At 36.4% G+C, this 72089-nt stretch overlaps 2 protein-coding genes and 1 long non-coding RNA gene across 14 annotated transcripts in view; 2 read left to right on the plus strand and 1 right to left on the minus strand.

Moving 5' to 3' along the window:
• The first annotated feature begins 312 nt into the window (after positions 1-312).
• On the plus strand, positions 313-4563 carry LOC132643880 (uncharacterized). 6 transcript variants are annotated; one of them, XR_009583790.1, is made up of 4 exons: positions 313-466; positions 772-965; positions 1083-3532; positions 4125-4563. It is a non-coding gene; the product is annotated as an uncharacterized LOC132643880 (long non-coding RNA). The 6 variants fall into 6 exon arrangements; XR_009583793.1 differs by having other exon boundaries at positions 315-466; positions 1083-3144; XR_009583792.1 differs by lacking the exon at positions 4125-4563 and having other exon boundaries at positions 315-466; positions 1083-3144; positions 3270-4118.
• A 35400-nt stretch (positions 4564-39963) lies between these two features.
• Positions 39964-42593, minus strand: LOC132643891 (3-ketoacyl-CoA synthase 11-like). Its single transcript, XM_060360423.1, has 2 exons — positions 42395-42593; positions 39964-42157 (listed from the first exon to the last, which is right to left on the minus strand). The coding sequence occupies exon 2, from the start codon at positions 41840-41842 to the stop codon at positions 40304-40306; it is 1539 nt and encodes a 512-aa protein (XP_060216406.1). The 5' UTR covers positions 41843-42157; positions 42395-42593; the 3' UTR covers positions 39964-40303.
• Positions 42594-66288: 23695 nt separating this feature from the next.
• Positions 66289-72089, plus strand: part of LOC132643895 (serine/threonine-protein phosphatase 7 long form homolog) — an 8096-nt gene continuing 2295 nt past the window's right edge. The window contains exons 1-5 of one of the 7 annotated variants that reach the window (XR_009583800.1): positions 66295-66586; positions 67461-68218; positions 68295-69860; positions 70768-70818; positions 72016-72089. The exon at positions 72016-72089 is cut by the window's right edge and continues 253 nt beyond it. Coding sequence is in view for 1 of the 7 variants with exons in the window: in XM_060360435.1 (XP_060216418.1) it covers positions 67781-68218; positions 68295-68447 (591 nt within the window). In the remaining 6 variants the exon portion in view is untranslated. Of the gene's footprint in view, positions 66587-67460; positions 68219-68294 lie in introns of all 7 variants that reach the window. The other 6 variants (XR_009583798.1, XR_009583799.1, XR_009583795.1 and 3 more) reach the window with 6 other exon arrangements.

Genomic DNA, 72089 nt, shown 5'->3' on the forward strand with positions numbered 1-72089 from the left:
AATTTAGTAAAATAGAAATTAGAAGAGCTTTTATGCATGCATTTGTTTATTTTTATTTAAAAATATAATGTATAAACGAAGAAAATGTTCTCCTTTAACTTTCAGATACCTTTTTATACTTTAATATTTTAGAAATATTTAGAAAATATCACAAATAAAAAAGTAAGAGTAAAAAAATTATAAAATATCTACAAATATACGTTGAGTTGGCCCCGGACTTAGCAAGGGCGAGACAACACTGGTTACTCTTATTCGTATGAACATGGGCATCCATGAAAAATATGGTGTTCGTCAGGGGTAAATTAGTAATTTTAACTTCCCTACAAACACATGTATTCAGTAATGCAGCACACGTGTAGCCTATCTGTCTTCATTCATGTAGAAGATTGATGCCTTATTCACTTCACTACTTTTCACATTTTCTTCTCCTCTGCTCTTTACTCTTTCAATAAACCTCTTCGATTTGGTGAGTTTTTCCCGCACTCTCTCTTTGTTTCTTGCATTTTTTGCCAGTAATTAGATTATGGGTCCTTCACTCTTTCAGAATTGGTCCATTTTTGTTTTATTTATCACTTGGTTTGACCTCTCTATTTTGGTGATCTTTCGTTGTTTGGCTGCTGTTTCTTTGTTGGCAATGAGGATTTGGTGGGCATATGACAGTTTCGATTCTCCTTGATGAAATTTCTAGCAAGAAATTAGTCATGCATGTCATTAATTGTTCCTAATTTGGTTTCCTTTATTTTCATTAAGGAATTTAATACTCTAACCTAGGATTTGAAATTGGGATTTTAACCTCAGAAATGGACCAAACAATTGAAATGGCATGATTGGGATTGAACATGCTGGTAAAAGTCTAATTCGTGATGGAGCTGATTTCGTTACTTTTCCTTTGAAGTGTCAAATGTGTTGTATTTCGACCTTTCAAAGGTGAGATTCGAGGAACGACAATTAGCATGGTTAACGAGGTAGGAACATTTGAAAGTTCATCTGTTTTCTCATTCCTCTGTTTCACCTTTCTTAATTTGTCTCAATTAATTTACTATTTTTTTTTTTGTTCTCTTTCTTCTTTCTTATCCATTTAGTTCTGTTGTTCACTTATTGAAGACCCCTACGACGTCTTCTTTGGATCCACATCCAACCAATTTCATAGCTGGAGATGAACAACTTCTATTGATGTTACTCTTGAAATTTTGAGTTCGTCCGACGCTTTGGGGCCACAGAGATTTCCTGAAACACAAGTGCAAGGCGAGCCTTTTCCTGAAATATCAGTGTACACTTTTATGTGAGATGGTGAAATTTCTTTGTAACAAATGCTGTCTACAATGGTCAGGGGATCAACTTATCTAGGTGAAATTAAAGTAGCGATTCAAACGACATTCTTGCCTTCTCTTTGTTGAAGAGTCAAAAGCTGTTTTAATTCCAAGCTATCTTATTGCTTTTAAATTGATGTATAGAATGCTATTCCTTGATCTCCGTATGAGATGTTTTATGTCATACCAAAAAAGTATGATTGCATCAAGATTTTTTTACGTTTGTAAAAAAAAGCATTCGTAGAGCCGTGCAAAGAGCAGCAAATGCGAATTGCTTTAACGGAGGTGTCTGATTAAGTCATTTGAATGATTTGACCCGGCATCACTTTCAGTTTTCGTAGGCACGTATAGAACAAACGTAGAGATAAGGTTGAATTCTGAATACACTCTAAATATAAAGACTTTATATAAGCCAAGTAGCCAACAACTAGACATCTGCCATAATACGTAGCTAGAGTTTGATTACCTTTAAGGCTTACGATTATGGTAACTAAAGAATTTGCACAAAAATAGGTTGAAGAAGCTACGTCTAATGTGTCAAATTTTTTGCATATTATCTAAGTTGCTCTACTTTTAATTTCTACCAACTAAGTTGCAAAAATTAATTCCATTAGTTGTTCGACCTACTTTTGTTCCTAGCAGATCTTCTTGAAGTTGTATTGATAATGTTCGTATAAGAATAAAATAAAGTTCCTTCTTTCTGTTCCATTTATGTATCTAACTAATCGCTAAATATTGAGTTGCATTTGTATACAATAATCAAATTGTAGCGGGTATAGTTTAGTGGTAAAAGTATGATTCGTTCTATTATTTCTTAAATAGTTCCTTTCTTTCTGTTCCATTTAAATATCTAATTAATCGCTAAATATTGAGCTTAAGCTAATGTTTGATTAGACAATTGTTTACTTTAGTGTATCATGTTATTGAAAAATAATTTGTATTTATTTTCTTTTCTTTTTGAGTGCATGATGCATCTGAGACTTATATTTTTCAGCTGAAACAATACACGGCCTTATGGCTCTGTTTGCTGACAAATAAATCATTTTAGCAACTGTCAATTATGAGCAATGTAAATCATGAATTTAGTTGCAAATTTATGTGCTTAAGCTGGTAAAGAAAGTAAAAAATGACTACCTAGAATTATTATTAGGGAATTGCATATGTTGTTGTTGTAATTGCATATGTAGTTCAACAGTTGAGTATTCTTACTTTCGACATGGGTGTTGGTCCTTTAGAAGTGGCTCTGTATCCTTTTTGAAATACTCAAGCATGTAGTTTAATTCTAGCTTGCAGCGAGTTAGGGTGAACTTTCTTTATTGAGGTCGCAAGTCTTCTTTTTTATTAGTAAGTTGTTTTGTCCTAATTCAGATCATCTTATCATCTTATTAGTCTGCTGATAATGATGTGTACTGTTGTAGTGCCCATGATCTGGATATTGCTGACATCGATATGGTTTATTCAACTCTAATTTTATCAAACATTTAGTACTTTCCAAACTGAACAGTTCGCTAGGCGAGGTCTTTTATTAAAGATATGTAAAATGTCTACATTAAGGGATTTGTAGATGAGCTATTTGATAGGTGAGGGATGACCTTTATACTTCCTAGGTAAAAACTATAAGAAGTTTCTGTGGGTACGTAATTTTACTTAATGGATGGACAGGAAATTTCGTTGATTCGGATATTAAAGTTATAATGTATGGAAAGAGGTTAATGAATAATTACTGATTTCACAGGAACATTGGTATATTATTCTTGAGGAATGACAACGGGAAAGCAGGATCATAGCTTAAGGAAACAATTTTATCAGATAAATGAATTTAGTTGATGTTGAGGTATTATACTATTCTATTCTATTCTATTTTTGAGCTCACAATTTAGTGATTTCTACTATGGGAGTAATGTGTTACCTATGATGTTCATAAGTTTTATGCTTTGAAATGCATATTGTGGTAAGTAGACTAAAAAGGAGGCTGATTTAACTTAATGGATTGCTGATAGAAGGATTTAGGAGTACCATTCGTGCAGTTGCAAGTCAGTTGTGAATAGTTAAACATACTTTTAGATTGAGTTAGATGAATGTGCAACTCTCAAAAGACCTGCTTTACAACGAGGAGGAATGCAAGTCTATGAAGAATTAAACCGAAAAGCATTTAGAAGAATACCAGTCAACATTGCAAGGGGTTTGTGGAATGGGATATTTTTTAAGGGAACTCTACTACGGTACAATTTTTGAATTTCTCGTATCTTGGTTTATTAGGCATCTGGTGTAAACAACGTTTTATAGTGATGACTGATGAGCATATATAGCAGAATTTTTGTTACTGAGTGTATGGTAGGATTTATTCATCTTATGGAAAGATATTATTGTAAGAACAACCAGCACTTAAGTCTTTGGTATTTGGCTTTATTATTGCAACTTTTGCTTACTTACTAATATTTTGCTTGCTGACTTATAAACCTTTTCCTATCATCAAGCTGTATGAGCTTTTGCTAACAAACCTTGAACAATATACATATCTTCTTGAGTCGACCTGTCGATGTATATATTCATATCACAAATGGTGTTTAAAGTTCAAGCAAGCTTATCTTCTTAACTACTTTTTATTGGGCTTCGCACATATACTGTTAAGATCTGATAGAACAGATCGCCATTGAAATAGCTCAAAGAGAACCTTAGTTTCTAGAGAGAGAATATATGTGAAGAAGAAGAGATATTATTGAATTTCTGCAAAAATATATGTCCTCATCTGAGTATTACATGTGTTTATATATTACAATGAATAAAGGAAACTAAAATGATATGATCCTAAAGGGCATAAATGACACAATTGGCTCAAGGATGCTAAGAAGGATGTTGGAGCCTCTTGTGGATCCACATAAGATAGCATATGGCGCTTGGAAGATAGCTTGGGAAGAGATGGAGAAGGCTACTACACAAAGTGGCTAGAAGTGCAAGAGGGCTAGAAGTGCAAATTATGGCTAAAGATTGCAATTCATGGCTAAGGATGCAATTCAAGGCTAAGAATGCAATTTGAGGCTATAATTGCAAGTCAATTGGACATGTGGAATGAAGGCCTCATGTGGGGGTTATTTGCGCAAAGTGCCACTTTTGGGCCTTTGTTGTAATAAGCTTTAGTATAAATAGACCCCTTAGTCTTCATTTACACTTAGCTTGAATATTGATGAAAAACTCATTTTGAGAGATTGTTTAGTTATCTTAATATAGATTGTTTGGTTGCTTTTAAGTGTGATTTCTTAGTTGCTAATTGAATTGCATTTCCATTGGATTCATAGTGTGTTGCTCATTTGTGGATTTCATTTGGGTAATTCATTGAATTCAAATAGTTTAGGTTCTTTGGTTGAATTCCAATTAGGAGGGTTTAGGTTTAGAATACCTAAATTTGCCTATAGAATCCATTACTAAGTGGGTCTAACTCCTATCGTCTCATCTTCTCACCCCAATTCTTCATCTATCCCTTTATTTTCCTTTTTGTTGTTTTTGAATTTCTTAGAGTTTCAATTAGGTTTCTATCATTTGGTACCAGAGCAAGGTAGAGGGATCATTCTATTGATTCTTCAATCCTTGATCTAGAAAAGTAAAAAAAAAAAAAAACGAAAATCATGGTTATGTTGTTTTGTAGTTGGATTTGAGTTTAGAATTGAGTTTGTTACTATCAACAACCTCTAAATCTGGAGTTGCAAGTGATTTGGTTAAGTTTGGAGTGAATCACCATTGTTGAGCTTGGAAGCTTTGAAGAACTCAAGAAATTGAAAAGTGGGTCTTGTGATTCGGTTGAAATTGAAGGCTTACCTAGTGGGCTTTGTTCTCCATATCAAAGGGAGCTTAGATTCGAAATTTGAGCGAATTTTGAGTTGAATTGAGGGCAGTTAAATTTTTGAATTGTTCTTGTGTTCTTGAGGTTGTTCATATCTTCAAAGGAAGAAGGTGACCTAAGAAGGGTGTTTGATCTTCAAAATTTTAGTCAGAGGGTCAGAAGGTGTTAAACAGGTCCAAAAAGGGAAAATACTAAGTTTGGAGGGATCACACAGCATAAAAATCAGAATAATCAGCACAAAGTTTGAGAAAATAAAGTACAGGTGCGCGTGCTTTGGCCACGCGTCGCACGGACAACGCACAAGGCGATCACTCGTTGCACGTGCGTCGCACGACCATCGTATGTGGGCAAATTTTTTCGACTTTTTCTAATTCTCTGCAGGGCGCGTGTTGCACGTATTCAGAGAGGGGTATTTTGTGCGCTGGTTCCGTGACGCACGACTCAGAAAATTCCAATTTTTTTTCTAAGTGTTAGATTCAGAGAGGGGTGTTTTGTGCGCTGCTTACGCGACGCACAGCCAGCACACGACCATCAGAAAAAAAATTCTAAGTGTCAAAAACAGTTTGATTCTTTCTTAACTTCTTTTCTTTGATTCTTACAACTATTTAACAACTAGTAATCGATCTTATTAGTTGCTAATTAGTTCTTGCGTCCGAATTTCATTTCGTGCCAATTTCCTTCTATCTTTTCTCTTTTTAACTTCGTTGACAATTTCTTGATTCAAGTACATTTGTTTTTGAGTCTTTCTTCTTTCATCGACATAAGAATCCATTCTTCCACAAAGTATAAGCAACCGTGTGAATTTGATTGGTTACGTGATTCATCAACAACTTCGAGAGATGTGGTGGGATGAACCAAGGCAAGAAGGAAGGCGTGGAGAGATGAACAACCGGGGTAGAGGAAGGCAAGGAGGTTTCGCAAGGTTCCAAGGCCATGAAGCGAGGTTCCAAGGTCATGAAGACCGTGGGAGATGGCAAGGAAATGAAGCACGTGGAGACAATGATCGAAACTTGAATACCATCAAGGTAACACTTCCTAGATTCAAAGGAAGTAGTGACTCGGAAGAGTTCCTTGAGTGGAAGTTGCAAAGTGAGTGGATATTCCTCACCAACAATGTGTCGGAAGCTTTAAAGACAAGGCATGTCCTCACCCAATTTGAGGGATATGCATCTACTTGGTGGGAATCCAAGAAGCGAGATAGAGCTCAACGTCAAATTTTCGACATTCCTATTTGGGATGAGTTGATTGAGCTCATGGAAGCGAGGTATCTACCTCCAACTTACTATCAAGATGTACTCAAGAAGGTATACATGTTGAAGCAAGGCTCCAAGAGTGTTGAGGAGTACTTTGATGAGTTCGAAAACTTGAAGATGAAGTCCAAGATTGAGAAGCGCTTGAATTACACTCTCATAAGATTTGTGGCCAACTTAAGTCGGGAGAGTTCCAAACCCATGAAGCTACAAACTTATAATAGCTTAGAGGAAGCTTTTCATGATCCTTCCAAGGTTGAAGCAGATTTGAAAGATGAAAAGGCTTACAAAGCCAAGAGCACTCCATCTTCAACTTGGAACCAAGGGAAAGAGAAGTGGAAGACGTCTACTTGGGAGAAGCCCAAGATCACTACTCCCACTCCTTAAGCCAAGTTTGACTACCAAGCTAGAAGACATGACCAAGTCAAAGGATGTAACAATGCTAAACCTAACTTCCCTCGTCCATCTACCATTCAATGTTTCAAATGCCAAGGTAGAGAACATATTCGAAGTGAATGTCCCAATAGAAGAGCAATTATGGTCTTACGAGATGGGTACCAAACCGATGAGGAAGATGAGGGCGGGGTTGGTAATGATAATGAGGGCGAAAAGAGTGATAATGAGGGTGAATCCGAGAGTGTTGTAGAAGAGCGAATAGAGGAGAGGCTAAACTTTACTATTGTAGCTAGAAGAGCCATGAGGGCATTAGTTAGGGAGGAGAGTGACCAAAGGGAGAGCTTATTCCATGCTAGATGTAAGATAGTGGACAAGGTGTGTTCATTGATAATTGATGGTCGGAGTTGTACCAATGCGGTGAGCCAATTCTTGGTTGAGAATATGAAATTCCCCACAAGGAAACACCCTAGTCCCTACAAGCTCCAATGGTTCAATGAGTGTGGTGAAATGAAGGTAACCAAGCAAGCCGTTATCAAGTTTAGTATTAGTAGGTATCAAGATGAAATATTATGTGATGTGGTACCAATGCAAGCGTGTCATTTTTTGCTTGGGAGACCTTGGCAATTTGAAAGAGATGCTCAACATAGTGGAAGATCCAACAAGTACCCGTTTGTGTTGGATGGTAAGAAATTCACCCTTGCTCCATTAACTTCTTACGCAGTGAGTGAAGACTATAGAATCATGAAGGAAATCCGTGAGAGGGTTCAAAAGGGGGGGACGGAGGTGAGTGAAAAGGAGACCTTGGTTGCTCAAGGAGGACAAGGTTCAACTCAAGAGAAGGGAAAAAAGTGTATGGTTTCCAAATCAAGCTTTTGTTCGAAGGGCATGTTGGGTGGAGAGGTTATGTGTAGTGATTTAAGAGAGTTGTCACCGACTCATGCTAACCCTTCTAACCTTTATACTTCTTTTAGTTGTCTTGTTTCTTTTGTAGGTACTCATGAGGATGATCATCCAAAGGACACCTCCTCTGAAATTTATCAAGTTCCTTTGGAAGGTGAAGTTTTTCAAACTTCCTCCGAAGAGGAAAGCCAATGCAAGGGACTTGACCAAGGTGACAAAGGTTATGAACATGAGCTACAAGGTAGCAAAGCTAATCCTTACACTCTAATTCATTTGGGAGAACATGTTGTGACTAATGACCAAGTGAGAAGGATAAAGTTTTGTATTTTTTTTAACATGGTGGGTTGTAGCTAATTAATGATGATGTCCTTGTTAAGAGTACTCACACACTAGTTGATCCTTATGATGACCGAATTGAGTCTTCTTGCAAGATCAATTTGCGTCCACCTAGTGTTGATACTTGTGCTTCTATTGTTCCTTTAGAGCGTGGATTTGCTTGCCTTAATTTCCATCTTTTAGTTGCATATTCTCTTTTTAAGGATAATGTTTTGTTTGATAGTGACATGATTGTTAATAGTGATATGCACAATTATATGTCTTGGGTTGGAAAGAATGTAGTCATATGTGGACATCTCAAGTTCTATGGGAAACCGCCATGGCAAGATGACCCTTTTCTTTGTGATGGACACCTCCTCTTAAGGGATTATAACACTATGGTTGAGGAGGTCATTTTATGTGGTTCAATTCTTTACCATCTTCGTTTACGTGAGTCTTGCTTGGTGCCACTACTTGATTTCATGATGGATAGTGAGAGCATGCTAAATGGGTTGGGAAATGTTTTAGTCTTTAATCCCGTTATTACCTCCCCTTGTCATGACTTGGTATTGAAAACATTTGTGATTGAGGATACTTTGTCCTCATTTCATGATCTTTGGAGGGACCAACTTCTTGGTACCCTATGTGTGGAAATTTTAGTAGTGATCCTTATTGATGCTTGGTTGTACCACAAGTTTGTGCGTCTTTGGTATGAAAATGTGATTATTGCTTTGTGTGCTAATCCTTATGCCTTGAGGAATATGTTTTCGTCTATCTTTCCTTTGTTTTTGTAAGGTTTGGATTCGAGGACGAATCCTTTGCAAGAAGGGGTGGATGATATGATCCTAAAGGGCATAAATGGCACAATTGGCTCAAGGATGCTAAGAAGGATGTTGGAGCCTCTTGTGGACCCACATAAGATAGCATATGGCGCTTGGAAGATAGCTTGGGAAGAGATGGAGAAGGCTACTACACAAAGTGGCTAGAAGTGCAAGAGGGCTAGAAGTGCAAATTATGGCTAAAGGTTGCAACTCATGGCTAAGGACGCAATTCAAGGCTAAGAAAACAATTTGGGGCTATAATTTCAAGTCAATTGGACATATGGAATGAAGGCCTCATGTGGGGATTATTTGCGCAAAGTGCCACTTTTGGGCCTTTGTTGTAATAAGCTTTAGTATAAATAGACCCCTTAGTCTTCATTTACACTTAGCTTGAATATTGATAAAAAAACTCATTCTGTGAGATTGTTTAGTTATCTTAATATAGATTGTTTGGTTGCTTCTAAGTGTGATTTCTTAGTTGCTAATTGAATTGCATTTCCATTGGATTCATAATGTGTTGCTCATTTGTGGATTTCATTTGGGTAATTCATTGAATTCAAATAGTTTAGGTTCCCTGGTTGGATTCTAACTAGGAGGGTTTAGGTTTAGAATAACTAAATTTGCCTATAGAATCCATTACTAAGTGGGTCTAACTCCTATCGTCTCGTCTTCTCACCCCAATTCTTCATCTATCCTTTTATTTTCTTTTTTGTTGTTTTTGAATTTCTTAGAGTTTCAATTAGGTTTCTATCATAAAATTAGAAATCATTAAAATGAACTACTTGGGCTGGGTCATCCGGGCTGGGCCTTAACTAACAACATCAGTTGAGATTTGGGCCTTGTCCGCAATTACTCTAAGACCCTCCCTTAAGCTGGAAGGGGAGTACACTGCCAGCTTGGATAACAAAAGATGATGAACAGTTCCAGATAAAGACTTGGTGAATATATCAGCCAACTGAGATTCAGAGGAAACATAATGAAGAGAAATCAGACCATCAAGCAAACAATCTCGAACAAAATGACAATCAACTTCGATGTGCTTTGTACGTTCATGGAAAATTGGATTCTTAGCAATATGGAGAGCTGCTTGGCTGTCACAAAGTATAGGAATTGGGGCAGAAATGACCAAGCCCAGATCAGCAAGCAGTCTTTTTAGCCAAGATACTTCAGCAACCACTTTTCTAAGTGCCCTGTACTCTCTTTCAGCAGAGGATAAATAAATGGTAGGCTGCTTTTTGCTTTTCCAAGATATGGGACTGCCTCCAAGAGTGATATAAAAACCAGTAACTGATTTTCCAGAGTTGGCACAAGCTGCCAAGTCAGAATCAGAATAAGCTGAGAGGGAAAAATCATTTGAATTAGACAGAAGGATGGCTTGAGCTGGATTATTCATTAGATACCTTAACACATGAATTCCAGCCATAAAATGAGGAATCTGAGGCTTTTGTAAAAATTGACTGAGATGTTGGACTGAGAATGCAACATCTGGTCTAGTATGTTGTAAAAAATTGAGTTTGCCAACAAGTCTCCTATAAAGGTTTGCATCAGCCTCAGGAGCACCCATATCAACAAGTAACTTGACAAAAGGATCTAAAGGTGTGACAACAGGACTAAAATGATTACACTTGAATTCAACAAATAAATCAGAGGTATACTAAGCATGGTTCATGACATAGCCCTGATCATGGGTTGAAATTTCAAGTCCCGAAAAATAGTGAATAGTACTGAGGTCCTTGATCTTAAATTGATCATCCAGAAATTTCTTAAGAGAATTCAATTCAGAGATGTCATCCCCAGTAAGTAGGATGTTATCTACATACACAACCAAAAGAGATAAAAGACCAGTAGTAGTTTTTGTAAAAAGTGAGTAATCATTCTTGCTTGAGACATATCCCCTTGAGAGAAATGCCTCAGATAACCTTGAAACCCATTGTCTAGGGGTTTGTTTTAGCCCATACAAAGACTTTTTAAGTTTGCAAACTAAAGGGGTCGAGGAAGAGTGGGAATCTGATACAACTAAACTAGGTGGAAGCTTCATATAAACTTCCTCATCAAGTGTACCATGTAAAAAGGCATTATTCACATCAAGTTGGAAAACAATCCAACCTCTCTTAACAACCAATGAAAGGAGACACTTAATAGTGGTAAGCTTAACAACAGGGGGAGAAGGTCTCATTATAATCAATTCCATCTTTTTTAGTGCCACCTCTAATAACTAGTCCAGCCTTGTATCTCTCAATAGTACCATCAGATCTTTATTTTATATGGTAAACCCATTTACATGGTATAGCCTTTTTATGATAAGGAAAAGGTACAATGTCCCAAGTCTGGTTGGCTTCTAAAGCCTTAAACTCAAGTAACATTGCTTCTTGCCAGGTAGGGTTAGAAACAGCAAGCTGATAATATTGAGGCTCATTCATGTGTATGTCAGCATGAGAAACTTTTGAATTCACAGACAAAGGTACATGAGTGATGGCTGAGTGACAAATGTAATCATCCCGGTAAGAGAGTCTATAATTGTCTTGAAGACTATCTTGTAGGAATGGAAGTAAAGGGAGGATTAAGGGAAGCAACAGAAGGTGTAGGAACAGAAGTGGAGGAAATAGGTGGACGAACAGAAGTGGAGAGAACAGGTGATGGTGCAGAAGTGAAATGTGTGTTTGTTGAAGGGTGATGGGAAATGGGTTGAGAGTTGGGTTCAAAAATGAGAGGAGGAGACATAGGTGTAGAAAATGAAGGTACAGATGGAGAGATAAGGGTAAGTCAACAAAGGGAAAAGGTGGTACTTGTGCAGAAGCAACTAGAGAATTTGTGGATGGAGAATGATAAAGGAAAACATGTTCATAAAACTTGACATCCCTAGAATAAACACAGTAAAAGTAATTGGATTAAGTAATTTGTACCCTTTTTTGAATCAAATTGAACCCTTTTATTATAATCCCTTTCCATGAGAAGAAGTTGTGGCATAAAAGGCAGTGGAATCCCCAGAAAAATTAAGAGTGTGAGAATGTTCTCTCTGATGTTCATCATGTTGCAACATGGAATAAGCCTTGCTTAGGGAAGGGTAAGGATTCATCATGAGTATGTTGGTTTTTCATGATGAATATGATTCATTAAGTCCACTCAAGAATTGAAACAACTGTTTCTCTTCTAATAATTTTGGCAAAGCTCCACAAGTGCAGGTAGGTCCCACATATGCAGTATGCAGTTCATCCCACAAGCTTCTCATTCTAGTAAAATAGGTGGCTATGTCTGATGACCCCTAATTTGTACCACTAATTTCACGTTGAATTTGAATATACTTGGAGCCATTGGACTGACCAAATCTCTCATTCAGGTCTGTCCAGAGGTCTGTGATAGAGGTGTGACCTAGAAGGCTAAGGGCAATGTTTCTAGATAGTGAATTAGTTAACCAGGCAATAAGCATATCATTGCATCTCTCCCACGCAAAATAATAAGGAGAATGCTTATCTGGTTTAGGGTTTTTACCAGTTACCACTCCTAATTTATTTTTAGCAGATAAGGCAACCAACATGTTTGTTTTCCAGGCCACAAACCACTCCCATCGAATGGAGGAGATACAAGAGGAGTATTAGGTTTATCAGAAGGGTGTATGTAAAACGGATGCGAAGGATCCACAGAAAAAGGTGTAAAACCATCAGAACTAGTATCAATCGAGGCCGTAGCAGTAGCATTTGTGTTAGCCGGACTCATTTTCAAGTAACAAAACCCCAAAACTAGCAGACAATTTCAAATCTAGCAATAATAGACGAATCACTACAAAATCTAACGAGATATAGGCGAGGATGAGGGTAATACGAGAGTTGTACCGTGCTTCTTCAATACTTGAAGAAGTAAGAGCCTTGAAACATACCAAATCTCACCGGAAAACATGAATCATCGGAAAATTTGAATGTGAATGTGTGGAAGCAGAAAATTAATAACAAAAAAAAAACATGAAACCCTCAACAATATCGCCGGAAAACTCGTCGAAAAACTTCACCAGAGATATCACTCATGGGTAACACCAGAATGACTAGGAAGACGAGCTCTATATGATACCGTTGCTCTGATACCATGTTAAGATCTGATAGAATATATCGCCATTGAAATATCTCGAAGAGAACCCTAGTTTCTAGAGAGAGAAAATATGTGAAGAACGAGATATTATTGCATTTTTGCAAAAATATATGTCCTCATCTGAGTATTACACGTGTTTATATATTTACAATGAATAAAGGAAACTAAAATTACAAATCATTAAAATGAACTACTTGGGTCGGGTTATCCGGACTGGGCCTTTAAGTAACAACATTAGTTGAGAGTTGGGCCTTGTCCTCAATTACTCTAACAGGTACTTGCTTCTAGCATATATATAACTTTTTTTTTTTGCGCGGAGTGCCCTTCTTTTGGGCTGGTCTTTATATTTTGCCCCTCATTTATGTCTTCTTCAATTTTTGCCCCTGCTACCTGTTTAATGAAAGTTTTTTGATGAAATTACCCTTACCCCATTAAAACCCTTTCTATTTCGTCATTTGCCCTTTTCTTTTCTTTTTTTACTTCTTCGTTCCTCCTCTGTTTTGTGTCTGTCTTATCTGTTCTAAAATTTAGGTACGAATTTGGATCTTTTGCTCATTTCAATATTTGTTTTTATGTTAAATTGTTGTTTGTGGAATTGATATCTTTGTCTTCGTCATTTTTTATATTTAATTTATCCTTTTTGATTTAAAATTATAGTGTTTTGTTAAAGTGTCTGTATGATTTTTTGAACTTTAGTTTCGTTCCCCATGTATATATTTTGGTTTTTTGAATGTCGTATTATGAATGTCGTAATATGTTTTAGTTGATTTTGATATGCGTTTTGGTTTTCTCTTTGTTGAATCTTTGAAGTTTTGCCTGTGAACAACTGTTTTATGTTGTTGATGTTGTTTTTGTTTAATAATCTGGTTTTTGTGAAGAATTTGTTTGTGCGAGGCGGCATATGCTTGTTCCAGCAAAATTTTTGTTTTTCGAAACTGAATTTATGCCTATTCCGTCATAATTTCGTGATTTAAGTTAGTTTGTATGTGTTTTGATTTTTTGGTGTTTTTTTTTTGTTAATAATGTTGGTTTTTATGAAAGTTTACATGTTTTCCTGATTATAAACTTTAGTTTATGATTTTTGGTGTTTGTTTTTGTTTAGTTACCTGTGTTTTCATGAAGACTGTGTTTGTCTGAGGCAACATATGTCGGGTCCGGCAGAGTTCTTGGTTTTTGAAACTGAAGTTATGCCGGTTCCGGCATAAAGTTATGCCTGTTCTGGCATAACTTCGTGAATTAAGTTAATTTATGTGTGTCTTGGTTTTTTGGTGTTGTCTTGTTAATAAGTTTGGTTTTTATGTAATCTTATGTGTTTTTGGTGTTGTTTTGTTAATAATGTTGGCTTTTTATGCAATCTTATGTGTTTTGGTTCTTTCTTCTATTATGCGGGTATTTGTGTACCAGTCTAGGGGCTGATTTTTTATTATGGTATATGTTAATTATTTTCATTTTCATTTTTGGTTTATTCTTATGTAAATTCTTGGTTTCTATTGACATTAATTTTTCTTTTATAGGAGGAACATCCCTGTAACAGCCCAGGCCACCGCTTGTAGAAATTGTCCGCTTTGGAGTCTTCGCCCCTCACAGTTTTAAAACGCATCTACAAGGGAGAGGTATCCAAGCACTTATAAAGCACTCTTCGTTCTCCTCCCCAAACCGATGTGCGATTCGCCTAAACCAATATGGGATTCGCCTAAGGCAAGCCTTACACTCACCCCCCCTTGGGACTCAGCGTCCTCGCTGAGGTTTGCCCCACTACCGGGTTTGCCCCACCACCGGCCCGACACCGGCTCTGATACCAAGTTTGTCACGACCCAAATCTGACACTCAGGCCGTGACCGGGCACTTGACGAGCTTCTACCCATAAGGCGAACCCTCTAAGCAAATCATACGAAAATTAACGAATAAAATGAATAATACGCAAAGTCTCATAATATAAAGAAAAGTGCGGAAGCGAAATACAAATACTGAGTCTTGCCCATAAACCCCATAAAAATGTCTAAGTCATGGAACTGCTAGTCTGAATATAAAAGTACGAGACGTAGCTCGGAATACTACTAAGTCAACTAAAGAAGAAGAGACCGCCATGATCTAATGGTGGCTCACCTCTACTGAACTGGACTGAACAAAGCTGGAATGAATCAAGTATCGGCTACCTGGTCACCGTTAACCACACCTGCGCACATACAACATCAACAAGTGTGAGTCTAAAAGACCCCGCAAGATCATCGACACTCTCAGCTTACCCCTAGGGCAAGTCTTTGAAATCCGTGATAATGCATAAAAGCAATTACACAGTACAAGTATATTAAATATATACAAACACTGAAGCTAAAGCTAAAATCATGATGCACAACCAAGCAGAACATGAAATACTCTAAATCTGAATCTATGCTCACGGGACATAGTACGTATTTATCTATGTCTTACCCATTTTACGGAGAGGGCATTATTTACCCCCATCTTACCCGGACGAGCAATACATAAAATACACTGAATCTGAATGTATGCTCATGGGACATAGTAATTAGGCGAATCTCACATCGGTTTAGGCGAATCCCACATCGGTTGCGGAGGAGAACGAAGAGTGATTTATAAGTGCTTGGATACCTCTTCCTTGTAGACGCGTTTTAAAACCATGAGGGGCGAAGGCTCCAAAGCGGACAATTTCTACAAGCGGTGGCCTGGGCTGTTACAATCCCTTGGTTAAGTTTGAACACTGGGTTGAAAGAGGTGGCATGTGGAGTGGTGATTTTCATTTTCGGAGTTTGATTTTGTCCTTTTTGAGTGTCTCTCAATTGGACTTGTTGAAAAAGGGTGTGTTTGGACAGTTTATGGATTTGGTTGATGTCTACCTGAGTGATAGTATTTTCCATTGCTTGATCTTATCGCAACTTTCATCTAGTAATGATAGTGCGTTAAAGTTTAAGATATTTGATCGCGTGTGTGTATTTGATTCCGAGTCTTTCCGTCTTATTATTGGTTTGGATTCTTGTGTTGGCGATTTTAGTGTTGTGTCAAGCAGACCAAATAGATTGTTGAGACTTTATTTTCCAAATCAGGATAGAATAAGGTTGTGTGATCTCAAGAGTTTCTTACAGATCAAGTCAAGTAATCATACTGGTGGTTTTTGGGAAAGATCTAGTGATCCTGTTAGACTTGCTGAGGTCTATATAATGGAGAGGATTTTGTTGGGTCGTAACAAGAAATGTGTTGTTAAAGGTCATCTAATGAAGATAATTGATGATGACAGTCTTCGAGTGTCTTATCCTTGGGGTTCTCTTAGTTTTAATTGGTTGGTACGGTCGATTCGTGGTTGTGTGAAGACTTTCAAGAGCATACCATCTACACGTTATATGATTAGTGGTTTCCCTTACGCTTTAAATGTGTGGCTGTTGGAGGCTTTCCCTATCTTTCGAGGGTTTTCAAGTTTTCATGGTCTGAAGTCTCCTCGTATGTTGTCTTGGGGTCCTTCAAAGCAAGTTGATTATAAAGTTATTACTGATAATTTCTTCCATGCTGAAAAACTATGTGTTTCCCTTTTGTTGATGCTTCTTTTTCTTGGTTCTTTTTCCCTCTTGTTATTTTTTGTGTTTTTGTCTAATTGATGTGTTTATATTGTGTTATAGAGATTCAAGAAATTTATTGTCCATGCTGTTGTTGTTGGTACGGAACAAGAGATGCTGGATTATCCAGTTGCACTTAAATTTCCTGATGATTCAGGCCCTTGTTCTTCCCGTGCGGTTTTGCCATCTCAAGTTACTTCTCAGATAGTTGATGTAAGTTGTACTTTGCCTTTTGTGTTTTTGGTTGTTTAACTGAATTCTGAGTTAGAGGCCTTGTGGTAGAGTATTTTAGTAGGAGACATTTTTGTAGTCTTTTCTGTTTTGGTTATGAAAATTAAAGTTTATGCCCCCTGAGGCATACTTTTTGGTTTTGCAAACGTAGAATCTGCCCCTTCCGGCATACATTTCTCCTTTCATATTTCAGTTCTGCCCCTACCGGCATACTGTTCTCATTTTGAGACTAATTTTAGTAGGTAACACATTTTGCAGTCTTTCTCTGTTTTTGTTACACCTCGGAAAAAAATTTCCCGTTGATACACAGTGAATGGGCTAACGGAGAGCACGAAGTGTATGGTATTTCAATAAGTAAATAATGACATTTGATGACCCTAAGTAAGATTTCAAAGACATCCGATGTTAGACAAGAAAGTTGCCAAGAGAGGGCAAGTCATACGATAGGTATCAGACGAGAATTATGAGTAACAAGTTGATGACGGCTTAATGATGTTTGGGGAAGAGTTATAACGTCCCTTGGATTGTTAATGAAGTGTTAAACAAGTGGTGAGAAGATCCCATAAGGATTGGAGATCAAACGAAATAGCGAGAACAAGTTCAGTGGACTGATGGGTTATACGACTCATTATACGGACCGTATAATGGACCGCAGAACCATCACAGTGAAGATCGCTCACTGGTGGGATTATATGGTCAGTTATACGGACCGTATAAATTTATACGGCCCGTAAAATGGACCGTATAATGGTCACAGAGACGGGTGAATGAAAGTTCCATTTCACGGTCACTTATACGGACCGTATAAGTGTCCGTATAATATCCCGACAAATCAGATTTTTGGGTTATTAAAAAGGGGACCAAGTTCATTATTTCATTTCCACATTTCACTCCTTCTCTCTAGAACTCTCTAGAACATTTCTCCCACACAAATTCAAGAGATATTAGTGATCATCTACATCAAGCTAAGTGAATCAAGTGTAAGAAACCCATTAAAGTTCATCCAAAGCAAGAAATTCAAGTGAAGTGTTTGCACCCAAGGTTCATTCCTACACCATCTAAGGTAAGTTTTATGACATTTCCTTGTTGTTTAAGGTACTTGAAAGTTGAAACACTTGGTTTATATGAGGAAATAGGAAATGGGTCATGAATGTGGGAATAGTGTCACTTTTGAGTAAATGTTTGGATTGAGTTATGACTCTTGATACATTATGATTATAATCATGTTATAAATAACATTGAGAACGTGGAATAGACTTTGTATATGAATGAACGAAATTGTGTGATATGACCATGAATATGGATGAATTGGGGTGAAATGAGAGAGTAAGGATGATGTAGGTGAATAAAGGCTATTGTGAATATTATTTTTGATGTTTGGGAGTTGATATATGATATGGAGGAAGTCGTATAAATAAACGAGATGCTGTCCAATTTTCCCTAGCTTTAGTCATGAATGCTAAGCTATCAATTCTCTAATGTTAGTATGCACTCTAATGAAGGTAGAATCGTGAGCATTGAAGAAACACGTGCAAGTGATAGAATAGTCGAACGGAAAGGTATGTAAGGCTAACCCTTTATTTCATAAGGCATGGTTCTTTGGCCAATCATCTAAATCTTCTATAAGTCTATGACGTATTCCAAATGATTCTATCTTCGAAAGCTACTAAGCCTATGACTCTCGATATGTATTACGATTGTACTAAGTTCCTCACACGACGAGTAATCCTTTAAGGATAGATGTAATGAACGATGACGATAACGATAAGGATAATGATAGTGATGATAATAGTAAGATGCTTATGAGCTATTATGTATGTGTATCTATGTATGACTATTATGGAACCCCGAGCTTATGAGGCCGGGTAGGATAAGTATCTATTTACGTAACGCGCGCACACCTCTGCAGATGGTACGGATAACCCTGAAGCCTTAGTAGGGCCAGGTAGATGTAACCCTGAAGCCTTGGTAGGGCCAGGTATGTGTAACCTTGAGCCTTGGTTGGCCAAGTATGTATGAAACACCGAACCTTCATGGTCGGGCATGCTATGTAAATGTTATGTGTATGATATGGTTATGTATATGATATAGATATGAGTATGAATACGAACATGATACGGATATGAATACGAATAAGACTATGTATAACAATACGATTATGGACGCAATGTAAATGAATAGGGATATGAGTATGGATACGGATATGGATGTATGTACACGAATACACGCTAGCAATGTAAAGTCCCTATGACAAGCAAGTAAGTGCTTATGACGACGTTGCTACAATCTCCCATCTTATGCTATTTCTTATGTTGCTTATTATGCTCCTATATTGGTATTGATCATGCTTTACATACTCAGTACATTCTTCGTACTGACGTCCTTTTGTTTGTGGACGCTGCGTCATGCCCGCAGGTGCCCAGGGAGACAGACTTGATCCATAGCTACATTTTCAGGGACTACATAGCGGAGCTCCATTTCATTTGGAGCTATAGCTTTTGGGTATTGATTCTTTTGTGTACATAATTATGGGCATAGAGGGGTCCTGTCCTGCCTATATGATATGACGTACTCTCCTTAGAGGCTCGTAGACATGCGTATGTGGTTAGATGTGTTTGGCCTTGTCGGCCTATATTTTGTATATCCTTTTGTTAGCTTTGTCGACTTATATACATGGATATGGCATAAATGCCAATGATGATATAAAGGTATTTGTTGTCCAATGGGACTAGTATGATTGATGGATGGGAATGTATGATCTAATATGTGGCTCACCTAGATGTAAGTGTAAGTGTATGATAAGGGGTGCCCGGGTGGGATGGCACCGGGTGCCCATCGCGGCCCTCCGGTTGGGTTGTGACAGTTTTGGTTTTGGAAATGAAAGTTCATGCCCCTTGAGGCATATTTTTTGGTTTTGCAAACTTAAAATCTGCCCCTTCCGGCATACATTTCTCCTTTCATATTTGAATTCTGCCCCTACCGGCAAACTGTTTTCATTTTCAGACTTCAGTTCTGTCGGGTCCTGCATACTTGTTCAACATTAATTTAATGACATCAAAAGTAATGTGTTGTTTTATTGATCTGTTATACAGGGTGTTTTGTCTAGTGTGAAGAAGCAACTTGATGATGAACGATCTACAATTGTCAATCAAGTAAAGGTATGGCTTTTTATTTTTTTATTTTTGAGTTTGTTAATATGATATGTATACTTTGCATGCTGCATTCGTTGTATTTGTTTATTCTCATTTTCTTTTCTTCTTTGTTTAATTTTTTTTCGTTGTTTTGTAGTCTTTGGATAGCCGTTTCGAAGAATTGGATAAAATTTTTATTGGTGCGATTAATGCTATGGATAGCTTAGTTCGTGTACATGATGAAACAAAGTCATGTGTAGCAGCTTCTGAAAGTGTTAAAAGAACTTTTTTAGAAATTAGACTTGACAGTTTGGAAAGTATATTTGATTATGTGATGCATTGTGTTGAAAGTTTAGTTCGACTGCATAGCGAAAACAAATCTTATAAAGCTTATGCATTTGGTAAAAGACAACCTGATTTGGGTTATTCAGTGAATGATGAGGCGAAGTTAGATGCACATTTTGGAAAAGATTTGCAGGAATGTATGGAGAATATGCTTTGTAAAGCAAGGTCTACAAAAAATGAGACGTCTCCCATGCTCGATATGCTCTGTGATGCTGCTGTTTCTTCATCAAGTCAACTGTCTGATAAAACTCAAACTCTTTCTCAGTTTGAAAAGGAATTTGTGAAAGAAAATGAAGACCGCGCAAAAAAAAGAAGCACTTAAAGAAATTTCTGCAATTAATAATGCTTTTCAATGCGGAGATTATGTGTTTTCTTCTAATGAAGCATCACAAAATGTAAATGAAGTAGCAGCTGCTGTTGAAGATAGTAGAAAACGTCCGAGATGCGAAGATGGAAACAAAGAAGATGATGGTTATCCTAATTGGTATTTGTTTACACCAAGCAATACTCCAGTTGAGAAACGGTTGAGTTCTGCTGTTGAAGATATATACTGTACGGCAGAAGAGTTAGGAAAGTGAATTGATTTTTTTGTTGTTATTTACGGCAAGTGTTATGTTATTGTGTTTTCCCCCTTTTTCGAATGATGTATATGTAAATTGGTCTTTCATTTCTGTACATATAATGAAGTTTTACTTTTTCAAATTGTGCTCTATTATAGTCTGCCTTAATCAGCATACTTTTGTCATTTTTGTGAACAGATGTTCTGCCCCTTCCGGTATACTTCTAAGATGGAAGTAACTGTTTTTTCTAAAAATAAGAAAGATAATTAAAAAGTGACTCTTATTCCAAAACATCTCGAATAAGTGCGACAGTTACTCCAGTTTAAATTTGAATAACTGTTTTTGGTTTAAAAAAAATGCAAAACTTGCTGTATCCTCATCCAATTGAAATCCAAAGAGCTTAATATGCAAAAGTCAAGCCAAATAATCTTGCCGCCTCCGGCATAAGTTTGCCCGTTGGGAACAGAAGTTCTGCCCCTTCCGGCATACTTCTAAATTCGTAGTAACAGTTTTTTTTTCGCTAGAAATAAAAAAAGATAATGAAAAAGCGACTCTTATTGCCAATATCTCTAATAGGTATTGCAACATTTACTTCCAATTGAAAATGTATTAATTTTTAAAAAAAAAAAAAAAAAAAAAAAAAAAAAACTGCAAAACTCTTTGTATTTTTGTCAATAATTGCAACAGTTACTTCAATTCAAATTTCACTAACTGTTTTGGTTTTTTTTTGTTCAATATATATTTGCCCGCTCTTCATGTAATTTACTTTTTATTTTCGTTTGTTCACTTTAAAGCTGAAGAAGGCAGTTGCTTTGTCACGTTTCCTATATCATCTTTATCAGTTTTTTCATTGATTTCTCTTACTGGGGTTTCAATTTCATCTGTAAGTTATTAGTTACTATTTTATTACTTGTTGAAGATGACCTTGATGCGGTGATGCTAGCAGAGGTATACATTCTTGGTCGTGTTTTATTGGGCGGTAGAATTGATAAGAAGGTATTGTGGCAGCATATTGTATACATAGAAGACAATGAATTGTTTGAGCAGTTTAATTGGGGGTCTTTGTGTTTTGCTGAACTCCTGAGGTGTTTCAAATCAATATATAAGCAAGGGATAAATAGACATACCATTGATTATGGTGTTGTTGGTTTTGTTTATGGCTTTAGCGTTTGGGTTTGGTCTAGGTTCAATGACTATCGCAGACACTATGTTGAAATTATTGGCGATTGTCGTGAACCTCTGATGTTGTCGTATGTCAGTAATAAATCTCCACATTTCAATGATGTCAAGAAATTGTTTGTATCCGAAGAGTACACGAGAGGAAAGGTAATGATGTTTATTGCCCTTTACTTTTCGTGTCAACTTTTAATGTGGTTTTCTTTTTCTGTTTAGATGTAATTATTATTTATTGTTGTATGGATTTCATTTCAATAGCGAGTTAAAGGGGTGGTTGATGAATCTCCGGACAATTCAAGTGGTGATGGAAGTGAATCTGAAGATGCCAATATTGCTGGCAAATCCACTGAAAGCTCTTCTCTAGAGCGTCGCATTGAGGTATTTCTCATTGTTCCTATCTGTTGTTCCTCTAAAAGTTTTTTTTTCTCTTGAATTTAACACTTTGTTGTATTTGTTTATTTTCACAGTTCCTGGAAAATGTTTGTGATGTTGAATTGGATAAGATTTTGAATAATCAACAGCAGGAGAAGGTCCGGATGGATCAGCTGATTTCTGCTCTGCAAAAAGCAGGATTACATTTTGAATCCAAAACTGCTCCTGATGCTGAAAATGTTCGTCGACATGTTGATTCTCCTTGTCATGTTTAAAAGGGTAGACGTAAGAGTACAAGATCTGTTCGTAAAAGTGCTGCTGCTAAAAGGAAAACTAAACAAGCCAGGTCTCGTAAAAATGTTGAGCAATCTTCCATTGGCCAACGAAGAAGATCGATGCAGTCTCATGTTGGTGAAGATATTGCTGATATTGAACAGGCATTTTGGGATGCTGAAACTGCTACCGGAGACGAGGGGGGCAACTCGTTTGGTGTTGATTTGTCTAATGTTGAGGCTGAAAGTAATCAAGAAATTCAGATGGAAGATGTGCAAGCCGTTTCTAGTGAAATAACCTTTGATGAGATAGAGTTGGGAGGTAAAATCCGGTTTTATAAGAGAAGAAAATTACACAAGACAGTACAAGATGCAAATGCTTCTCCTAATCCATGGCTTCCGGATGGTCCTCAATCTACAAATGTGGCAGCTGATAGGGACAATGCATTTGAACATGTTTTTGGAGAAGGCCAAGCAAATGTGACATGTCCTATGGAGACAGATGTTGAACAAGTTCAATCTCTAAATGCAACTGAAAACGTTGAGGCTGAATTGCCTTCGATAATTTTACATTTATACTTTGTTGTTTTCTAAACCTAAGTTGCCTGGCACACTTTTCTGGCAGTTAACACTTTGTGTGCTCTTTTTTTGTTTTGCTTATGCAAATGATAGTTTTGCCCCTCCTGGCATAATCCCCCCTTTTATTTCAAACTCATGTTCTGCCTACTCCAGCATACTACCTTTTTTGCAAAGTTACATTTCAGCCTATACAGGCATAATTTTACTTTTTGAAACTTAGCTCTTGCCCCTTCCGGCATACTTTCACATTTTATTTTGCAAACTCATGTTCTGCCTCCTCCGGCATACTCATTTCTTTTAGAAAGTTATTTTCTGCCCACTCCGGCATAACTTCACTTTTTGAAACTTAAATATTGCCCCTTCCGGTATACATTTCCCTTTTTCAAGCATAAGGTTTTCTCCTTCCGGCATATTTTTCAAAACTTGTTGATAAATTTTCCTTTTTGTGAACCTAACTTCTGCCTGTTTTGACATAATTTTCATTCTTTTACCACTTGCAGAATTTGTTAATTTTTTATTTTTATATTTTTGCTTCGATGATGGATGTTGTGTTTCTTAATTTGTTACTTTATGTAGGTTGTTGTGGAGGAACAATTGGGCGGTGAACAGCTTCGTGACGCCAATCATGAAGAATCCAACGTATCTCCACCAAAAGGAGATATGCCTCAAAATTTTGAGCAAACAACAGTTGAAAATCTTGAGCCTATAAGATGTGAAACACTTGAAGCTCAAGTTTCTAAAGAGGGTGATGAACGCGCTGTTGTTCCTCATATTGGTGTTATGCCCGAGCCTATTAAAACGGTTGTGCCATTGAGGACCGAACCTGCCAATGCAGACGCGGTTCAAGTCACCTCTCCAAGGGAGTCTGCTATTGTTGATGGAAAGGGTGATAACTCTCAATGAATGGACGACAATTTTCGATATATGTCCTTTGAAGATATTGCAAATGTCGCTTCTTCCGCTGTCAAAGAGAGAGTACTGTTATTCAAACTCATCCTCTTACTGAAGAAGAACCAATTGTTGAAGTAGTGGAAGTGCTATCTTCCTTGAAGACAAGGCGCCAGAGGAAAAGGAAAGCAGTGGGTGATACCCCGGCGCCCGGATGGATGCTATATTCTGCACGTAGTGATCTTTCTTTTGGGTCACGGAAGGACGAAAGTGACTGGAATGAAGAGTACAGAAGGATGTGCCCATTCCATTACATCAAAAGCAAAGTTGCTGTGAACTTTTGAATTTTTTTTATCAATCCTCGAAATCTTCCACCAAGTAACTTTCGACCTATTGGGTAAGTTGCTAGTTATGTGTGTGCTTTCTTGCATTTTTCTTCCTTATTTTGGGTTTATGTTTTTTTCTTTTTCAGTCTTTTAAGTACTCCGGCATATTGTTCAAAACTTGTTCATAAATTTCCCTTTCTGTGAACCAAACTTCTGCCTGTATTTTTGTAATTTTTGTTCTCTTTTCTTTAATCAGGGCGGAAGACGAGGTAATGTATCCTGCAAAGTTGAACCAACTCAGTGAAGTTTATCAGTTGGGTGATTTTAAGCCAAAATATAGTTTTTTTTTTTGAGCTGTACCATGATGTCTATGCACTTAATGATGAGGTTTGTGATTGTCTTTTACTTTTTCGTTTCTTATTTTTCTATTAGTTATTGCTTCTTGCTTCCTTTTTTTTTTTGTTAATCGCTGAATCGCTATTTTTTTCCCTTAACACAGCATATTGATGTGATGCTATATTATTTGAGGAAGAAAATGATGTATCATCCTCCAGCTGCCAATACTGTTAAGTACGCAACCGTAGATATGATGTTTGATCAGCTTGTATAATTTGACATCAATAGATACTACGAAGACTCGGTTAATTACCACTGGTTTGCTGGCGGCAGTGATGATGCATTTTTGCTGAGTAATATTGTGTATGGGCGAAGAGGAAAATGTGGTATATCATGGGAGAATGTCAACAGGGTATTAATTCCTATTCGTCCAGGATATGATGATCCTAAAGCAATTTCTCACTATGTACTTGCTGTTTTCATGATTGATAAGCGTAAATTGGTAGTTTATAACTCACTCAATCATAATGATGATCATTTGGTTCGCATTATCGAGGCCTACTGTGGTATGATCTCTAAGTTGTTGATGGTCAATGATTTTCAATTATTCAGGTCATCATACAATAACTTCAGTAATCTGACATATACTTGGGCTGCCTGTCCAAAGCAAGGATCGTACGTTTCATTCTTATATTTTTTTTTTAGCTTTTTCCGTTGTTTTTTTGTCGATTTTTATTTTTTATTGTTTTTGCTTTTCTGTTGTTCTAAAATATCTCTCTTTTATCACTTTCAGAGATTATAATTGTGGTCGTTTTTTGATCAAGTTTGTTGATATGCTGATTAGTGGTCAAAATCCTGCTGATTGGGATGGTTCTGGTTTGATGGACTACATGAAAGAGTGGTCAATCAATTTGGTTTGTCATGGGAAGATAAGCTGAAAAAGGGTTATGACACGCCACCAGATACAGCTGCAAGTGATTATCATGAGCATAATGATATGGAGTGTGAGTATGACATGAAAAAGAGAGCAAGATCTGTGGAGAAAGGAAAAAAATAGTTTGTCTTAGTTATTTTTGCACTATGTAATTTTTTTTTCGTGCGCCCTTGTGTTTTTTGTAAATTTATAAGATTAGATTGTACAGTTTGTTTGTGTTATAAATTTCAACTTTAAGCCCCTTTGTAATTTGATGGTGTTCATTTTTAATCTCAACTTCTCTGTTCATAAAAGCTGTTATTTTGTTGAAAATTCAAGTTATACCCTTTCCATCACAACTTCATAGTTGTTATGTAATAGAAGTTTGCCGGGGTCGGCATAGTTTCTCATTATTTAAATAGAAGTTCTGCCCATTCCGGCAGAATTTAAGTTCAAAAAACTTGCCATAACCAGCAACGAAGACAAACCCTTTGAAGTTATTGACCAGCCAAAATGCATTTATTGGGGATTATTTGTGACGGAAAGCTGTTATTTTGTTGAAAACCAAATTTATGGTGGTTATTTAATAGGAGTTTGTCGGGGTCGGCATAGTTGCTCATTTTATGAACAGAAGTTCCACCCTTTCCGGCAAAAATTAAGTTCAAAGAACTTGCTACAACCAGCAACAAAGACAAAGCCTTTTAACTTTTTTGAACAGTCAGAACGCATTTTATTGGGATTAGTTGAGACGCCATAATTGTTGTTTTACTATGAATGAATTTTTATTTTAGTCTATGTTGCTGTTGTTTTTTTTCCTCTCCAATATTTGTATGAATGAAATTTTGCTATGAATGAATGAAATATTTTACTTAGTGTTAATTGTATTGTGCTGAATGTTTTATCCAATTTTACAGTATTTTAAAATATTTTATAAACAACAAAGCACATAAGTATGCTCCTAACGACATACTTATTTATTTTGTAAGCGGAAGACCTGCCGGTTCTGGCATAAATGTAAAACATGAAAACAGCAGAGAGAAACAATATTGTTATGTCCCAAGGCATACATCTATTAAACTTACCAGGATGTAGTCTTTGAGATACCAATTTTTTTTTCCCGGCAAAAACTGTTATACCTGCCACAGGAGGCATAAATTATAAAACTGGATAATTAAAGTTGATGATTTTTTTTTATTTTTCCTCAATGTTTTATGGTAGAGAATTGTAGATTTCATGTAGGGACATTTATCTCTTGCTATTATATAGTTTTTTATTATCAACAACAAGAAGATAACAACTTAGTAAAAGAAAATAATAAAAGAAAGAATGGACCGAAGAATAAATGTGTGATAAGATGCTTGAAGTCTCAGTCTTAGTAATACCAAAGTTTTTCCATTTCTTTCAGGCAGAGTGTGCATTATGCGTCAAGAATCATAAGATAAATTCATATAAACCATGTATAAGAGTGTGATGTTAGGATGACAATTTCCTCTTCCTGTATCTTCTTGAATATGGATTGAGAGTTGGACTGTGGTTATAGGTTGCCCTAGTGTGTCCAAAGAACTTGCATCTACCACATTTGTATGTGTACTTTGTCGATTCTCTTCTTGGGCGATATCTTTTTGTTTGTTTTCTTCCAGGTCTTATTTTAACATCAGGCGGCGTTATTTTAATATCCATAATGTTTTATGGAATAATCCATGAGTCTTGATTTCCAACTGATAGTATTTCACCTTTGTATGTCTCTTGGCAGGCTTGTTTCTTGAACCAGTCTGCACAGTATGTACATTTTGGCAAACTTCTTTTGTCTATAACTGCCATGGCATGTGTGCACGGTAACTCGTCAGTTTGGAACTCCAAGCACTCACAAGTCATATTCTTCAGGTCTACATTGTATTGATATCCTTCATCTTTCACAACAAATTTGACGGGAGTTATGTTTTCTACCTGTGGAAATTGACAATATAAATGAGTGATATTTTTTGTGGCAATTTTCAGATTATGTGAGAGTTATGCCCTTTCCGGCATACTTCCTGCACAGTGAAAATAAGAGTCTGCCCCTTCCGGCAGAACTAAGTATAAAATAGGGTCATAGTTGTTCCTTTGTCCAGCATAACATTTGTGTTTGGTTAATTTTAAACTATACATTGCTCATAAAACTAAGATTGAAGTGTGTGTTGGTAAATGTACTTACTTTCATTGTGAGCATAAAAACGGTGTCATAGTTATGCCCTTACCGACATAATTCCATGCTAGTTAAAATAAGAGTCTGCCCCTTCCGGCAGAACGAAGTATAAAAATAGGGTCATAGTTCTTCCTTTATCCAGCATAACTTTTGTGTTTGGTTAAAATTAAACTATGCATTGCTCACCAAACTAATATTGAAGTGTGTGTTGGTAAAATGTACTTACTTTCATTGTAAAGCCTCTACTTATCTTTTCAAGCAGAATCTTTTCAGCCCAACATGTCAGGTCATGGGACGGTCCTATTGCATCCAATTTTCTTTGGTAAAACCAATTTTGCAGCTCGTTCTGGATGTAATCAATACATGCCATTATTGACAACTCCCTTGCTTTCCTCAATACAGAATTCATTGTCTCGACATTGTTTGTTGTGAGAATGTTGTAACGCTTGTTGGTGTGGAATGATCGTGCCCATATTTCCGGTGGTTCTTCTTCTATGTATTCTGCAGCTTTTGGGTCGATTTGTTGTATCTGTGACATATAGGTACGAAACTCTGCCTATTTGTAGGTAGTTGCTGCATTATAGAACAGTGATAGGATCGCTTAGGATCGCTTCGGATGGGAAATATTTCTGCAAGTTCTTCTCCATGTGGTAGATGCATATTCCATGCTGGGTATCTGGATACAGTTCTTTGATTGCAGTTGCAATTGATGCGAGGCGATCGGAAAGAATTGATAGGTCTTTGCGCGTGCCAAACACCTTTTTCACGTGTCTGAAGAACCACATGTAGGATTCATTATTCTCAGAGTCTGCAATACCAAATGCGAGAGGAAATATGCTGTTGTTTCCATCTTTTGCTACTGCTATCATGAGCACACCGCGGTATTTTGATTTCAAGAAAGTTCCATCCACCATCATTACTGGTCTGCAGTGTTTCCAACCCTCAATTGATGCTCCATAAGTGAAAAAATCATACTTAAACTTATTGTCAGCGGTCCATTTGATGTTAGCAACTGTTCCAGGATTTCTTAATTTCATCATGTGAAGATATTGCGGTAGAAGTGTGTAGTTATTTTCTGGGCTTCCTCTTATGACATTATAAGCGTGTTGGAGGGAACGCCATGCTTTGTGGTAACCAATGTGCAAGCCATATCTGCTTCTCATTTCTTCAATGACAAATTTGGGTGTTATCTCTTGTAGTGTATGGCGTACTAGGTCTGTAATGTATTCCGCTATGACTTTTGAAGTTGCATTCCTCATGTCAGAGGTGATGAAATTTATTGAACAACTATGTCTCTTTTCAAAGTTAACTACTTTGAAAAGTTTTGATCCTCTGAACCTTGAACTGTGGAAACGCCAAATGCAGGTTGGGTCAACACATCTAATGTAATACCGTTGTGTGCATGACTTTTCTACCTTGTACTGTTGATGAGTAATTGCAATGTTATTCATGCACTTTTTCACGGTATCTTTGTCTTTGAATAAAATGCCAACTTCTATTTGATCAATCGATGCACTAGGTGTCGAAATATGTGTATCATTTTGTATCCTCTTCCTCTTTAGTGTCTTTCTTTTGTTGCATGGCTGTGTTTGTGTCATTTTAACTGTCATGCTCGGAGTAAGTGATACAACATTCATTGAAGTTGGATGCCGAGAAAGGTCATTGTTTACAACTTGCTCAATGTTTGGCGGTTGCCATTGTAGCTGCTGAGGTGTCTGGTTAGGAGTTACTATCTCGCTCTGCTCATGTGGAATCCCAAGGTTATGTCCAATAGGGCTGTGTTGTTCATCATCCAATCTAACTTCAGACATGTCTTCTTCATAAGCAATGCAGAGTTGTCTGTCAATTTCCTCTATGGTTTGTCCTTCTGTCATTAGGATAGAGTCATTATGATGTTCTTGTAATGGGTTGTTCTCCGCATCAGCTGAATTGAACTCTAATATGAAACGGGAATTTATGAAGTTGTCATTGTTGTTGAGCAGGTACAAGCAAGTGTGAAGATCAATGTCGTTTGTTACACGCATCCCTTTGGATGTTTTCTCACTGGTGTCAAACCATATGTTGGCCTCTTTTTGCTGAGTATCTTGTGTATGCCCCGCAAATATCTGTTGAGTGAATTGTTGAAAATTTACACCATCATTGACAAGTATTAGCTTGGTTTCATGATTAACATAATTGTAAGCGGCGTCCCATTTTCCGTTGAAAGCTACGTAGATGCATCTTGGTGTCATTTTTTTTATTAAACTTCCTGCATAAAGAGAGATTCACTTGAGAAAAAACCAAAATGAAATGTATTTAAGTTGTTAGTTTTGAAAATTTAAGTTCTGCCCTTCCCAGCAGACTTTGTATGTAAAGTCATGAAGTATGCCTGAAACGGCATACTCTACCATTTTGTAAACAGAAGTTCTGCCGCTACCAGCATTCTTAAAAAACGGAGTAATTGTTTCTGCAACAGTTATTCCAATGAAATTGCAACAATTATTTTCATGAAACTGAAAAACTTCCTCTGTCTTTATCCAATTTAAATCAAATCCATGCAACAGTTATTCCAATTTAAAATGGACTAATTTATACTTCTATATAAACCAACACAACTTTTGGAAGAAGAAAAAAAAACACTTTACTTCTGAAAACCAGATATAATCACATATAAAATGAACAAAAATCAACATATTGTACATGTTAATGGTGGCCACGGGCAAGCACATGAACATGCCCATCTTCATAACCAAATCCATCCTAATATTGCAAATTTGCAAATTACTCATGAAATTGCTGATATCAAAAGAGACATAGATTTTCTGAGGGCTCTTTACGGTGCTCTAAGTAGAGAAAATAATGATCTGCGAAGAGAATTACGATTTGTAAGGCAGAGGTTATTCCAGCACACTGGCCAAATTGACGATGGGGCAATTTGGAATGGGTACACATGAAATTAGAACTGATGATGGTAGTTTGGTACTTATGAAGTTAGGATTTTATGTTTTGTGGATATATATATATATATATATATATATATATATATATATATATATATATATATATATTTAAATGTATGTTAATGAAGTGTAAGTTTCTTTAGGTTTGTAAAATTTTACTTTAATGGCTTCTAAACAGAAGTATTGCCTTCTCCGGCATACTTGTTCAGAACTTTGCCTGTAACGGCATACTCTACTACTTTGTAAATTGTACTTTTGCCTCCTCCGGCATAAGTACTTTTTGTTTTGCTTAACATAATGCAGTAACTGTTTTTTGTTAAAAAAAAAATGAAAACCTCTTCTACCTTCATCCAATTTAAATCAAATGCCTGCAACATTATTCCAATTAGAGGATTGACGCAACTGGACTAATTTATACTTCTATATAAACCAAAACTTTTGCCTTCTCCGGCATACTTGTTATGAGATTGGTTCAGAACATTGTCGGTAACGGCATACTCTACTCTTTTGTAAATTGAACTTTTGCCTCCTCCGGCATAAGCACTTTTGTTTTGCTGATGATAATGCAGTAACTATTTTTGGTTAAAAAAAATGAAAACCTCCTCTACCTTCATCCAATTTAAATCAAATGCCTGCAACAGTTATTCCAATTAGAGGATTGACACAACTGGACTAATTTATACTTCTATATAAACCAGAACTTTTGCCTTCTCCGGCATACTTGTTATGAAATTGGTTCAGAACATTGCCGGTAACGGCATACTCTAATCTTTTGTAAATTGAACTTTTGCCTCCTCTGGCATACTTGTTCTAAATTTGTACACAGTTTGCCTTAATTCAAGTTTAAATCGATAAGCATTGCCTGATTTAAATTGAATTTACTATAATTACAATTTCAAGTAAATAAGCATTGTATACTAATTTAATTAAGGTATAAAGTAATTAAAATCAGAACAAAGCAATAAATCCAATCAATTCTATTTTGCTGACTAATTTTATCACGCGCAATGTTCAATCTGAGCTGTATGTCATCTGTTTCTTAATAATCATGTCGTAGAAAATGATGTTTTTTCAAATATTAACAATCTAAACTCAATAAAATCGTTAAATTGAGTTGAATTAAGATTTGTACCTTTTACTGATGTTGTAGCAGCAAAATCAATTGAGAAATCTAGTTTGAAACAATGATTTGAATAATGTGAAAAATTGGAAACGAAGTTGGGCTGGGTTAACGATATGAAAGAAGGGAAGGATTTGAGAATAACGATATTTGTTTTTATATGTAACGGTTAGGGGTAGTAATGTCTTTTACTATGTTGCTTTTGCTCGGAAGGGCAATAATTAAAGACCACCATTTTTAGGGGCAAAATCTAAAGACCAGCCCAAAAGAGGGGCATTTGCGCCAATTGCCCTATATATAATCCTAACTATTACTAGGAATATGATCATATTCATTCTTTAACTGATTTAAAAATAAAGAAGAATGACAATGACCATTAGGATATATAGTTTATTTATATATTATAAAATTTAAATATAATATTTGATATCATAAAATTAAGAAAACTAGTCATCGATGTTAATATTCCGTGATGGTAGAGTATGAATATGATTAGCTTTTAAAGTGTTTTTGTAAGTTTTTGAATGTGTGATATCCAATGTTATGTTGCAGCTAGATTTGTCATTCGAAATATTTTATTATAATAAATATATTATATTGTTATATCAAACATAAAATGTTGGATAAATAAATAGTAAATATCAGATGAATTAAATGTTATGAAGCGCTTGATGAATCTCCATTATATAAATTAACTTCAACCGTCTCATCTCATTGGAGAATCTTCATGAAACGAAAAAGTATATGGTAATATACTGAAAATTTAACATTTATAATAAAATGGAACAAAAAACAATAAAATTTGACTGGTAACATGAAGTTTTAAATTATTATCATTATTTAAATCACTACTATCTTATTACAAATTTTGAAATATAAACATCCTATCATTCCAATATTTGTCTCACCTGCAAATGAAAAACCCCCTAAATTAAACTCTAATTAAACAACATCTTCAATATAACAAATAATATAGGATAATTGAATATTGTATTATACAACATCTAATAATGCATCACTGCAACTTAGTAAACCAACAAATCATACAGTCTTAATATAAACGGAAAAGGGCCTAAAATACCCTCGAACTATTGAAAATGGAGCAAAAATACCCTCCATCCATCTTTCAGCCCCCAAATACCCTTACCATCCACCTATTGGGTCTAAAATACCCCTATTGCTAACAGAATATTCTGGTCAAACACGTGTCATTTTTTTATTGGTTGGCTTATAAAATTAATTAAACTAATTGACCAGATAACCCAAGTGCCCCCCACCCCCTACCCCCCCCCCCCGACCCCACCCCTCCCCCCCGGTGATTTTTTTTTTTTTTTTTTTAAAAGTTGACATTTTTTTTGCACCCCACCCCCCACCTCCCCCCCCGACGCAAAAAAAATTAATATTTTTGAAAAAAAAAGTTTTGACGTTTTTTTTGGGTTTTTTTAGCTGGGAGGGGAGGGGGCGTAGGGGGAGGGTGCGGGGTGGAAAAAAAGTCAACTTGTGCCTTTTAGATTTTTGGGGGGTGCGGGGGAGGTGTAGGGTGCGGGGTGGGGTGCAAAAAAAATATTGTAGTCTACACTTGTGCCTTTTAGATTTTTGGTTGAAAATATACCATGTTTTTTAGGGTGAGATATATTTTTTTTTTGGTAACTCAATTACATTAGACATTTTAATTTATCAAGACATTTCACAGTACTTGTGCTTTTTACTAGGAAGTTGAGAAGCGTAACAATATTTTTTTTGCACCCCACCCCGCACCCTACACCCCCCCCTCCCAGCTGAAAAAAAAAAGTTAACTTTTTTTTCCACCCCGCACCCTCCCCCTCCCCCTCCCCCCACCCCCCAAACCCCGCACCCTACGCCCCCTCCCCTCCCAGCTAAAAAAACCAAAAAAAAAACGTCAAAACTTTTTTTTTCCAAAATATTAATTTTTTTTGGCGTCGGGGGGGGGGGGGGGGGGTAGGAGTGCGGGGGAGGGGTAGGGTGCAAAAAAAAATGTCAACTTTTTTTTCAAAAAAAAAAAAAAATTCACGGGGGGGGGGGGGGGGGGGTGGGGGGCACTATCTGGTCAATATTGCAAAAGTTAATTAATTTTATAATCCAACCAATAGAAAAATGACACGTGTTTAATGAAAAGATTCTGTTAGTGATAAGAGTATTTTAAACCCAATAGGTGGTGATAAGGGTATTTTAGACCAAATAGGTGGATGATAAGGGTATTTGGGGGCTGAAAGGTGGATAGAGGGTATTTTTGCTCAATTTTCAATAGTTCGAAGTTATTTTAGGCCCTTTTCCGTAATATAAAACAAACAATGAACTAAGCAGGTAAGTGAGTCGTAGCCGAAGGTACGAGCATCAAAGGGTCACAACATATTAGATTGTATGATCGTAAGACTTTTTCTTGTAGGATAATATTTCTTGAATTTATAACAATTTTAATATACTTCTTTTTAAAAAAAAAATCAAATATAAAAGTGAGTTTAAATTAAATGAGTTTTGAAAACAATGACAAATCATTATTATTGTAAAATGAGTTTGTTAAATTTCGTTTGACAAATTGACGATTGAGCCAGAGGTTTGTTCTTTATCATATAAGGAATTTATGTTTCAAATTTTTTATTTAAAGTAATTTTTGGTGTTGAATCGTGTGTTGGATTGTTGAAATTCGAATAGCAATTTTTTTTGTCAAAATAAATCAGACTAGCAAATTTTTTTGTCAAAATAAATCAGACCTATATGATTGAAATTTTAGCCAATTTTTACATGTACTTGCATACATGAAAAAAATTTAAAGGATGCTAAATGAGCTTGTTAGATTTATTGTTTTTTTTTTTTTTACAAATTGGTGATTGAAATTTGTTCTTTATGATATATGAAACTTATGTTTGAGCTTATTTACAGTAGATTTGGGTGTTGAATTGTTGAAATTTAAAGAACAATAATTTTTTTTTTAATCAAAAAAATCAGACACACGTGTGACTGACATTTTAGCCAATTTTTACATGCTCTTTAGTCATGTATGTTGAAGTGCAGACATACATGAAAAATTCAGACACAACTGAAATTTTATCCATCTGTTCACGCACCTCAGTTAAAAATGTCTAAGGTTAGCTTTGGTAAGTCAGGTAAAACTTCAGTAAAAAAAGGACTGAAATTTGGTCTTGTCAAGTCCATAATTTTAGTCAAAACTGTCTAAATTTGGCCTCGATAAGCCATACCTAACTTCAGGTAAAATTGTATGATGTTTAACCTTGATAAGACCACACTTCAGACAATAATGTCCAAAGTGAGACGCAAATTTTCAAATTTAAGTCGTGTACGTTTGATGTTGTTCCCACATGGGTAAACTTGAAAAGAGAAAAGGGCCTAAGTTAAAGGAAATTTTACCTGGTATAGCTAACCTCTTAAGAGGTATTTACCTACCATGACAACATTTTAAATGAATTACCTATCATAATTATAATATGTATCTAATTATACCTACCATAACTAATACTATGTATTCATAGGACCAAAAATACTATCAATTATTTCATTCTCACACACAACTCTCTCTCCACCTCCTTCAAGCAACAATTTTCTCTGTTCATCTCCGCCACCGTCACATCCACCATCACCGATGACATATTCCCTTCTCTCTTCACCGATGTTCTCTCTTTATTAGGTTTCCAGACTCCACCGCCACATCGGCCGCCAATCTCTCCAACACTGCCGCCGGAAAAGTATATTCAACGGCGAGCAAGTGATCCACCAGTCTACCTAGGTCACGTTTTTACAAACCCAACGAAGAGCAAGTAGATCCACCAATCTCAATCCTTGATCCATTAATCATGGGCAGAGGAAGCTCACTGGTCCGCGGGTGGCGTTATCTTCACGCGCCACCGTCTTCAGGGTTGCATTGAAGGCAACATCGAGAAGCTACGCGCCAAGCACGAAAGTGTAAAGAAGAAGAAGTCTGATAAAGAAATGACGTATCTAGAAAGTCCAGTTATGCTCTTTAGATCTGGCCGCCTGAGTTTCTCCGTAGAACTCCCCTCTAAATCTGTTTTTATAATTCTCTGAAAATTAGATCTCTATTTGTATTTCTCTGATCACTAACAGCGTGTGTGATATATTATATTCATTTTTTACGACAATCTCGAGGCCCGATTTGATTGTATTCTGTATTTTTTAATGTAGCATTTATGTATTTCGAAGGAGATTTTTGGGCAAACTTGATATATTTGATTGTATGTATTGTTTGACTGATCTATATACATATGTATTTGGTGACTGTATTTTAGAAAAGTAGAATATTTTCTTCATTTTTAAATACTGTGTATTTATATTTTCGCAGGAGATTTGACTGAATTTGATTGTATTCTTCATTTTTGAATGTAAAATACAATGTATTTTTGTATTTTCTTGTATTTCAGTATTCAAGAGGAAAAACTATGTATTTGAATACATCTAAATACACGCAAAACAAGTAAAACATGATTGTATTTGGCTGATTGTATTTTGAAACTGTGCATTTAAATACAGTCAAATACACACGAAATAGCTATAACATAGCTACGAAATAAAATTAAGAAAAAATTGGCTACTGGTAGTTAGAAGTCTAGAAATTATAGCTATTTATGTAAGTTACCCTAAATTAAATTGAGGTCCAAAAAATGGGTACTTGTCCACTTAACCCTAGTCATTAGGTATAATTTTCTGCTTTCTCCCTTGCTTCTTGACGAATACTGGGCTTCTGCATAATAAACAGTAATGCCCGATTTTAGATTAATTAAAAAGAGAAACTTACAAAAAGCACTATTGTTTAGACACTTTTATCAAGTTGTAGCTATAGTTTAGCTAATTACAGCTTGTAGCCACTAATTCCTTGCCGTAGGATGTATTATGATGTATACAAGTTGTATTCAATTCAACTGTATTTATTTATAACTGCTTATACACTGTATTCAATTTGATTGCATTTTTTTTTTTTTTTTGTAATTAAAAATATTTATTGACCAAAATTCGTTGTATTCAAACAACAAAACAACAAATATAGAGGGATATTCTGTTGCATTCAATTCAGTGGATTCATTCGTAGCTACTTTTACAATGTACTCCATTCACTGTATTCAATTCGGTTATATTCAAACAACAAAAATTCAAAAAATACAGGTGAAAATACGACCAAAAAAAAAAACTCCTTCAAAATGTAGAAATACAAGAGAAAATACCAAAAAATATTGCATTTACTCTAAAAAATGAAGAATACACTCAAATCCAACCAGATCTGAGAAACACAAGAAATAAAAAACACTCAGATCCGAGTAATACACTCAAATCTGAGAAAATCCGATCGGTTGGCCATAGATTCTAGCCAGTTAACAACAAAGATGACTGGGAGGAAGGGAGAGTCGATCGCCATGGACCCCAGTTGGTTGGCCATGAATTTCGGCTAGAATGCAGCAAAGACCACCTCGAAGATCGAATTCCATCCCCCATCCACGTCTATGCGGCGGTGGAAGCCTTGGTGGAGAAGACTTTGGCGACTTGTTTACATTTTCCTCACTTCATTCACGATGGCATTCTATTTCATCCACCGGAACGTCCATTACTTCGGCCATTGCCGGTAATAAAGATGCTTTGATAGTTCTAGAACCCCAGCTCAGTTGCTAAGTATTTGTACCAGTGTCGCTTTGTAATTAGCTATGGTAGGTAATTAAATACATTGTATAGCTATGGTAGGTAATTAACTTAAAGACAGTTATTGTACGTAAATACCTCTTAGATGTTATCTACACCATGTAAAAGTTCCATTAAATTATAAGACATTTCTTTACGGTATACACATAAAATGACCCAAAATGTTTGTTATCATTTCACAAGAGTATACTCCCTCTGTCCCAATTTATGAGGCATTTTTCACTTTTCGAGAGTCAATTTGAATAAACTTTGAAGCTAAAAGATTAACTTAATATTTTAAGATTAAAATTTATATATTTGAAAACTACATAAAAAGTACTATAATTTGCAACTTTTATCATATAAATTTGGTGAACAAATACATATTAAAATGTTGGTCAAAATTCGTACAGTTTGAATCTCGGGAAACGAAAAGTGCAACATAAAATCATATTTCAATGACTTTCACAATGCAAGAACATATCAGAACATTTAATTTACGGAAAAGGGTCAAAATTGCCCCTGAACTATCGAAAATAGGCCAATTTTCTCTCCGTTTGTAAATGGAGTCAAATATACCCCTGCTGTTAATAAATTAGGCCATATATACCCTTAAAAGTTAACAGACCTCCATGTCATTATTTGACCCATTTTAAACTTATTTATCTGGTGACATGGACTGCCACGTTGGAATAAACCCACCCCACCTTTTTTTACATCTTATGTCTTCTTCTCCATGTTAAAAAAAACACCTCGTTTTGTCTCTTCCTAAATAATCTCTTTCTTCTGTGACTAAAAATTACAGCCTTACTCTGTTTTGAATTCAAATCTCACTCAAAAAACGATAACTGTAATCTTCTCACATCTGCACACTGAAGCTGGCCTGAAATCCCTCAATGAGTATTTTTCTGGCAAAAAATATATTCTGGGTAAATAATAAGATTTATATCAAACTCTCTTGAAATTTTTATGAAAACTTTTAGCTTTGATGGTGATTTTGCAGAGATCAATTAACAAAGGATGATATTAAGGCATATAGAGCAGTTTTTAAAAAATCCAATTCAGATCTTTACCCAATGTGTGCCAGTGGTACCAATCTTGTCACGATTTACAGCCTCATGTCTTATAATTTGAACCAATCCACTTACTATATGCCATAGCTGGATGCCGGTCTCCAGCTGCTTTGCTCCTCCAAAATGTGATATTGTCAAATCGATATATGTTCGAATACTAATGCAATAGGTTACAAACAATGTCACCATGGTACTGTGTTCTTCAAGATTGTCGAAATTACTTACTGCAATCGGAATATTTCTTTGAGGCCAAACCAGTGAGAGGTTTTTTTAAGATGGAGAAGAAGACATAAGATATAAAAAAAAAAGTGGGGTGGGTTTATTCCAACGTGGCAAAGAGAATGTTTAGACATGGTGCTTGTTTGAAAAATAATTTCCTCAGAAAAAACCGGATAAAACTTTTCACTTTTCTTGAAAACTATTTTTCTCACTTTTGTCGAAAAGAATGTTCCCCGAGGGAGATTGCTGCTACCAAATATAACACCAGCTAGTGATATTGTTGGCTTTTGAACTTTAAACCTTGTCATTAGGGTCTAATGCTTACTTCCTCGTATACTTTAACATTCACCAGCGTTCTGGAGATGTGATGTTTGCCTAGAGTGTTACTACACCAACAGGCCTAATTTTCTAGTTTTTTCAAGAATTAAGTAGAGCCTAGAATTTTACTCTCCCCATAGAAATTCCACTTTCAGATGTCCTACCTTTTTCTTCTCTTTCACTAGCTGCTTGTTTGAAACAGGAAAATACAGGGAAACACAGGCCAAGGTGTAAAAAAATTCCTCTCCCTTCATTGATTTGTGAAGAAGAGCGAGAACTAAGTTTGCCCTTGGATGCCTGGTTAACATAAACGGTAAAATATTACTCCCTCTAATCCATTTTATGTGACACACTTTTCTTTTTAGTTTATCCAAAAAAAAAGGTCACATTTCTATATTTAGAAACAATTTAACTTTACGAAATGATTTACAACTAAACAAATATCTAAGACTTATTTTGAATCACAAATTTCAAAAGTCTTCATTTTTTTCTTAAACTCCATGCCTAATCAAATGGTGCCACATAAATTGAGACTTTTATCTTTTCTCTCCGCTTTCATCTAAAACCACTTTCTCCATTATTTTCCTCTATTTCCCTTTCCCATTTACAAACAAAACAAGAAGGTAGATAATTTTATGAAACTTTATCCTATTATAAACAAATGGATAGAGATACGTTTCAACATTTTTCTTTTTTTTCACCTTCAACTTCACCTAAATGTTACTTCCAACAAAGAAAAAGAAAAGGTGAATTGTGCTCCTTTTTCTTTGGTATCTTTTCAATGAATAGGGGAATGTATATCGATGAAGCAAACTTAGTCTGATAGCAATAACACACAACTGATGAATAATGAATATGAATTTCTAGGATAAATGATGAATAAGAAATTGTACATGCATATCAACTGATAGATATTCAACAATTACCCCCCTGAATTCCAAATTAACTAACAAGTCAACGACCCTAAACTCAATATTCAGAAACATCAGAAGACTTACTTGATTCTCATAACAAATTGAGAGCAAGTAGAATTCCCTATCTAAGCTTCTCAATAGAATTAGATCAGCTATAGACTAGCTTTAGAATCACAAGGAAACAACTGAACAGCACATGCCAACTGAAAAAGAATAATCACCTGCATTTTTTGGGAACACTAAGCTAAATGAAAGCTCCATTTGGATTGTTAGATTTTTGCAACCCTTGGAACATCCACAGGGAACTGGTCGATCTCATCCATCCACGGGCTCTTCTCCTTGGCTGGATTAATCGATCGTAAAGCTTTCCAAACTGCACTGTTACATTTGAACCCTGAACCAAACGCTATCTGCCAAGTTCGGTCTCCCCTCTTGATCCTTCCCTTAGCTTCCGAGTAGGCCAATTCGTACCAAAGGGAGCTGCTTGAGGTGTTGCCGAATCGATACAATGTCATCCTTGAAGGCTCCATGTGCCAGTCAGTGAGTTGCAGGTTTTTCTCTATTTCATCTAACACAGCTCTGCCACCAGCGTGAATGCAGAAATGCTCAAAGGCCAATCTAAAGTCTGGGATATAAGGTTTGATCTTCATCTTCAACAGTTTTCTTCCCACGAGGGTGGCGAAGAAAAGCAACTGCTCGGACATGGGAAGCACAAGAGGACCCAATGTAGTGATATTGGTTTTTAGAGCATCGCCAGCTACTGCCATCAAATCCTTTGACAGTGATACTCCAACTTTTCCATTGGGATCTTCCATTTGATAAACACAAGAAAAGCACTTGTCATCGGAACCTTTGTGAGTTCTGACAGTATGGACCAACTGGTACTTTGATCTTCTTCGCTCAGATCCTTTGTTGGAGAGCAATACAGCAGCACCTCCCATCCGGAATAAGCAATTTGGAAGGAGCATCGATTTCTCAGTCCCAAAATACCAGTTCAGGGTGATGTTTTCCATGCTGAGCACCAAAGCATACGTATTGGGATGGACTTGAAGAAGATCTTTTGCAAGATCGATCGAGATTAAACCAGCACTACAACCCATTCCACCAAGATTGTAGCTAACAATGTTCCCACGAAGCTTGTAATGGTTCACAATCATTGCAGACAATGAGGGGGTTGGATTAAACAAGCTGCAGTTTACAACTAGAATTCCAATATCCTTTGGCTTAATACCGGTTTTAGCAAGGAGCTCATCAATGGCACCAAACATAACAATCTCAGCTTCTTTTCGTGCTTCTGCCATACAAGGATTTGGTGGTACCCTCAGCACAGCTTCAGGGAGATAGGTTGATTCACCAAGGCCAGACCTCTCAAGAATTTTCCTTTGGAACTCAAGAGTTTCATCAGGGAATGAACCAGTCAACTTTGACCTCTCCATGAAAATCTGCCTTGTGCATTTCCTAGAATCTTCAGGCTTATAGCACGAGAAATTAACAAGATATACAGGGCGAGGACGGGTTAGGAAATAGAGGGTGGACAGGAAGACCAAAAGGGTGGAGCATATGACGACAGATATGAGATTGAACCTAAGCTGCTCCCAAAGAATATATAGGTCAGTGGGCGAGAACGTAGAGAGTTGAGCAGCAAGGATAATAACTAGAGGGGATAAAAATAGGTACATTCCATGGGTAATGAGGTAATGATATCCAAGTTTCACATACTTGAGCTTCACAGATTGTTTGAAATCAGGAAAGTTTCTGGAATAAGAAGGGGGGTTGTTAACTTGGGCTTCTTGTTTGGCTTCACTCATTTTGATGGAACTCAACAACTTTGCACTACCCAACTAATAAAATCAACAGTTCAAGGGCAATCAAGCCCTTCAAACAAGAATGGGAATCTTTAAGGTCAAAGGTTATTCACTAAAGATAGACCTAAAGTGCAGATTATAGGAGGTTTCAAGATTGAACTTTTTGTTGACAAATGGTTTCAAGATTGAATTTTTATGAGGTCTAAGGGTTTAACAGCAAACAAGGGTTCCTAAAAATAGCTAGATCTAACAGGAAATAGGACTTAAGACCAAGAATTTCAAAGGAGTACCTCACTCAGCCCAAAATTAGAGAACTTCCTGCAAGCAAAATAAAAGAGAGCAAAACAAAACAAATTTCAGTCAGACTTCACGGACATTAACCACCTTACATTACAGTCAAACATAAGATCTAGCACAAAACCCCAAATTCCAAAAGCTTAAACGGGAAAAAAAAAAAAAAAAAAACAACAACAACAACAAAGAACCCCATTTCAACCAAACATCCATGGAACTAAAATAATCAAGAATTAACAGAACCATAGATCATGAACAAACCTTTTTGTCAACACAGACAACCCCACAAACAGGCCTCCACGGAGAATCCTATGTGCTGTTATGGAGAGAGAAAAAAAAGAGAGAGAAGCATGATGGTTTTTGAAATAGATATAACCAGGGTTTAATAAATAATAATAAGTGCATGGAGGAGGCAACAATGAGAAATTAGAATAGTTGTACACTTGCTTGTGGGGCCTTTGTGCAGCAGCCAAGAAAGTGGGGCTAAGGAAGGAGGATAATACAACAGTGGAACATTAAAATGAAGGAAAAAAGGAGGGTTGAGGTGTAAAGTTTGGTTTCGTAAAGGATTTTGGACTGTGGTGATGAGCCTATCAAATTTGACCACTGATTTTGTTGGCAACGTGCTAATGTGTTGTTGGGGCTAGTGGCAGCCTGGCTGCCAGAATCTTAGAACACTAAAACAACTTTTGGAATTATCTTGTTTAGTCCTATTATTAATCAATTTAGAAAATTAATTTTTTCAACAAATTGGGTTCTAGCTTTTCTTTTTCCCCTTCTGAGTTGTATCTTGGATGAATCCTTCCTTATTATGCTATTTTTTAACAATTGACTTAAAAGTTAGGAGTAAGAAGTAATTCCTCCGTCTCAATTTATGTGTTATAGTTTGACTGAACACAAAATTTAAGAAATAAGAAAAGAGTTTAGAATCTTGTGGTCTAAAATAACCAAAGAAATTTGTGTGGTTATAGATCATCTCGTTAAACGTAAAAAGTAAAGTTTAAAGTTAAATTGTTGTCAAATAAGAAAATGTATCATTCTTTTTTTAACAGACTAAAAAAAAAGTATATCACATAAATTAGGACGGAAGGAGTATTACTTTTCCCTTCGTTCAATTTATGTAACATTATTGGACATAACGTTTAAAAAGAAAAGAATGACTCTTGAAATTTATAATCTAAAACAAGCATTAGACGTTTGTATAGCTATAGATTATTTCAGTAAAGATAAAATAAAAATTTAAAAGTAAATTATGATTTTTGAATATACAAAACCATATTTCTTTTGGCACAGAAAAAAATAATGTATTGTATAAATTAAAATAAAGAGAAAATTAAGTCAATGAGTACTTCAATTAACGGTATGAGTAGCATATTTCAAAAAGCAATTTCGAGGAAAAGTAACTATCAAGAGACCCGTTGAAGATGTTGAATAATAAATAACCATTACGAATGCGTTTGGTTAAACTAACAAGTAATTGGTAGGAGTAATATTATGTGTTGAAAAGTACCAAGTGTTTGAGTCTAATAATTATAAATAGTTTCGTATTTGCATACAAATATTTAAACTTAAATAAGCAATTGGTATGTGATAAACAGCCTTAATAAGAGGCTTTTCAATTTAAATGACTGTGATACTCTGAAATTTATTTATAAGAAGTATAAATTCAAAAGTATATTTACTTAAAAAAAATGACGAATGATAAAACGGAGCAGTTTAAATTTTGTTTTGCTGTTGAAAATGTCAAGGCAAATAAGAATATAAGCCAATTAAGAGGAGGAGAAAATCTATTTTTCAAAAGTTGGAAAGGTGGTTAATTTTAAAATTAAAATTTGCGGGTGAAAACCATTTTCACCCAACTTATAAAGTGAAAAGAACGATATTATGGACAGTGATTGACAATTTTGTTAGTAAAAAGTAGTACAATATTGATACAAAGCAGAAAGTTAAAATAGTAAACAATTTATCATAAAATCGTGTCGTGGCAAGCCACGATTATAAGTAGATGATCACTTTTGGGTAGTAAAAACTGTCATAATTTGGATAATAATGACCGTTATTAATGTTAATCAACTACTCACTTCTAGGGGATGAACTTGGACAATTACCTGGTAAGCATATTTGGACAATTTTGAATAAGCTAAAAAATATTTTGAAATTGTCCTTCAAAGGCACTGGTCTTTAATTTTTGTCCCTCAAATTGGTGGTGTTTAATTTTTGCCCTTCGCCTAATACCCCGAGATTTTGGGTTTAAATCTCATCTCAATAAAAAAAAAAAAAAGGAATTCCACAAGGCAAAGTTTTGCATGTAAAACTCTATCTTAAAGTAAAGTTTCAAACTGTAACACCTCGTGCATTCGGGCTAAGATTTGACTCGTAAGACGGAGGTATAATGAACCCAATTTGAGTAGTGTGTAAATGGTGTTGGAAACCCAATCAAGACATGAGAAGAGTCCTTGAGCAAAGGAAAGTCGGAAGCTACCCTACGGAGCGTGTTTTCAAGTGAGTTTGCACCATATCTCAATTAAAATGAGTATATGGAAACATTTGTAAGGAATTTGGGAAAATTTCCTTCTTGAAAGTTGTATATCTTTGAAATACCTTTTCAACGGTATATTATGGAGGTCAAACAGACATCTGTACAAAAAGTTATGCCTGTTTTACTAAAACATTGTTCTGCCGATTTGCGGTGGAATCTACGGGCCGTAAAAATTATACGGGCAGTAGATTTGGGCCGTAAAATTGGTCCAGAAAGCCCAAATAACTGTAATTGATTTACGGTGGGATCTAAGGTCCGTAAAACTTTTACAGGCCGTAAAATAGGGCGTAAAACAGGTCCGACAGCAATTTTAAAACTTCATTTTAAAGCTTTTTCACTTCATTCTTCATACCCCCAAGACCTAGAACGACCTTCTATTCTCTCCCATCATTAAGAACACCAAGGTAAGCTTATTCTAATCATTCCAAATCAATTCCAATATATATCTTTGTAATCTAAACAAGAAATCATCATTCCTAACCTAGGGTTTTCAAGAGAACCCATCTCAAGGTTCAAGATTCAAGATTTTGGAAATCTTCTTCAAAGTTCAAGTCTTTAATTCAAGTTTTAGAGCATTACCAGGTATGTAGAGTTACTATCTACGTGTGGGAACATCATTGTTCTTCCCCACGCCTCATAATCCATAGATTATGATTCTTTACGAAAACTGGGGTTTTTATACCATGCTCATGATAACCGTAGGTCCATGTCCTTGATTATATTATGTATGAATCGTTATAATTCTATCATTGAGTTCTTAATATTTCTTTATGATTATTGAGAATCCGTCCGTAATCCATGAACACCCATATCTTGTATTCCATGGGTTCTTGCATGTATGTTTTTAAATAAAAATGCTTATTTCATAAATATTCTACATGTCTACAAGTTTTCGTGCAATTGTATTATATAATTATCTTCATGCCATGATTCAAGATACATACATGCTAAATACAGGTTATTTCGTGAAATCATGATTACAAGTTATTTATAAGTTATGTCACGAAAGTCACGGGCTTCTTAGCCAATTATATCATGTTCATGTTTTTGGGAGTTGCACAAGTTACCGAGAAGGTTCAGATAGCCTGAAACTACTTAGCCACCGTAAGACAAGGATCGCTCCGCCCAGTTAGGATGATTCCTTAATTTATACTGAATGGATCCATCAGGCACATTACCACCTTATACCCTGGCAAGGTATGGGGGCTCTGCAGGTCCGGCGAGGTACCAGACTCTACGTATCCACGTGGTGATATCATGTTGTCGGTTTATGAAATACTCTCCCTACTTATCATGTTTCACTTATGTTATATATATATATGTACCCATGCTCATGCTCATGTTCATGTCCAAGTTTTTAGTTTCAGTTCTTATCATGTTATTCCATGCCCCATGTTATTTCTTTCAGTTGCTTTACATACCAGTACATTCAATGTGTTGACGTCCCCTTTTATTGCCGGGGGGCCTGCATTTCACGATGCAAGTAGAGATAAACAGGACGACGGATCTACTTCATAGGACCACCCACGTATCAGCTTTTGGTGAGCCCCATCTTCTTCGAGGTTTAGTCATTATTTACTTTATGTTAGTTATGCATTTAAGGTACGCTGGGGGCCTTGTCCCAGCAGTTACGTTTAGCAGTTCAGACTCATGTTAGAGGTTTCACAGACTAGACAGTTATGTTATGCCAGATGTTTAGAGTCGTAAAGCCATCTTTGGCTCATTATCTATGACAATCCACATTCATGTTTTCTTAAAACAAGTATTTTATTTGATAATTATGATATCCCATGTTTAGGCTCATCATGATTATGTCATATTCCGCTCATGTATGCCTCATGATGATTCAGCAAGCCATGCGGTTCGCTCTGTCACATGCAGTAAGGCACCGAGTGTCGTGTTACGTCCAGGCCATGGTTCGGGGTGTGACAGAAACTCTGCTTGAGGCCTAACTTTGCTAAGAAACTCTGTCTTGCATTTATTTTTTTGACTGAGTCGGGATTCGAACCCCAAAACTCATGGTATTAGGCAAAGGGAAAAAATTAAAGACTACTAATTTGAGAGGAAAAAATTAAAGACCAATGCCTTTGAAGGGTAATCGTGCAAATGACCCGGGGCAAATAGACCCGTTTTGCCTATGAAGCCCCATTCTCATGTGCGCGAGGTCACTCCCTTATTCTAGCCCATTTACAAGTCCGGAACCAAAATGCCCAAAAAAAAACATTTTGAACCAAAATACCCCAACAAAAAAAAATGTTACCAAACTACCTTTAGCGCAGTAATTTACTGCACTAAAGCAGTTAACAGGGACGGCTCCGTTAACGGCTATAGTGCAGTAAATTACTGCGCTATAGTGTGCCTCTTTTTTTTCGGTCCTTTTGCTTAACCCTTCTTTCATTACACTTTTTAACGTACTTTGATCATAGATTAATCATGCTTCGGGACCCCGAAACTTCAATATTTATATAAAACCCTACTTATTTTTGTGCGATTAATAAGGTAGGATCAATACATCAAGGATACACAAAAGTTCGGATGGCCATTTTAGTGGTTGAAAAGTGCTCGAACGCCATTTTCGTTTGAAGGCTTGGTGTCATTAGCTTTAAGTTCTTTACGAATACTTAAACTTGTTCATTAATAATAAACCAAAAGTAGTCAAAATTGCAACATTCATACAAATCTCAAAATAATTAAATTGCATCATTCATAACAATATAAAAATATTTAAACTTGTTCATTAATAAGAAACCCAAACTTTTTAAAATATAATCATCAAAGTAAGAAAAAAACTTAAAAAACATTCATCAATTAATGCCCTTGAGTTGATCTTCCACCACCACCATGAGATGTGCCACCACCACTAGATCTACCACTACGAAAGTTTCCTCCACCACGAGAGGTACTTCCATCGCGAGATGTAGTTTGACCACCATCTCGTAAGGGACACTTGCGCTTATCATGACCAACATAATTGTAAAATGAGCATTTTTTAGTGTATCTCCCCGGTGAAACATCCATTTCATTATGAATACGCGAGTATGCATTCTTTCTGAATTTACGAATAAATGTTTTATTTGCAACCATTGAAAATGGATCCGGTGGCCAATAACTCTCACTACCAAGTGGGTAGAACCTTCTAGCATACGTTCTTGCATAATTCTCAACTGAATATTCCTCAGCCATGTACTGGGAGGCGTTCTTTTCCATTGCGATAAAACACTTGAAGGCATGAGAACATGGCATGTGATATGATTGCCACTTGCCGCATGTGCATGTTCTTGGAATCTCACAAATTGTGTGGACGTTATCTCCTTTACCTTGGTGCACACTTGTTATGAGTTCAAATATGCACTCTGCAGAGTTGTACTCCATCCGGTCATGTTTCTGAGCCTTATATTTGTGGTAGTCGAACAGTTTTGACGGTTTTGGCATCCATCTTAGAACTGCTGTTGCATGTGCTTTGGCCTCTTTTGATCTATTGACGAACCACTCCACATCCTGCTTAAATGTCATTCTCACCATTGTGGTGACGGGTAGTCCCCGTGCAGATTTCAACAAGCCATTGAATGACTCAGAGCTGTTTGTTGTCAGCATACCCCATAGCCTACCTGCATCCTGGTGTAATGTCCATCTGCAGGTTAAACTTCTTCTCCTGATGCTCTGTTGCAGCCGCCCACATCCAATTGCAAAGTGCTGGGGTTCGATATGCCTTTTGGAAGTTTGCCTTCAAATGCTTTAGATAATAACGATGGTAAGCAAAGGGTGGCTGCCACCCCTGCAAATTGAACATATTGTGCAATATGCCAGCATGTCTGTCTGATATCACACATATTCCCACGCGATCCTTAATAACATGTTGCCTTAAGCAGTCCAAAAACATACCCCACGTACTAATGCTCTCATTAGCTGCAATTGCAAAAGCTAGAGGGAATACAGCTCCATTTGCATCCATTCCAACTGCTATTAGCAACTTTATGTCATACTTCCCGTACACATGTGTTCCATCTATTGATATTACAGGCCGACAATGTGCAAAACCATCAATGCATGGTTTGAAGGCCCAAAACACAAAATCAAAAATATTACCGGGCACACCAGGCTTCGATTTGAGCTTCCATTCAACAACAGTACCATGATTGAAGTGTTGTAGAGCCGCCATGTACCTCGAAAACGTCTTGAAAGAGCCCTCTCAATTGCCGAAGACTATCTCATGTGCATGCCTACGCCCAAGATACGCCTTCCTCCTAGTAACAGTTTTGCTGTATACTTTCAGGACGACTCTAATACAATCTTTAATAGGGAACCTGAAAAAGTTGAAATATCAGCATATAACAACGAGGAACATTATATTAACACCAAAATAAAATAAACTTAGGCGAAAGGGATACCTTGGGTTTTCTCTAATGCCGCCAACTAATACACGCGCAATCAAATTAGTATCTATATTGCAATGATCATCTGGGAGGTCACCCATATCACAAGTGTGCTTTGTGTAGAACTTTGAAATAGTCCACATCTTTTCAGCAGTTTCCTTACCACGAAGCATCCATTCGCAGCCTTGATATTTTCGCTTGCAGACCAATCGTCAAAATTTTCGTGTGGAATCGTCAACTTTAAACTCCCTCATCCCCTGGATGCAATAAATCTTAACAGCCCTTTGCAATGATTTTTTTGAGCTGAAAATCATGCCTTTTTCAATATGAGCCTTTTCTTTTATAAGATCCACTGGCTCTTTCCACAAACTTCGCCGAATATGATCATCATCCCTAGTAAAGACAAAGGCAACTGGGCGATCTAAAAGATGATCAAGATTGGGGATCTCATCGGAATGCGACTAAATCGAGGTCGACTCTTGCTGTTGAAGTTGGCTTTACGGCTGAACCGGAGTCAACTCTTGCTGTTCAAATGGTTGCTGTGAATTTAGTTCCTCCTGGTGTGCCAGACTGCTCATCATGTCTTGCAACAGTTCTACTTGATGTTGAGGATTAGTTCCAACCTCAATCTCATCTTTACTTTGCTCATCGTCACTTTCCTCCGCATTAGGTATTTCCTCACTATCGCTGGAGGATGTCACTATATAATTCGGATAATCAGGACCATCCATAGCAGGCCTTTGCCTATAATTTGGTGCAACCACCACATTCTCCCTACATAAGAAATTAGGGTATTTTAACTACTACACATCAAATAACACTATTGATGTTAAAAAAAATAGACGTACCGATAGTAATCAACTGCACCGAAACTTGAGGAAGGACCATCGCTTTGAGTTGTTGGATTGGATGAGGATGTTCCAACCTGATTCATCCATCCCGATTGAGGAGACCGTCTGATATGATCCATATCAGGTGTATAATTCCTAAATAATATAATCGACATCATTAGTAGTATTCAAGTGCCACTACACATAATAATAATAATAATAATAATAATAATAATAACATTGTAAAAAAATGAATATTTACCACTGCCCGTCAAATTGCTGACTTAAACTATCCAGAGGCATTTGGCTAGTCAAAATGCTTTCATAGGCACTCATATCAGGGTAATTGTGTTGATAAGTAGGATCTGCTTGAGTGACTTCAGCCTGAATTATAGACGGGGCTTCCCGACGAGGTCTATTTTGAGCTTCCCGAGGAGCCCTAGCCATGAATTCAAGTTGATTAATGGGGACCTTCTCTATATACATTTCAAGGACGTTTAAATTTATGCATTGCTTATAATCATAAGGCGCCTTCAAATAATCAGTCAAAGAATCATCTCCTTGAATGCACCACTGTCCATAACTAGTTACACCTTGCGGCGTAAATGACATTGGATATTTTCCAATTATATTTAGATCAAAATCACTTCTACTAACTTGTAGTCTATTATACAAGGCTTGGAGTAGTTTTGACAATTTCAAGTCAAGTGGAAACTTAATAGGGTATTTTGAGGGGGAATCATAGCGAAAATTATTTTCCTCGAATATAATTTGTCCGTCCCAGAATAAAGAAACTCTAATTCTTGGAACATCTGCCATATTTTTAAATAATTGAGGAGGAATACAAAATGCTAAAACTAGTTGAAACTTAGAATTTTTTGCCTTATACGAACTCGGTATTAATAAGATTTGAAGATTGAATATAGAACCAACGCATGCATGGAATTAGTGTGTCTTGCAGTGTTACGTCAAATCAAATTAAGTACGGAATGTTGCATAACGCATGAAATAACTGCGTTATGTCAGGTCACCCGCAGAATGGCGCGGTAAATGTTATAACCCAAAATGTAATGAGGGTTTATTAAGTAATTTGACCTAAAAAAAAAAGAATGTAAAGGTTTTAAAAGAAAGGTGGGCTCAGCCCAAAAAGGAATATAAAAAAATAAAATAAAAGAAGAGATTAAGTAAGATGGGAAGCCATCAGACGTGAAATTTCATGAAGCAAGTAGAAGACCAGAACACATGAAAAAGAAGAAGAAATAAACACAGAAGAGAAAAAAAAGAAAAGAAGGGGAGAAAAAGAGAGGAAAATAGAAGAAAAAAATAGGAATTTTTCAACCAAATCATCAAGGTAATGACTTTAATCTTTTATTTAAGTTTATTACATAATTATGGCTGAATCTTTATGGTGAAAACATGAGGATATTTTGAGGAATTGAGAAAGTTTAGCTCTAGGGTTATTCAATCAAAATCATTGATTTGAAAGGGCAAATAGTATTGGATTTAGACTTCTATTTATCATTGGAATCCTCTCGTTAAAGCCTTCCCGAAAACATATGTCTTGTCGGGTTTTGAACACATTGACCAAAGGGCGTTTTCGTCTTTTAAAATTTGACTTTAACCGTTTAAGCCTCTAAAAATATAGAAGTGGTTTACCCTAAGGGTTTTGACCATTCTAAATCCGTTTTTGTGTAGTTTGAGGCAATACGGAGACTCGAGAATGCAGTTTTGATTTATTGGGAAGTGTGCTTGAATTGTGAATTTGAGGTAAGTGAGATTTTAAGCTTTGGGTACTTGCTTTTCAAAACCTGTTTTAAAAATATGTTTTGTCTGTTTGGTCCATGTGTTGGGGCGAGCGTGTGCTTGGCAGAATCGATGGTTCTTAAGGCCAACCGCATATACTTTATTTTCAAATAATCCAAAACTCTCTTTATAAATTATTTTGTGATGTGATATAGCTGTGAGCCATGATATTGGGGCATTGTGTATGCTTCCCTTAACATTGTGTATGCTTCTTGATTATATTGGGGCATTGTGTATGCTTCTTGATTATATTGGCGCATTGTGTATGCCTTTTGACGATATTGGGGCATTGTGTATGCTTCCCTTAACATTGTGTATGCTTCCTGACATATTTGGCACGTTGTGTATGTTGCCGTGGATTCATAGTGTTGACTAATTCTTTAACTGCCACTTATGACGGTTCGTAGTGTAAATTGTGTTGAGATATATAATATATTTGATAAAAAGTGATTTGGACCTTGGTTGCTATTATATAATGATATATTCATGTGCATAATATTTTTGTGCTTGTTGTGTGTTTGTATTTTCTAACATTTGTTCCAAGGGTAGTTGAAGTGGTGGGTCGAGGATCTTACTAGGTTATATTTATGTATAACTCACTCCTTACCTGCATGTCCATGCAGATACTGTCGTTGAGAACGAGGCTGGTAATTGAAAACTTAGTGAGTGTATTCTGTTGCTGAGGTGAGCCACCGCATTGTTCGTGGAGGCAGTCATTTCAGCTTTATCTAGTTTATTTCTAGTAATTTTTTATTTTGGGTTTACATGCCCGACACTCAAATTCATGTAACTCTGTTAGATGCTCCATGGTCTTAGCGTGGGATGTGGGCTAGAGATTCTTTTTATCTTAGCGTTGGTTGGTTTTCATAAATCGATTATGGATTTAGTTGGCGACTATTTCGCATTTTTATCATTAATAACGTTGTTGGACCTGCACTTATTTTCTTTTAGTGCTTTTGTAAATAATTAAGAGTATGATATATGGCTCGCCTGGCATGTGTGATATATGGTTCGCCTGGCAGGTGGTGTTTGCTGGGTGCCAATCACGTCTAATGGGTATTTTGGGACGTGATAAAGTTGGTATCAGAGCCTAGGCTTTAAGTCCCGAGTCATGGAGCAGTGTTTAGTAGAATCTTGTTCATAGGTATATAGGCACCCATACTTATGAACTTGAGACTATTGAACATCTAGGATGTTGTCCCTTCTTTCACTCATTATTCATGCGTTAAGCCGAACCAAGTTTAAACTTGGAATGTCCCTTTCGCAGACGGCTAGGACACGAATATCCTCCTCGGCTAGATTAGACAGTTGACTTGGAGCTTTCCAATAATATATATGCAGTTGAGAGTGAAATTTAATACACGAAATATTGTATGCAGTGGTTGTAGTTGAGATTGAACATGTTGTAAATTTTTGGATAGCTCTATTTACATAGAAACCTCTGGCAAATAAATAAATAAAATATAGATGTAAGAAGTTCAGGGGTTAGAGAAATATTTTAATGTGATGAATTCATGTGAATGGAAAAGCATCCAAAAGATATGGTTTTATGTAAGAGTGACTTATTGAAATTCGAGGTTGTGTATAACTCTCAATAATGAATCTGATCAGTAAAGGAAAGAAGTGTAGCATGAATGTAAGAAGTGTAATAGGTTACACATGTCTAAGTTGTTGGGCTTTGTGGTGATAAACATTTTGAGGATAATGCTTATATGGTTCTAAGCTTAGTGCCTCTTAGAAGCGATTCACTATTATTAGTAATGTCGTGATGGTGATGTCATCAATGTGACTGGCATGGAAATACATAACTTGAGCGTATTGAGTATGAGCATGATAGTGGCGCTACGAGATTACAACATATTTGTGGAGTAGGTCTGCGGGTCAATTCTAGGTTGTGAGCGAGAATAGACTTAAGTATAAGAAATTATGAACGAACATGGTAAGAGGTTGAGTATGAAACTCAGCATACATGGACCCGATTTGTTGTTGAAGGGAAAGATGTGGAATATTAAGACTATCGCGCACCAAAAAAAAAAAAAGGGGATCAGAAAGAATTTTGAATAAATGAAAAATGGCATGACTTGCCATAGAGAAAATAACGAGTTCACACAATTTTGTTAGCATATGTTGTGTTCGATAAAGCACAAGCTTGAGGAAGATGATCAACACATTAATGAGATGATTAGATGAAGATAAAGAGAGATGAAGATAAAGAGATAACTTGAGTACTTGAATGTTCCATTGGTGGTTTCGACTTAAGTGGAAGAGTCTATGACTATTGACCGATCTATTGAACATGTGTAAACATAGTTCAAAGTCATGATATACCTACAGACCATTATAACTTGACACAGTTTATCTTGACATTATCTTGGGCTTGAATGGGATGATTTTGTGTCGCCTTATGTTTGCTTGCCATGAAAAGACTGTCAGATTTTCTATTTTGGTTGAGCCTAGTACTGGAAATTTAGTATTCACTTGGTATGTGTACAAGCAATCTACCTTGTCAGTAAAAGTTTTATATACAATAATTGAAGGGTCTATGTCGTATCTTACTATATATGGGGGCACCAAAGTTGAGTAACTGACTATTGAGCTAATCTTAGTGGTTAATGGTTTTTCGAATGTAACTTCAGAGAACTTACCAAGTGTACCACTTGATAGGGGGATAGACTTGGATACCGATATACTGCTAGAAACTTAGTCTATTTTTATTTGATATTATAAAATAGCTTTGTGGAGTCAAAGAAACTAAAAGATCAAGTTACAAGACTATCGTGACTAAGAAATAAACATACAAATTAAAACGCCTTGAGGTGCTTAATTTCTATTTGTTGAGAAGAACGGTGAATCTATGCAAATGTTTATTGATGATAGACAAAGGCTTAGGGCGCCAGGAAGGCAAGTATTTTTTTTTTCTTCTTTTCCAAAATTACACGATTTGTTCCTTCAGCGTGTTACCTGTTATTCTAAGACAGACTTGTGATCGAGACACCATGAATAGAAGGAGAAAGGGTTGGTTAATCTGAAGACATGTACCAAGACTTATAATGGTTAGTATGAATTTTACGTGATACCTTTTTGATAGCCTAGGGCATTAGTAATTTCCATGCATTAGTGATTCAAATATTCAAAACGTCCGTTAGACTTTTGCTAATATGTTTATTAATGACATATGGAAATACTCTTATAGCAGAAAGAAGAATATCTAGCAATAGAGAGGGCCTTATGACCGTTGAGATAATGCTGATTAAATACCGGAGGCCATAAGTGTGAGTTTTGATTTTTATACCATGCTGCATTAAGCCTTGTGTTGACTAGTAAAAGGGTGATAAATTGATAGTATTATGCACACTAACGCATTAGCATGTGTGACATTACAATTGTGATAGTTTAAGTAAGCGAAGTTGATCAATACGAGAGTCCTGGCATTACTGGGGGTTATGACAGTTTTTAGAGGAGAACCTATGTGATAGTGAGCAAAAAGGGAACATTATAGCTAAAGAATTGAATATGTGTACACCTGCTGTGGTTGAATTAAGGAGATTTGTACTTGAAGAGATGTAACGTTTATGATATTCAATACTTTCGAGATTCACAAATATGCATTGGGAACGGCGAAAGAGAGCTAACGTTGGCAAATAGTGATATGAAATATTTCAAACATTGTTATTCAGTGTTTCAACTATTCATATGATTAAACCTGAGTGTTCGAGAATCAACAAAAAAAATATCAAAGATATGGTTCTCTCTGAGAGTAAGTAAAGATACATCAGTATAGAGTGGTAGTCGGTATACACATTCATCAAGGAAGTTGTGATCATAGCTTGGGTGATGTGTTCGGCTTAGCGAAATTGACCTGATTCAAACTGTATAGATTATACATCATAATAGCCTATGTGGCGACAAGTTTAAGAGATAGTGTAATGACACGAGATGCCCGTATTGTCATGTGTGGAAAGAGTAACAATGCATTAGAACGTTTATATGGAGGTGTATGGATTTTTTTTTCAATGTTGTTGTGCGTGAGAGTGTTACATGGGGGTGTATGGATGTGTTCCAGCACCACCATACATCTGAACGATATGTGGAGGCGTAAGGATGTGTTCCAGCCTGTCGTACCTGAGAGTATTATGTAGAAATATTTGATTGTGCTCCAGTACTACCGTATGTAAAAATGGTGGATGTGTTCAACCATAGGACCCTGGTCGTGGCGCTTTAATATGCTCTTGCTAAATGTAGGCATAAAAGAGTATATGTATTCAGTCTCAACACTAGCCGAATGGATATGACACATCAATTGGTTCATGATTAGTTATCTTTTTTTTATTTTTTATCTTTCAACTAAGTTTGTACCTCATAATAGTTACTAATTGGGTTTGCAAATCTTGTTAATTGATTCTTTACATAGACACTTATATCATTTGCTAGCTGGTGCAACAAGTTTTGAAAGAAAAAAAAACCGCATCAATACGACGACGACTTCGGACTGCTTAAAGTAAACAAAATTTCTATAAAGTTAGAAAAGTAGTGGTATGGAGATTATATAGGGAGAAATAGACTTTTTGACCCCATGAAGGGATCCGTGAGATTCAGTAAGAAAAAACAATTAAGCTAATGTTATATCCCGTATTTTCGTGTATTCGGGAAAATTCGAAATGATTTTGATTTGTAAGGAATAAGGTCATATGTTGATTGAATTAATATATGTGTGTGTTGTTTATGAAAAATATTGGTGTGGAAACACGGGGGGAGGTCAAGAGCAAAAATTGGAATTTTGGAAATTTGTTTCGGGAATTACAAAAATAAGATTTGTAACTAATTGGGCTCAATAAAAATTAAATGAAAATGAGGCCCAATAAGAGTAGGGGTGGCCGGCCATGCTTCATGGCCCAACCCATGTTTTAATTAGTTTTTGCCATGTGATTAATTTATATAAGAAGCTTTACCCCTTGGAAGATTCATGAAACATAATGAAAAAGAGAGAGAGCAAAAACAAAGCAATAGAGCAAGAACAAGGGGGAGGGTTTCGGCCCCCTCCAAGAGAAAAGAAAAAAATTCCAAGTCCATTAATCTTGGTCAAAAAATCATAATTTTCTAGCAATATTACTAACTCAAGGATGCTCTTCAAGATGGTATTTTTAAGGCAAGAAAGCACTTGTGTTGGCAAGTGGAAGTTTGAAGAAGTTGAAGAGAAAAGGTAAGAATTCATTCCATATTATTATGTTAGGAAGGTTTGTTTGTGTTGTAGTGTATGGAAATGAGTAGGATTCATGAAAACATGGGAGTTTGCAAAGTGGGTATGGAATATGGTCCATGGCCGTGTATATATATACATTGTATGCTTATGCTGGATTGAATTTATGTTATATTCTAGTTGTGTGTAGGATGAAATTCATATTGAGAATGAAAGTGGAATGAATTTGGTTGAAGTTGGAAATGTATAGGTTGGCCGTGTGATATAGGGAATGGAATGGAATGAATTAAATGTTGATTTAACATGTTAGTTGTGATTCTTGCAATGTAAATGAAGATGAAATGATATAAGTTTGCATTGAAATGGAATGTAGAAGTTTATGTCGTTTTAGTATGATTTTATGACATTATGAAAATGGAGTTGTTAAGGTGCAAATTATGATGATTATTGATGAATTTGGGATATGGAAGCATGTTATGAATATGTATGTCAAAGGTTAGAAGTTTTGAATGAATTATGATTTTGGTGGGAAGTTGTATACTTTGTATATCGTATGAATATTTTGTAGAAATGTTATGAAATGCTCTCGAATTATATTGTCATGGTCTTAATTAGTAATGAATGTGAGGATGTTGATATTGATTTGAAAATATGAAGTTGGAATGAAGGTTGTGACATTATGTCGGGAAGAAGGTTAGTTGTGCCATATTGTGTGTTTTGTAGCTATGGTTATTGTTATTAGTGTTGTTGTTGGGTTGTTGTGAATATTTTGGCCGAGTTGAATTCTCGGGGGTGCTATATGTATAGGGGAAGTGCTGCCGAAATTTCGGTAGACAAATATGAAGTTAAATGAATTCTTAAAGTCTTGAAATTCCTAATTGGTGACTTTGACCATTTGTAGATTCTGAGCGAAACGGGATTCGATTTTGGACAAGCGTAGGGAGCGCGAAAGGTATGTAAGGCTACCCCATTTCCTTCTTTTGGCATGTCCTAGGTATACTAGGTCGACATCGGAGCCCTGGAGGCCATTCTGTTCTCGGAAATCCGAATTAAAAATTGGTACTATTCATTCAATTCAATTGAAGCATAAAACTCTCATTTGTGTTAAAAAGTGATCTAATGTCCGAAACCTTTGTAAGTGTATTCGAATCGCTTCGAAACTTTCACGTATGATTTCATAGACCCCAAATGTTCGTAATTCATGTTCGCCACCTCGACTTGACCCGAGGTGGGCCCGCTAACTCCGAGACTCTTTCGGTTGCCCTATAAGGCTCATTTTTGTATAACATCGGCAAAAGACTTTTGTTTATGAACTTGGCTATTGTAAAATAATGTTTTGATTGCCACGATATCCTAAATTATATTTTGAACCATAATTATCGTTTTGGAAATACTTTTGTGAAATGAACCCCGTTTTGATTGATTTTGTCAAGTTTGCAAAAGTATTTTTATATGTAAATTGCATTGTTGCTCACGACTCCGCTCGTGCCCTTATTATGATTTCGTTCACCGGTTCCCGGGCCGGTTATGGTTCGTGCGCACTATGATCAATTCGGCCGTATGCTGTGTTACGGTTCCCGAGACCTCACCATAGGGCCGGGTTCCGTTGGAGTTATGCTGTGATATGGCTGGTGATATGTTATGATGATATGTGTGTGTTCGGGGATGTACGGAGATTTGAACCTTCCGGTGTTATGCTGTGTGTGGCACCTGCGTGGGAGGGGTGACCACGTTCCTGAGCTTTGCATGATTTTTATCTGCATCATGTGCATACGTTTTTGGTACAGATTTTGATATACGGGTCAGTATTCCACTTTTTGTGTCCTGTTTGTTTTCGGTTATGGTTTACACTTCTGCACTCTATGCTTTACATACTCAGTACATCTTTCGTACTGACCCCCTTTCTTCGGGGGCTGCGTTTTCATGCCCGCAGGTACACAGGTTCGTGATCTGCCAGTGTAGGCCACACGTTCTGCTATTACAGAGTGCTCCTTTCGATCCGGAGCCCATGTGTCGGTATATATATATTTTTTTGTGACGTATATGTATCTGTATACTTGACTATGTGGGGTACGGCGGGGCCCTGTCCCGTCATATGTTTTCGTTTTGTAATTGTAGAGGCCTGTAGTCATATATGTGGGTCGAGGGTCCTATATGTGTCTGTTTTGATTACGATATGTGTCTTAATGCGGTCCGTCTGTTATGGTGGCAAAAATGGCCCTTATGTTTATATTTGTACACATGATCGGCGATGTGCATTCCGCCGCTTCTATCTGTTCCGATATGATATTTTGGTACGCACGACCGCTTAAGACATGTTTTGATTTAAATTATGTTTAAAATAACTATTGTGAACTCTGAGCTAAATTTAGATATGATAATTGGATATGTAAGTCTGTCTGGGTGCCCAAGTAGGGCGCCAGTCGCGGCCCACGGGGATGGGTCGTGACAGCTAAGTCCAAAATATGTTGATCCGTATGAGATTGAGATCAGATCAGATTAGTGGCATATCTTCAAGATATTCGGTTGTACAATTTTATGTGTTCACGATTAAACAATACGTTCATGGTGAGATTCATCTAATTTAGCCCGAGAAAAGTGAACTGGATGAAAATTAAATATACGAGAAAGGTACAATATCTATTGTTAACAGACAAATGCAACAATTGAGTTCCTAGAAGGTTGTTAAGTGGAAGTAGGGTGCTCAAACAATGTCGTTTTAGACTTTATGTGGATATCATTGTCGTTCCCTAATTAATTAGCTTGTACTCGATAAAACGAAGTTAACGGATATGGAGTTGGCACAATTGACCTTGGATAAGAGTTGGACCAAAAAAAAAACATAAAAAAACAACTCGAGGCAAGTAAAGGCTCTTTTCATACTAGAGAAGTCCATAACATAGAATTATGGCAGGTAGTTATGTACTTCTAGAGGCTTCTCTTACCATTAGCAATATCATGAAAACTTAGTACTTAGTAGAAAGATTAGTTAAGAATGATGCGTCTTTGCCTGTACATGTTTGACAACATTTTGTTGTTGCGGTTAAGAGGTTGTTATGATTATGAAGGTATGTGATTTATCTAGTGATTACGTTCAAAATAATGTTTATGACTTGCTGAAGATTATACATACGGGGACAGTGCATATGAACGAGAATAAGATCCTTGAGAGAATTCTGGGGATCAATGATGGGAATTCAAGCTTGCAAGCTAAGGTTGAGTGAGTTGTCTGCGGTTAAAGTGTTTCAGAGGTATTATGTGTATAGAATTGACATGAGATCGTTGTGGATATATTTATGGGGAGTTTGTATAGCTGTTCGGTAGTTCGATTATGATTCAAGAGACTTGTTATGGTACCAGAGGTACATGTTACATTATGCGAATACGTTCTGAGAATACATTTATGATCCGACCAATGTTGTTGAGACTGAGATAGCATAGGTAAATGAGAATCGCGCTTTTGAGTAAATCGTTATTGCATATTTGAATATATGACTTTGTTAGCTAAGGACAAAGAAGCGTTCTACGGTCAAGATATTACAGTAGCAGTATCTGCTATGAAAGACTACTTGAGAGAACAAGCGGGACATGCATAGTAAGAAGTGTTCATCTCCTGACACTTCGGAAAAAAAACAACTGGCCACGTTCGAGGACGAACGTTATTTTAAGTGGGAGAGAATGTTATAACCCAAAATGTAATGAGGGGTTATTAAGTAATTTGACCCAAAAAAAAAATGTAAAGGTTTTAAAAGAAAGGTGGGCCCAGCCCAAAAAGGAATATAAAAAAATAAAATAAAAGAAGAGATTAAGTAAGATGGGAAGCCATCAGACGTGAAATTTCATGAAGCAAGTAGAAGACCAGAACACATGAAAAATTAGAAGAAATAAACACAGAAGAGAAAAAAAGAAAAGAAGGGGAGAAAAAGAGAGGAAAAGAGAAGAGAAAAATAGGAATTTTTCAACCAAATCATCAAGGTAATGACTCTAATCTTTTATTTAAGTTTATTACATAATTATGGGTGAATCTTTATGGTGAAAACATGAGGATATTTTGAGAAAAAAGTTTAGCTCTAGGGTTATTCAATCAAAATCATTGATTTGAAAGGGCAAATAGTATCGGATTTTAGACTTCTATATATCGTTGGAATCCTCTCGTTAAAGCCTTCCCGAAAACATATGTCTTGTCGGGTTTTGAACACATTGACCAAAGGGCGTTGTCGTCCTTTAAAATTTGACTTTAACCATTTAAGCCTCTAAAAATATAGAAGTGGTTTACCCTAAGGGTTTTGAAAATTCTAAATCCGTTTTTGTGTAGTTTGAGGCAATACGGAGACTCGAGAATGCAGTTTTGATTTATTGGGAAGTGTGCTTGAATTGTGAATTTGAGGTAAGTGAGACTTTAAGCTTTGGGTACTTGCTTTTCAAAACCCGTTTTAAAACTATGTTTTGTCTGCCTGGTCCATGTGTTGGGACGAGCGTGTGCTTGGCAGAATCGGTGGTCCTTAAGGCCAACCGCATATACTTTATTATCAAATAATCCAAAACTCTCTTTATAAATTATTTTGTGATGTGATATAGCTATGAGCCATGATATTAGGGCATTGTGTATGCTTCCCTTAGCATTGTGTATGCTTCTTGATTATATAGGGGCATTGTGTATGCTTCCCTTAGCATTGTGTATGTTGCTTGATGATATTGGGGCATTGTGTATGCTTCCCTTAGCATTGTGTATGCTTCCTGACATATTTGGCACATTGTGTATGTTGCCGTGGATTCATAGTGTTGACTAATTCTTTAACTGCCACTTATGACAGTTCGTAGTGTAAATTGTATTGAGATATATAATATATTTGATAAACAGTGGTTTGGACCTTGGTTGCTATTATATAATGATATATTTATGTGCATAATATTTTTGTGCTTGTTGTGTGTTTGTATTTTCTAACACTTGTTCCAGGGGTAGTTGAAGTGGTGGGTCGAGGATCTTACTGGGTTATATTTATGTATAACTCACTCCTTACCTGCATGTCCATGCAGATACTGTCGTTGAGAACGAGACTGGTAATTGAAGACTTCGTGAGTGGATTCTGTTGCTGAGGTGAGCCACCGCATTGTTCGTGGAGGCAGCCATTTCAGTTTTATCTAGTTTATTTCTAGTTATTTCTTTTATTTTGGGTTTACATGCCCGACACTCAAACTCATGTAACTTTGTTAGATGCTCCATGGTCTTAGCGTGAGATGTGGGCTAGAGATTCTTTTTATCTTAGCGTTGGTTGGTTTTCATAAATCGATTATGGATTTGGTTGGTGACTATTTCGCATTTTTATCATTAATAGCGTTGTTGAATATGCACTTATTTTCTTTTAGTGCTTTTGTAAATGATTAAGAGTATGATATATGGTTCGTCTGGCGGGTGGTGTTTGCTGGGTGCCAATCACATCTAGCGAGTATTTTGGGACGTGACAGTAAATTACTGCGTTATTCTGTCACAACGTAGTAAAATACCGTGTTATGACAGTATAACGCAGTAATTTAATGCGTTATACTGGCATAACGCAGTATTTTACCGCGCTATACCGCTGCAGCATTGTCACACCTCAACTGTCAAACAGAAAAACGTCATGATTCGAATCAAACTTTATATAACGTAATTTGACGAATAGTTGTTACCAACCACACAACATTCCACACAAAATTGAGTTACTATGTCATTTTTTGACCAATTTAGAGATATTAGTCGTGTTATATCGTTCACTCCAGCAAACATATTTGAAGCAATGGGTAGGACCTCGGAACTAGATGATGATGATTTTCATTACTCAAATAACCCTAACGACAGATTCAATCAAGAATACAATAATAAAATGAGAGAGGAGTGGGATTGGCGTGTTACGGAGGCTGCAGCACTGGAGCACAAGTTAGCGTGAGTAGGGCTTAAACGCCCAAAACAATGTGCTATGTCAATGCCTCGCGGAACTCCACAAGAGTTTAATTTGGCTCTTAATCGTTTCGAAGAGAACAATCGGATGCAAATACGTTACCATAGGGTAGAATATGGTATACATAGTAGCACAAGATTTAGATCCAAGTGGGATTCGGACTGTGAAATGTCAGATGAAGATTAATATTTTTCTTATAATAAGGTAAGCAGGTAGGGTCATAAAGACCCTCCCCCCCCCCCCTCTGAGGGTACTTGGGGGTTTGCAACTATATAAGTAGCCCTTTTGTTTGTTATTATACTATAACGTATTCAATGCGAGTAGTAGAAACTTAGCTTGGTCTTTACTCCTTCCAAAAGAACCAAATAGCAGTGATGATGAGAGTTCAAATCATAGCAGTTTTTCGAGCGATACCGGTGATTTCAAACTAGATGAGCTAAATCCCCACCTTCTTATAGAGCGTAATAATGATTTCTGCAGTGTGAAATATTCAGATCCGCGGGAATATTATTGCGGTTTACGCCGAGAATGGTCACATCGGCTTGCCGAATCAGAACGTCTTGTTCGTGACTTGGAAAATCTCAACGCTCCAATCCCAACAAGGTACTCCTTAACCATGCCTCAAGTAGGTCCAAAAACTTGCGAGCTTGCCGTGTAAAGGATTAGAAAAGAAAACAACAGAATGCTGGCAAGACAATGTAGATTTTACATGCTAAAGTTGGCCGAAGAACAAGCATCATCAACTGGTAGAGAACTAACTGCTACTAAAAAAAGATGTACCTTAAGAAACCGTCAATATTTTTCTGAGGACGATATTGAGGACTTGTACTCTGATGATGTTTAAGAATGTTGTGATTTTAGTTTTAAGTTTAATTTAAGATGATGCTGTTATTTTGAAGAATATTAGTATGTTAAATATTTTCATCTACTCAAGGTTATGAATGATGCAATTTAATTAAGTTTTTTTTTAATGCTGCAATTTTGACTACTTTTGGTTTATTATTAATGAACAAGTTTAAGTATTCGTAAAGAACTTAAAGCTGATGACACCAAGCCTTCAAACGAAAATGGCATTCGAGCACTTTTCAACCACTAAAACGGTCATCCGAACTTTTGTGTATCCTTGATGTATTGATCCTACCTTATTAATCGCACAAAAATAAGTAGGGTTTTATATAAAATATTAAAGTTTCGGGGTCCCGAAGCATGATTAATCTATGGTCAAAGTACGTTAAAAAGTGTAATGAAAGAAGGGTTAACCGAAAGGGCCGAAAAAAAAGAGGCACACTATAGCGCAGTAATTTACTGTGCTATAGCAGTTAACGGAGCCGTCCCCGTTAACTGCTTTAGCGCAGTAAAGGTAGTTTGATATCATTTTTTTTGTTGGGGTATTTTGGTTCAAAATATTTTTTTGGGGGACATTTTTGTTCCGAACTCCCCATTTACCAACCCAATAAAGGACTTTTCATTATAAAGTGGAAAGAATGACTTTCCACCGCATATGAAGGACATTTTGCATTCATAAGGACAAAATATCAGTGAGAGACAAAATAACACACAAGAAACTTTGACTTTGTATTACCAACAAAGAAATTACAATCCATAATCAAGGGCGGAGCTAGGTACAGCAAAGGGAGTTCCGAACCCCCTTCGGCAGAAAATTACACTGTTTATACATAGTTAAAATTATAATTTAGGTATATATAGTAGATGTCGAACCTCCTCTAGCTTCTTCGTGAGTTTATTTTTTTCATATTTTAAACCCTCTTAGTGAAAATCCTAACTCCGCCACTGTCCATAATACTCACAAATTCCCCCATCCAATTATGTTATATGCCAATGATAGCAAAACTATGTTGACTTGACTAGTGTTCAATTGTTCATATCCAGTCATACTTCATAATTGCTACAATTTTTAAAGCTCGTGGGGTTTCTTTAGGAAAATTCATTCCCATGTGCTAATTACTAGTCATGATTAAGTTCAAACGTTCTTCATTGGCAATTCATTTATTTCTTATTGGCATGAATATCCTTCACGGATAAGCTATGATTTGTTTTAAAACAGACTACCAAACTATTTTTTAAATATGAAAATTTACTACAGCACAAGTTTATATATTTATTAATTCCGGCGAGATAACATAGTATAGATATCAAAGACTAGGAGTTAGACATTCAAGTTAGTTGGGTTGTTCAAACGAACAATTCAAAGTCAAAAGGAGTATTAGTTGTTATTTTGGTTGTCAACATTATGAAGAAGAAAAAGTGTGACCACAGTAACATACTAACATGTGTTGGAATTTCATACTATATATTAATCAAGTGTGCATTGAATATTTGACTATGAGTATATTTCAATAAAGTCTTTTTCTTCGTAGAAAAGGATGGCATTAATGGACGTGTACACGGTCCACCTATCCATCCCTACACGATTATATTCGGTCCCCACGCCGTCGCTCAACAAAAAGAGTGATGGAAATGGCCGTGGAGGAATTTTTATTTATTTATTTAAGAGGATTTAAAATATATATATATATATATATTAAAAAAAAATCTAGGTAGTTGAAGATCTACTAGTAGATATACATAAAAAAAAAAAAAAAATGAACTTATTTACGGAATTCGGATGGACCCCAATATAATTCTCTACTTCTCTACAAAAATTTCAGAATTCAGAAAAAGTAATCTTACTGGTTCATAATCTTTGTTTTCATCTTTCTCATGGTTGTTAGCCATCGGTGGTAGGCATCGGAAAACCATATTAGGGTTTGTGCTTGGGGAAGAGAAGAGAAGAGAGGAAAATATTGGGTTTTACAAAAATGAAAAGAAAAAAAAAAGGAAAAATCTGGTGTTACACATATTCCTGCGCTTAAGAGCCGTGAAACACAATTTTCTTATTTTGTGATTAAATGGCACAGTAAAAGTGATTTTGGAGGGTTCAAATAGTAGGAATTTCAATTGGGGGTCTAAATAAATTTCACGGATAAATTCAAGGGTCATAAGCAATCCTTTTTCGAAAGCTTAATTATTAGCCTGGAAACTTGTCACCTGTTATCCTTGACCCAACCTCAGAGCCTTGAAACGTCACAAATCTATTAATAGTGGGTTCAATATAATAAAAATTATTACTTTTAAATTTTGATTCAAATGATGTGAACATATTCGGAAAAAACTTTATGATTTACTACGAGTATAGTAGATCGCGCCCACGTTTACGCTAAATTTGGATCTGATTCTATTTGGAGTATGTCCACAGTAACTTGTACCATATATTATGCTTCGAATTTTTGATTGAAGTAAGTCATTATTTAAGTCAATTCACCAAAATAATATGTTTTTTTGAAAATTCACAGAACTAGAATAAACATATTCCTGAGTAACGTATTAGGTATTATTTTATTAAAAAAACCAACGGGTAAAAAAGCTAGGGGGTTAACATCGTTAAAAGATAATACGCTACCATGGGTAACGTATTATGGATAATACGTAACCCGGACCGGAGGTAGTAATTTTCCCTCTTTTAAAACGATGTCGCATGCTTTAAAAACACATCTTCCTCTTTTTAAAACATATCCCAATTCTCCTTAACCCTAAACCCTTGTTCCCAACCCACACGACAACTATAGCTGAAAAAACAAAAATTCACTACTGATTTTCATGAAATTCCACAAATCATAGCTGAGAAACTTTCAAAGCTTTGTATTATTTGCGATTGTGCTGGTAATAATCATTCGAAAAGCTTGGGACGGATTATTTTTTTTCTTTGATTGAGGTATGTTTTTCTTCACAAAAATCATTTGTCTTTTTTCTATGATCTCTATTTTGGTTTTTTTCTTCCATATTTTGTGTTCTTGGTGAATACCCAGTTACTTGTATGTATGTACACGTGACTGATTTTATTTTGTTGGGTTTAGGATTTTAATCTTTTAAATGAAGCAATATCTTGTCACTCTCTGTTCTTTTGTGCAAAAATGTTGTGTTTCTAGTTCTGTTGCTAATGCTTTGAGGAATTTGGAGCATATTGGGAAAGTTCCTAAGGAGCTTAAACTTAAAGGAACGGTAATGATGTTATGCTGAATGTGTTTCGGATAATTGTGTTGTTGAAGAGAATATTGATTGATTTAGGTAGTAAAGTTTGGCAAGTAGTAGCAAAAATCACATGGGGTTTGAGTCCCTGATGCATATAGGAATTGAGATGGGATCCATGATTGTTCAATTTTAGACAGTAGTTATAGGGTCTTCTTTTTTCACTACTGATACTCTTGGGTCATGGTTCTTTTAGCTTATATTTCTATAGAAACAAGTTATATAATTGAAGCTAGCTATGTGGGGTTACTAAAAAATGTATTGAAGATCAATTTAATATCATTATTGTCCTGTTTAAGAGTTCTTTTTTATTCAATTTGAGCTTCAACATGATTTTGGTTACTGACCACTTATTCCAAATTGCATATGGGATGGATAAATGTATTTGAGCAGAATTTGCATTTACGTTGCAATTACGATTATATTGTCCAGTTTATGGAGTATCTTACATCTGTTTTATAGATAACTGCTTCATATGTTTGTATTAATAAGGTAATTTTTCGTAGCTATTATTTGGGATTTATTTGTTTATTATTCTGAAAATATTCACTTGTGTATAGGTACTTTCTTTATGGCTAGTAATAATGCATACCAATTGGATCCCGGTCCACTTGACCCGTCTGTATTAATTGAACAACTCACCCATAGGTCACGAGTTATATGGGATGGCAAAGACAATATGGTTCTGAATACAAGGAGGTGTGATGGAAAGTTATGGGACCTCGTAAAGAAAAATCCCATCAAGCCACGAGTTTTAGAAGTGATTAAACTATCTGGATTGTACAGTGTTTATAGATCTCAGCGGCCTATTGTTGACCATAGTTTGATTACTTCACTGGTGGAGAGATAGCGTCCCGAAACTCATACGTTCCACTTTAGGATGGGTGAGGCGACGATCACCTTCCAGGATGTAGAGGTGTTGTATGGTTTACCTGTGAATAGTAATCCAGTACTTGGGATTGAGCAGACAAGGGACAACGCGCATTCGCAAAGTATTTGTGCAATATTATTAGGTTTTACTCCAGTTCCTGGAGACATCAAATATAGTTGCCTCAAGGTATCTGCGCTTAATACACATATGCAACGTCAGCTAAAGTTGCCGGACATGAAAACACAGGATATAGTCAATCAGATAGCTAGATGTTGTATGTTTTTGTTGATTGCTGGTACGTTGATGGCAGATACATCTGTTAGTTACTTGAAGCTTATGTACTTGCCTATGCTCAAGGACGTTAATGCGATTGGGTCTTATCGTTGTCTTTGTAAAGCCTCACAGGGTAACCAACATGAGATAGCAAGATTCCTACCACTACTACAGGTATACCTAATAAGTAAACAAATTGTGTTCTATATTTCTTCTAGTTTATAATTACCTAATTATATCTATTCTTCAGGTTTGGGTATGGGAGAGAGTTACAGTCCTCAGGCCCCAGATAGTAGCACAAAGGGATACGCAAAATATTTTCCTGCTGGTTTACCTAGGGGTCCACATGCTACTAGATGGTTTGCACGTTTTAGTTGGACCGGCACTACCAGGAATGTGTTGAAAGTTTTTAGGGACATACTTGATTCTTTGACGGGGGATCAAGTACAATGTGATATTAGTTTGATTTTAATTTCATTTAAATTATGAAGACTTATTTGATTTGTTTTTCATGTAGTTTATCTGGGAACTATATTCTGATGAATTAATTGAGAGCCTTCCCGATTGTTGTCGTGTTGGACGAGACATATGGCATGCTACAGTCACAATCGTTTGTTGGGATATGGTCGAGGTTCACTTGCCTGATCGAGTTATGAGGTAATTTGGGTTGATACAGGAGATACCAACTCCGTTTCCATTTGATTCCACACATTTTCACCACGATCGTCGCGGAAGGCCAAATACAAATTGAGAGTTGGAGCATGCACAATGGTTGCCTTTTTGGAACGAATGGCGTCAACGTGTTTTTAAAGCACCAGTGAATCATGAACCACTTCGGTACGATGACCCCTACCTTATTTGGTTCAAACACATTACTCGACTTGTTATTGGTAATCCTAATCCACGTCCTCAGCGACAAGAAGGTTATGTTCCTAATTCAACGACATATGAAGCAATGGTGTTACACCTCGGAAATTTTCCCGTGAACGTACAGTGAAAAGTTGCAGGTTTGCACTTTGACCCAGTTGGTCGTAAAGTGGAATACGGTCCGTAAAGTGATTTACGGACCGTAAACTGCTATCGTCCTCCAACCTTTCAAAAATTTCAACTTTCTGTCAAATGTCTAAATGGTTAAATACGACCCAGAATATGGACCGTAAATCGAAATACGGCCCGTAAACTGTGACCGTAAACCACCACGACTCTAGCAAACCTTTCTGGTTCTGTTATGTTTAAATACGGTCGCGAAGGACGGACCGTATGTCATATCCCGTAATTTCGAACATTCGGAAAATTCGAAATAATTTGTGGCTTGTAAGAAATGAGGCCATATTTTGGTTCTAGCCAATATGCATATGTTACTCAGGAAAATGTTAATGTGGAAATACGAGAGGAGGCCATGGGCAAAATTGGAATTTTGGAAAACTTGCCTCATGAAATACATAATCTAGCCAATTGGGCTAAAAAAAAATAAGAAAGTGAGGCCCAAATTCAAGAGGCCCAACCGGCCATATAGTGCCCAAGCCCATGGAATTAACTAATTCCCATGTGACAAAATTATTATATAAGTTGTCTTGATCCTATAGAAGCTTCAAGAAAAATCAAGAAAAACAAAGCAAGAAAAAAAAAGGAAGAGGTTTCGGGTAAGAGAAAGAGAGAAGAGAAAAAAAAAAAGAAAAATTCTTGGAGCCAATTCCTTTGGTTCAAAAATTGATTTCTTGTGGGGTTATTACCAAGCTCAAGATTCTCTACAACTTGGTATAATTATTTTGGCCAAAAGGTGACTTTGGTGGCTAGTGAAGAACTTGAGGAAAAGGTATGAATTAATTCATTTTCTTATGTTATGAAGTTTGGTTTATGTTGTAATATGTAGAATTGAGTAGAGTGTATGAAAATATGGAAGTTTGTAAAGTGGGTATGTTGTTTGGAAGTTGGCCGTGTGTATGCATATGTTGCATGTATATAATGACTTGAATTCATGTTGGAATCTAGTTGTGATTATGGTAGAAATTGTATTGGAAGTGAAAGTTGAATGAATTAGTGGAAGTTGGAAAAAATAGGTTATGGCCGTGTGATGCTATGGTGATGATGGAATGTGAATTAAATTCCGTTAGTATGTTAATTGTGTTATTGTGAAACGAATGGAAGAAAAATGGCTCTTGTTGGTATGGAAAAATGGTTGTTAAGTTGTTGTAGGAAAACATGCAAGTTTATTGTAATTATGTAAATGTGGAAATGAAAGTAGGAAGATGCAAATTATGATTATCATTGATGAAGTTGGAAGATAGAAATATGTCATGAACATGTTTGCTAAAAGATTGGAAGTTGTGGGCGAATTATGCCCTTGGTAGGAAACTTGTATATTGTGCATACTTTATGTATATTTGGTGAAAACGATAGGATATGCCTTTGAATCATGTTGTAGTGATCTTGATGAGTGATGAATATGAAAATAATAAGTTTGGTTTGGAAGTGTAAGGTCGGAATGAAAGATGTTACGTTATGACGGAAAGATGGCAAATTGTGCCATACTATGTGTTTTGAAATACTTGTTGTCATTATGGATATTGTTGTTGGGTTGCGTTGATTGTTTGGATGTGTTTAACTTTTGGGGATGTTATATGTATAAAGGAAATGCTGCCGAAATTTCGGTAGGCAAATATGTAATGAATTTGGAGTCTTAAGTCTTGAATTTGACAATTGGTAAACATGACCATTTGTAGATTCTGGACGAGATTGGAATCGAAGCCAAGCGAGCGTAAGGCGCAATCGAGGTATGTAAAGCCTACCCCTTCCTTCTTAGGCATGTTCTGAACATGATAGGCTCGGCCGCGAGCCTTAAATACGACTCCGTTCCTCGGAATTCAAGATGGAAATCCGCTCCAATTCCTTCAGCGAGATTGAATCACTTTTCTTACAACTTGTCCCTAAGGTGAACTTTTGTCCCTAAGGTGAATACTTCCAAATGATTATAGATGACCTCATAAGGTCTTTTATCAGTACTTTACGTATGTCACCTCGAGTTGGTCCGAGGTGGGCCCACAGAGCCCCGATACCTCTTGTATGGCCTAAATTGCCTTATTTCTGTCCGTTTTTCACAGGAAATATCGGAACTATCATTTTGACCATGATATGACTGTTTTTATATAAATCTTGCAAAACGGTTTTGACATCTGAAAATCTGATTCTGGTTATAATCGGTCATGCCTTCCCAAGTAGGATATAGACGCGTATTATGAACGCTATCCGAATACTCTGATTTGACTTGCCATTCGGCCTACTTCAATTTGATTGAGTCGGTATAACGATCCGTATGTATGTGGTTTCTCATTAATCTGTCCGTGGATGTCTCAAAGCTTCCTTTCACCGGATCCCGGGCCGGTTTATATCGTGCGGATGGACCGCCGAGTCCCTTTTTCGGGGGCCGGGTCCCATGTATGAATCCCGAAGTATGATGTGTCCGGTTCCGGGGTACTGTGGTATATGTTCATCCCCGGTTACCGTGTATATGAATTACGAAGTATGATGTGTCCGGTTTTCCGGCGTGTGATCTGTCCCCGGGGTTACCGTGGTTATGATATGATGTGTTATGTGATGGAGATATTCGAAGATATGAAATCATCTGAAATACGATGTGCTGTGGCGCCAAAGGCAGGAGTGGCAACCACGTTTCTGTACCCTATGTATGATTCTGTCTGTCCGTATGGATTCTGATCCTGTCTGTCTGTATGACTTATGATTCTGGTTGTCCGTTCGGATTATGATTCTGTCCGGTATACTTCCGTCTGTCTGTCTGAATTATGACTCTGTCCGGTATACCTCTGTCTGTCTGTTGGATTATGATTCCGTTCGCTATATTTCTGTACTTCTGATTCAGACTATGATTATGTTGTTATATTTTCGCTTTACATACTCGGTACATTTTTCGTACTGACCCCCGGTTCTTCGGGGGCTGCGTTACATGCCCGCAGGTACAGACGCACCTGAAGATACGCCGCCAGTCTAGGGCTCAGATTCTGCTATTTTGAAGAGCTCCTTTGGTCCG

Source organism: Lycium barbarum, chromosome 1 (genome assembly GCF_019175385.1).
Source record: "Lycium barbarum isolate Lr01 chromosome 1, ASM1917538v2, whole genome shotgun sequence".
Taxonomy (NCBI): domain Eukaryota; kingdom Viridiplantae; phylum Streptophyta; class Magnoliopsida; order Solanales; family Solanaceae; genus Lycium; species Lycium barbarum.

Coding starts and splice junctions, on each gene's coding strand:
- LOC132643891 (XM_060360423.1), bottom strand. CDS start 41,842: ATGAGTGAAGCCAAACAAGAAGCCCAAGTTAACAACCCCCCTTCTTAT.